Source organism: Bombina bombina, chromosome 5, assembly GCF_027579735.1.
Source record: "Bombina bombina isolate aBomBom1 chromosome 5, aBomBom1.pri, whole genome shotgun sequence".
NCBI lineage: Eukaryota > Metazoa > Chordata > Amphibia > Anura > Bombinatoridae > Bombina > Bombina bombina.
The window spans coordinates 976,388,220-976,460,308 of record NC_069503.1 but is presented as its reverse complement, the minus strand read 5'-3'; the positions used below and the strand labels follow the sequence as shown (position 1 = coordinate 976,460,308).

The 72,089-nt window shown below is 41.2% G+C and overlaps 1 pseudogene; it reads right to left on the bottom strand.

The window, feature by feature from the left end:
* Window positions 1–39,924: 39,924 nt before the first annotated feature.
* Window positions 39,925–65,830, bottom strand: LOC128661683 (HUWE1-associated protein modifying stress responses-like; annotated as a pseudogene).
* Between the last annotated feature and the right edge of the window lie 6,259 nt (window positions 65,831–72,089).

The following is a 72,089-nucleotide window of genomic DNA, read 5'->3' as shown; positions in this document are numbered from 1 at the left end:
AAAGCCACAGTAGAGCTGTGGCAGTTGTTGTGACTGTTTGAAAAAAAAAAAAAAAACGTTTTTGTCTTTTATTATTCAGTTTTGGGTATTAAGGGGTTAATCATCCATTTGCAAGTGGGTGCAATGCTCTGCTAACTTGTTACATACACTGTAAAAATTTTGTTAGTGTAACTGCCTTTTTTCACTGTTATTTCAAATTTTGACAAAATTTGTGTTTCTTAAAGGTGCAGTAACGTTTTTTATATTGCTTGTATACTTGTTTAAAGTGTTTTCCAAGCTTGCTAGTCTCATTGCTAGTCTGTTTAAACATGTCTGACACAGAGGAAACTACTTGTTCATTATGTTTGAAAGCCATGGTGGAGCCCCATAGGAGAATGTGTACTAAATGTATTGATTTCACCTTAAACAGTAAAGATCAGTCTTTAACTATAAAAGAAATATCACCAGAAGATTCTGACGAGGGGGAAGTTATGCCGACTAACTCTCCCCACGTGTCAGACCCTTCGCCTCCCGCTCAGGGGATGCACGCTAATATGGCGCCAATTACATCAGGGACGCCCATAGCGATTACCTTGCAGGACATGGCTGCAATCATGAATAATACCCTGTCAGAGGTATTATCCAGGTTGCCTGAATTAAGAGGCAAGCGCGATTGCTCTGGGGTTAGGAGAAATACAGAGCGCGCAGATGCTGTAAGGGCCATGTCTGATACTGCGTCACAATATGCAGATCATGAGGACTGAGAGCTTCAGTCTGTGGGTGACATCTCTGATTCGGGGAAACCTGATTCAGAGATTTCTAATTTTAAATTTAAGCTTGAGAACCTCCGTGTGTTGCTTGGGGAGGTATTAGCTGCTCTGAATGACTGTAACACAGTTGCAGTACCAGAGAAATTGTGTAGGCTGGATAAATACTATGCGGTACCGGTGTGTACTGATGTTTTTCCTATACCTAAAAGGCTTACAGAAATTATTAGCAAGGAGTGGGATAGACCGGGGGTGCCTTTTTCCCCACCTCCTATATTTAGAAAAATGTTTCCAATAGACGCCACTACACGGGACTTATGGCAGACGGTCCCTAAGGTGGAGGGAGCAGTTTCTACTTTAGCAAAGCGTACTACTGTCCCGGTTGAGGACAGTTGTGCTTTTTCAGATCCAATGGATAAAAAATTGGAGGGTTACCTTAAGAAAATGTTTATTCAACAGGGTTTTATTTTTCAGCCCCTTGCATGCATTGCGCCTGTCACGGCCGCGGCGGCATTTTGGTTTGAGGCCCTGGAAGAGGCCATCCATACACCTCCATTGACTGAAATTATTGACAAGCTTAGAACACTTAAGCTAGCTAACTCATTTGTTTCTGATGCCATTGTTCATTTGACTAAACTAACGGCTAAGAATTCCGGATTCGCCATCCAAGCGCGTAGGGCGCTATGGCTTAAATCCTGGTCAGCTGATGTGACTTCGAAGTCTAAATTACTCAACATTCCTTTCAAGGGGCAGACCTTATTCGGGCCTGGTTTGAAGGAAATTATTGCTGACATTACTGGAGGTAAGGGTCACACCCTTCCTCAGGACAGGGCCAAAGCAAAGGCCAAACAGTCTAATTTTCGTGCCTTTCGAAATTTCAAGGCAAGTGCAGCATCAACTTCCTCCGCTTCAAAACAAGAGGGAACTTTTGCTCAATCTAAGCAGGCCTGGAAACCTAACCAGTCCTGGAACAAAGGCAAGCAGGCCAGAAAGCCTGCTGCTGCCTCTAAGACAGCATGAAGGAACGGCCCCCTATCCGGCGACGGATCTAGTAGGGGGCAGACTTTCTCTCTTCGCCCAGGCGTGGGCAAGAGATGTTCAGGATCCCTGGGCGTTGGAGATCATATCTCAGGGATATCTTCTGGACTTCAAAGCTTCCCCTCCACAAGGGAGATTTCATCTTTCAAGGCTATCTGCAAATCAGATAAAGAAAGAGGCATTCCTACTCTGTGTGCAAGACCTCCTAGTTATGGGAGTGATCCATCCAGTTCCGCAGACGGAACAAGGACAGGGTTTTTATTCAAATCTGTTTGTGGTTCCCAAAAAAGAGGGAACCTTCAGACCAATTTTGGATCTAAACATCTTAAACAAATTCCTCAGAGTTCCATCTTTCAAAATGGAAACTATTCGGACCATCCTACCCATTATCCAAGAAGGTCAGTACATGACCACAGTGGACTTAAAGGATGCCTACCTTCACATACTGATTCACAAAGATCATCATCGGTTTCTAAGGTTTGCCTTTCTAGACAGGCATTACCAATTTGTAGCTCTTCCCTTCGGGTTGGCTACAGCCCCGAGAATCTTTACAAAGGTTCTGGGCTCACTTCTGGCGGTTCTAGGACCGCGAGGCATAGCGGTGGCTCCGTATCTAGACGACATCCTGATACAGGCGTCAAGCTTTCAAGTTGCCAAGTCTCATACAGAGATAGTTCTGGCATTTCTGAGGTCGCACGGGTGGAAAGTGAACAAGGAAAAGAGTTCTCTATCCCCACTCACAAGAGTCTCCTTCTTAGGGACTCTTATAGATTCTGTAGAAATGAAAATTTACCTGACGGAGTCCAGGTTATCAAAACTTCTAAATGCTTGCCGTGTTCTTCACTCCATTCCGCGCCCTTCGGTAGCTCAGTGTATGGAGGTAATCGGCTTAATGGTAGCGGCAATGGACATAGTGCCATTTGCGCGCCTTCATCTCAGACCGCTGCAATTATGCATGCTGAGTCAGTGGAATGGGGATTACACAGATTTGTCCCCTCTGCTAAATCTGGATCAAGAGACCAGAGATTCTCTTCTCTGGTGGTTTTTTCGGGTACACCTGTCCAAGGGTATGACCTTTCGCAGGCCAGATTGGACAATTGTAACATCAGATGCCAGTCTTCTAGGTTGGGGTGCAGTCTGGAATTCCCTGAAGGCACAGGGATCGTGGACTCAGGAGGAGAAACTCCTTCCAATAAATATTCTGGAGTTAAGAGCGATATTCAATGCTCTTCTGGCTTGGCCTCAGTTAGCAACACTGAGGTTCATCAGATTTCAGTCGGACAACATCACGACTGTGGCTTACATCAACCATCAAGGGGGAACCAGGAGTTCCCTAGCGATGTTAGAAGTCTCAAAAATAATTCGCTGGGCAGAGTACCACTCTTGCCACCTGTCAGCAATCCATATCCCAGGAGTGGAGAACTGGGAGGCGGATTTTCTAAATCGTCAGACTTTCCATCCGGGGGAGTGGGAACTGCATCCGGAGGTGTTTGCTCAGTTGATTCATCGTTGGGGCAAACCAGAGTTCTGCTCTGTCTATTCTTTTGCACAAGCGTCTGGCAGAGGTTCCAGACGTCCAGGCATTTTGCCAGGCTTTGGTTAGATTTAAGCCTGTGTTTAAACCTGTTGCTCCCCCGTGGAGCTTAAACTTGGTTCTTAAGGTTCTTCAAGGAGTTCCGTTTGAGCCCCTTCATTCCATTGATATTAAACTTTTATCTTGGAAAGTTCTGTTTTTGATGGCTATTTCCTCGGCTCGGAGAGTCTCTCAGCTATCTGCCTTACAATGTGATTCTCCCTATCTGATTTTTCATGCAGATAAGGTAGTTCTGCGTACCAAACCTGGGTTTTTACCTAAGGTGGTTTCTAACAAGAATATCAATCAAGAGATTGTTGTTCCATCGTTGTGCCCTAATCCTTCTTCAAAGAAGGAACGTCTTTTATATAATCTGGACGTAGTCCGTGCCTTGAAGTTTTACTTACAAGCTACTAAGGATTTTCGTCAAACATCTTTCCTGTTTGTCGTTTACTCTGGACAGAGGAGAGGTCAAAAAGCTTCGGCAACCTCTCTTTCCTTTTGGCTTCGGAGCGTAATAAGCCTAGCCTATGAGACTACTGGACAGCAGCCCCCTGAAAGGATTACAGCTCATTCTACTAGAGCTGTGGCTTCCACCTGGGCCTTCAAAAATGAGGTCTCTGTTGAACAGATTTGCAAGGCTGCGACTTGGTCTTTGCTTCACACTTTTTCAAAATTTTACAAATTTGATACTTTTGCTTCTTCGGAGGCTGTGTTTGGGAGAAAGGTTCTTCAGGCAGTGGTTCCTTCCGCTTAATCCTGCCTTGTCCCTCCCATCATCCGTGTACTTTAGCTTTGGTATTGGTATCCCACAAGTAATGGATGATCCGTGGACTGGATACACTTAACAAGAGAAAACATAATTTATGCTTACCTGATAAATTTATTTCTCTTGTAGTGTATCCAGTCCACGGCCCGCCCTGTCCTTTTAAGGCAGGTCTAAATTTTAATTAAACTACAGTCACCACTGCACCCTATGGTTTCTCCTTTCTCTGTTTGTTTTCGGTCGAATGACTGGATATGACAGTTAGGGGAGGAGCTATATAGCAGCTCTGCTGTGGGTGATCCTCTTGCAACTTCCTGTTGGGAAGGAGAATATCCCACAAGTAATGGATGATCCGTGGACTGGATACACTACAAGAGAAATAAATTTATCAGGTAAGCATAAATTATGTTTTTGGGATTTGAATTCACTAGGTGCAAGAATGTTCTTCAGATTAGTGGCTTTTCTAAATATTTTGTCAGGTTGTCGCTTCAGTCTCTGTCCTATTACAGGGTCACTTCTAACTAAGTGCCAGTGTTTTCTTTATTATATTTCGAATTTGAACATTCTTGCACCTAGTGAATTCAAATCCAAAAATATAGATAATCAGTGGTACCTTAAAAATTAAAAACTGATGGGCTCTGTATTGTACATGGTACAATACAGAGCCGTTCAAACACTCCCTGGTCCATCCCCAGCTCGGAAGGGGTACACAAGCTGAACCGCCACCTAAGTGAAGCAAGCAGTTACTAACAGACCGTGAAGCAACCATCCCAGTCTTAGGGGTCTGTTAAGAAGAGCAGGAGCTAAGTTGGAGAGGTACACGGTACAATACAGAGCCGTTCAAATACTCCTTAGCCCATCCCCAGCTCAGAAGGGGTCCGCAAAGCTGAACTGCCACCTAAAGTGAAACGAGCGGTTACTAACAGACCGTGAAGCAACATTTGGAAACCATCCCAGATCTAGGGGTCCGTAAAGCTGAACTGCCACCTCATTGTGACAAGTGGTTACTAACAGACCGCGGAGAAGAGGTGACACACACAGATTTGAGTGAGGAGAGGAAACACGGAAGGAGGTCTGGTAAAACATTAAGCCGAGTCCTCTTTGGAAAATTTGGGGACGTCCCCTTGGTTACTTCATCTATTAGTGTGTCCACACAGGAACACTATCAGGTACCGATGGGCTATTAAGCCGAAGAAAATCTGATGTATTAACTACAGCTAGTAGACATTTTTATATTTTGAATAACGAACTTTGGAGACACTAAAGAATTACATTAAGGACTGCCTGTCACTATTTTAAATGAACATTAACACCATTGTTGGTCCCAAAATATAGCTGCTAACACAATATTGTAGCTAACATATTACAGCTGCTTATATATTGTTGCCACTACGGCTGCTCATATTTTGGAGCAGCATATACATTGTTGCTAACATTGCTGCTGACACATTTATGCTATATTCAAATTATTGTTGCTTATATGTATTGCATAACGTATGGGTAATCTGTGATCTCCATAAGAACCCAGTAAAATCACACAGAGAGAGATTTTTTTTTCTCTTGTTAAGTGTATCCAGTCCACGGATCATCCATTACTTGTGGGATATTCTCCTTCCCCAACAGGAAGTTGCAAGAGGATCACGCACAGCAGAGCTGCTATATAGCTCCTCCCCTAATTGCCATATCCAGTCATTCTCTTGCAACTCTCAACAAAGATGGACGTAGTAAGAGGAGAGTGGTGTATTATAGTTAGTTTCTTAACTTCAATCAAAAGTTTGTTATTTTTAAATGGTACCGGAGTTTACTGTTTTATCAAAGGCAGCATTAGAAGAAGAATCTGCCTGTGATTTCTATGATCTTAGCAGAAATAACTAAGATCCATTGCCGTTCTCACATATTCTGAGGAGTGAGGTAACTTCAGAGAGGGAATGGCGTGCAGGTTTTCCTGCAATAAGGTATGTGCAGTAAACATATTTCTAGGGATGGAACTTGCTAGAAAAATGTTGCTGATACCGGATTAATGTAAGTTAAGCCTAAATGCAGTGATTTAATAGCGACATGTTTAATCATTTTTATATATGCTTTGGTGATAAAACTTATTGGGGCCTAGTTTTTTCCACATGGCTGGCTTTATTTTTGCTAGAAAGTTTCCTGAGGCTTTCCACTGTTATAGTATAAAAGTTACAGTTGGTGCAGTTAAAATTACAAACTGTGGGGGGCGGAGCCAACTGTCAACGGGGGAAGACGTGCTATAGCAGAGCTCCTGAAATTTGATCAATAAAACCTTAACTTCTAGAACTCTAGGAACTTAGATCTTCATCATCTTATGCTCTCAGAATGGAGGACTTCTCCACACACCTTTCCTATCTACTGGCGGGCTTACTTGATAAAGCTGATTGTCACTTTAGCAGCTTGCGGTCCATCATTACTGAGCTGCGCAGCCAAGATGGCGTCTCTTACATACCCGATCATGTCACACATGTGGCGGGACAGACGGAAGATCTCCTGTTCATACATCCTTGTTCTAAACAACTGCTAGACAGACAGCCTGGATGGGACTTGATCTGCACCCTATCTGAAGATACAAAAGGCTGCCTGATCCATACAAATAGAGCTGAAATGCCCCATATTGCTGTTGCCATAACGGGATCAGAAGGTATTCCACAGATCAAGGCTGCGCAGCGCCCGCTGCACGTTACACCTCCCTGCCTAAGCCTGCAACTATCCCCGAGTCCTAACACACTTCTGACTCTAAGCGATGCAGGAGATCACTGTGGACACTTTAGTTCAAGGAGCAGAGCACCACAACCTGTCAGCCTCTTACCATCAGTAAGTACTCAGCATTCTCATACAGAGAGATGGATCCTTTGCTCTGAACTGGCTTTTGCTGCTATGGGGACTACCACTGCTATTAGCTATGTCACGGGTATACCGGAGATTGACAAAGATTTACGGCTGCTGTCTAACACGGTTATGCTCATAGAGGGAGCATGGAAGACAGATCTGAGGTCAACGTTGCCTCTGCATATCAACCCTGAATCTCTCATATGCACCTCAGCCTGTCCGGTGAGATTTTCCAGATTGTAGGACACATTGGAGTTCATATCCCACAACTAGATTTTGATCTAGCCCACACCGCAAGTGCAGTGGATATTTCTGTCCCACGCAGGTCCGGAATAGGCTGAGACTTACATAGCTATGCAACAAATCTGCCATGTCTTCAGCAGGAACAGTCACTTGGACTGATAATGAGGGCAGAGCCTGATAGCTGCGAAGATATCCCACACTGTTGAGAGCTGCTAGCCTCTAAAAGTTGCTTACCTGAGCTAGTAATTGTTTTCCTTTATATTGGTTTACAGTAGTTCTCTTATCTAGTTAATTATAACTATTTGTAAGCCTTAATTAGCTAAAGAACAACCTAAGACGTGTCTGCACTACTCTACTATTGCTGTATACCATAATTAGACACCCATTGCTCTTAGAATGGTTGGATAACACGTGAATGTCTTATTTGTTATAGCAGGTTGTCTGTTTAATACTATATTTCTTACTGTTTCTTCATACAGATCTCTGCATTAGGACCACTAACTTTCTGGTCAGCATGTTAATGACGACAGTTTGTCCGATAGAGTTTTTTTTTTTTTTTTCTATATGTCTGAGCTTGATGAAGTTAATCACCACTGTACTATACTTTCACTAGCCATAATCCTCTTCAGCCCGCAGTGCCTTAAGTCCATAATAATGACCACTATGTTATTAGCTATTCGCAGATTACTCACTGTCTAATGGTTTGCTGTTATATTGTTTAATGATGTTTAAGAGCTCACTTTGAAGTTAGATTTTAGGGGTATTGTTATCATACTATATGTTAGCTAAAGTGTATATGAGTGTGGCTGTCTAGTCTAATATGCACCTCTACACAAGGTTCGGTTATTACTTATATATGTGTGTTTAGCTAGGAAGTTCCTAGGCTTGTTCCTGGGTATGTTTGCTAAACGACCTCGTGTACAGGGTGTATATATAAGTCTCTGTCTTATTTTTTTTATTTGACACCTCCTAACCCACTTGTCACCCTAGACCTTTATTTAGGTTTCTCTGCCTGTATTAGAGTCAGTACTGAGACATTAGCACTAATAGTATTAAGGTACCATCATCTACTTTTACCCCTGCTCCTATGTTATTTTATGGCTCGGTAGTAATTGCCTGTTTTGCTTAATAGATCTCTATTTTACCCCTAGGTATACTGATCTTAATATCCACGTGGTACTCTTCAGCTGTGAGTTGTACCCATAACAAGCAATAAAATACAGCCATTGGCAGCAAAACATTTAGACTACATGACAGAACAGGTCATTAATTGTAACTGCTTTTTAAGTTGCCCCATACAACATATCACCTTTGCAGTTTACATACAGATTTTCGTGTCACATTTTGCCTGGCTCTATTGGGGTTAGATTAGGTTTAAGCCTCCATACAATAACAGTTAAGCTCCGAATACAGCCCTGCAGGCTTCTGCAGCTAGCCCAGACTCACTCCAGCACTTAGACTCCCTGTCTATTTCACGATTATATTGCAGTGGGTGCTTCACTTGTAAAGCCCCACTATCAACATACACTTAATATGTTTCTAAACCACTCTATTTCCTAATACGATAGTGAACTCTGATACATAATTTTATCATGCTAGGGCATATTGGCTTATAGTCCTACAAACTACTATTGTTACTGCAAAATGTTAGTGTTACATATGCTAACTATCCCTAAGCCTAGTGGTGGCAATTCTGGGAGTTGCTAGCTGCGAGGTTATAGGTGTTGGTGTTGTTGTTATAGATACATTATAGTATGTCTTGCCTGTTAGAAAATGTATCTACGATAGACATTACCTACACCGCTCACTTTCTGTTACAACTGAGCCCCTCTCCTCCCTTTCCCGCCGGCACTGGTTGCCTGCGGGTCATATCCCTTCCCCTTTTTCCCACATAGTTGACATTTCCCCAGGAGAGGAGCTCACTCAGAAGTCCCTTATATCTCATACATACTAATATCCCCCCCTTCCACATAACCTTCTTAAGAGCTACCTTTACTTCTCTTATTGATAGTCCCTTAACTAAACATATAAACTATACCCTAAGCAGCTTTTGCCTATAAACTTGATATAATTATTGGCTCCGTCCTCCACCCCCCCTTCATCCCCCCCTACTCTAGTTTGAGCGGCTCTTGCCCGCTGCATCCCCCTACCCCATAAAACTACAGAGCTACCTCCTCCCTAGCCCTATCCTTAGTTGAATAGATATCTTAATCTTTTCCTTACATAGCTGGGAGAGGACCATTACCGACTATTTTACATTAATGATTCTCTATAATAAAACCGGTCTTTCTGCAAGACAGCCCACATGGTATAGTGACGTCTGAGATAAGTGAATGTATTGTGTTACTAACTATACTATGTAAACATGGATATGTAAATGGTTTGGGGCTTACCCCATATTTTGTATCTTTTTATGACTTCAATAAAAATTATTTGAAAAAAAAAAAAAATTACAAACTGTGACATTCAGCTTCACTCAGCAGTCCCCTGCATGCTATAGGACATCTCTGATGGGCTCAAAAGGCTTCAAAAGTAGGAGCTGTGGCAGTTGTTATGACTGTTTAAAAAACATATTTTTCGTTTTGTTAATCTGTTTTTTGTATTAAGGGGTTAATCATCCATTTGCAAGTGGGTGCAATGCTCTGCTTACTTGTTACATACACTGTAAAAACTTTGTTAGTGTAACTGCCTTTTTTCACTGTTATTTCAAATTTTGCCAAAATTTGTTTCTCTTAAAGGCACAGTAACGTTTTTTATATTGCTTGTTAACTTTGTTTAAAGTGTTTTCCAAGCTTGCTAGTCTCATTGCTAGTCTGTACAAACATGTCTGACACAGAGGAAACTACTTGCTCATTATGTTTAAAAGCCATTGTGGAGCCCCATAGGAGAATGTGTACTAAATGTATTGATTTCACCTTAAACAGTAAAGATCAGTCTTTATCTATAAAAGAATTGTCACCAGAGGGGTCTGTCGAGGGGGAAGTTATGCCGACTAACTCTCCCCACGTGTCGGACCCTTCGCCTCCCGCTCGAGGGACGCACGCTAATATGGCGCCAAGTACATCAGGGATGCCCATAGCGATTACTTTGCAGGACATGGCTGCAATCATGAATAATACCCTGTCACAGGTATTAGCCAGATTGCCTGAATTGAGAGGCAAGCGCGATAGCTCTGGGGTTAGATGAGATACAGAGCGCGTAGATGCTGTAAGAGCCATGTCTGATACTGCGTCACAATATGCAGCACCTGAGGACGGAGAGCTTCAGTCTGTGGGTGACGTCTCTGAATCGGGGAGACCTGATTCAGAGATTTCTAATTTTAAATTTAAGCTTGAGAACCTCCGTGTGTTACTTGGGGAGGTATTAGCTGCTCTGAATGACTGTGACACAATTGCAGTGCCAGAGAAATTGTGTAGGCTGGATAAATACTATGCAGTGCCGGTGAGTACTGATGTTTTTTCCAATACCTAAAAGGCTTACAGAAATTATTAGTAAGGAGTGGGATAGACCCGGTGTGCCCTTTTCCCCCACCTCCTATATTTAGAAAAATGTTTCCAATAGATGCCACTACACGGGACTTATGGCAGACAGTCCCTAAGGTGGAGGGAGCAGTTTCTACTTTAGCAAAGCGTACCACTATCCCGGTTGAGGACAGTTCTGATTTTTCAGATCCAATGGATAAAAAATTAGACAGTTACTTTAAGAAAATGTTTATTCAACAGGGTTTTATTTTACAGCCCCTTGCATGCATTGCGCCTGTCACTGCTGCGGCGGCGTTCTGGTTTGAGGCCCTGGAAGAGGCCATCCATACAGCTCCATTGACTGAAATTATTTATAAGCTTAGAACACTTAAGCTAGCTAACTCATTTGTTTCTGATGCCATTGTTCATTTGACTAAACTAACGGCTAAGAATTCCGGATTCACCATCCAGGTGCGTAGGGCGCTATGACTTAAATCCTGGTCAGCTGATGTGACTTCAAAGTCTAAATTACTTAACATTCCTTTCAAGGGGCAGACCTTATTCGGGCCTGGTTTGAAAGAAATTATTGCTGACATTACTGGAGGTAAGGGTCATACCCTTCCTCAGGACAGGGCTAAATCAAGGGCCAAACAGTCTAATTTTCGTGCCTTTCGAAATTTCAAGGCAGGTGCAGGATCAGCTCCCTCTACTTCAAAACAAGAGGGAACTTTTCCTCAATCTAAGCAGGCCTGGAACCCTACCCAGTCCTGGAACAAGGGCAAGCAGGCCAGAAAGCCTGCTGCTGCCTCCAAGACAGCATGAAGGAGCGGCCCCCTATCCGACAACGGATCTAGTAGGGGGCAGACTCTTTCTCTTCGCCCAGGCGTGGGCAAGAGATGTTCAGGATCCCTGGGCGTTGGAGATCATATCTCAGGGATATCTTCTGGACTTCAAAGCTTCTCCCCCACAAGGGAGATTTCACCTTTCAAGATTATCTGCAAACCAGATAAAGAAAGAGGCATTCCTAAGCTGCGTGCAAGACCTTCTTGTAATGGGAGTGATCCATCCAGTTCCGCGGACGGAACAAGGACAGGGGTTTTATTCAAATCTGTTTGTGGTTCCCAAAAAAGAGGGAACCTTCAGACCAATTTTGGATCTAAAGATCCTAAACAAATTCCTCAGAGTTCCATCATTCAAGATGGAAACTATTCAAACCATTTTACCCATGATCCAAGAGGGTCAGTACATGACCACAGTGGACTTAAAGGATGCCTACCTTCACATTCCGATCCACAAGAATCATCATCGGTTCCTGAGGTTTGCCTTTCTAGACAGGCATTACCAGTTTGTAGCTCTTCTATTCGGTTTGGCTACAGCCCCAAGAATTTTTACAAAGGTTCTGGGCTCACTTCTGGCGGTTCTAAGACCACGAGGCATAGCGGTGGCTCCTTACCTAGACGACATCCTGATACAGGCGTCAAGCTTTCTAATTGCCAAGTCTCATACAGAGATACTCCTGGCATTTCTGAGGTCGCATGGGTGGAAAGTGAACGAAGAAAAGAGTTCTCTATCTCCTCTCACAAGGGTTTCCTTCCTAGGGACTCTGATAGATTCTATAGAAATGAAAATTTACCTGACGGAGTCCAGGTTATCAAAACTTCTAAATGCTTGCCGTGTTCTTCACTCCATTCCGCGCCCCACGGTGGCTCAGTGCATGGAAGTAATCGGCTTAATGGTAGCAGCGATGAACATAGTGCCATTTGCGCGCCTGCATCACAGACCGCTGCAATTATGCATGCTCAGTCAGTGGAATGGGGATTACACAGATTTGTCCCCTCTACTAAATCTGGATCAGGAAACCAGAGATTCTCTTCTCTGGTGGTTATCTCGGGTCCATCTTTCCAAATTATGACCTTTCGCAGGCCAGATTGGACCATTGTAACAACAGACGCCAGCCTTATAGGTTGGGGTGCAGTCTGGAACTCCCCTGAAGGCTCAGGGTTCATGGACTCAGGAGGAGAAACTCCTCCCAATAAATATTCTGGAGTTAAGAGCAATAGTCAATGCTCTTCTAGCTTGGCCTCAGTTAGCAACACTGAGGTTCATCAGATTTCAGTCGGACAACATCACGACTGTGGCTTACATCATCCATCAAGGGGGAACCAGGAGTTCCCTAACGATGTCAGAAGTCTCCAAGATAATTCGCTGGGCAGAGACTCACTCTTGCCACCTATCAGCTATCCATATCCCAGGGGTAGAGAACTGGGAGGCGGATTTTCTAAGTCGTCAGACTTTTCATCCGGGGGAGTGGGAACTCCATCCGGAGGCGTTTGCTCAATTGGGTCTCCGTTGGGGCAAACCAGAACTGGATCTCATGGCGTCTCGCCAGAACGCCAAGCTTCCTTGTTACGGATCCAGGTCCAGGGACCCAGAAGCGGCACTGATAGATGCTCTAGCAGCGCCTTGGTTCTTCAACCTGGCCTATGTGTTTCCACCATTTCCTCTGCTCCCTCGTCTGATTGCCAAAATCAAACAGGAGAGAGCATCGGTGATATTGATAGTGCCTGCGTGGCCACACAGGACCTGGTATGCAGACCTAGTGGACATGTCATCCTTTCCACCATGGACTCTGCCTCTGAGACAAGACCTTCTAATACAAGGTCCTTTCAATCATCCGAATCTACTTTCTCTGAGACTGACTGCATGGAGATCGAACGCTTGATCCTATCAAAGCGTGGCTTCTCCGAGTCAGTAATTGATACCTTAATACAGGCACGAAAGCCTGTCACCAGCAAAATTTACCACAAGATTTGGCGTAAATATCTTCATTGGTGTGAATCCAAGAATTACTCATGGAGTAGGGTTAGGATTCCTAGGATATTGTCCTTCCTCCAAGAGGGTTTGGACAAAGGACTATCATCTAGTTCTTTAAAGGGACAGATTTCTGCTCTGTCTATTCTTTTACACAAGCGTCTGGCAGAAGTTCCAGACGTTCAGGCATTTTGTCAGGTTTTAGTTATTAGAATTAAGCCTGTGTTTAAACCTGTTGCTCCCCCATGGAGCTTAAACTTGTTTCTTAAAGTTCTTCAAGGGGTTCCGTTTGAACCCCTTCATTCTATTGATATTAAACTTCTATCATGGAAAGTTCTTTTTCTGATGGCTATTTCCTCGGCTCGAAGAGTCTCGGAGTTATCTGCCTTACATTGTGATTCTCCTTATCTGATCTTTCATTCAGATAAAGTAGTTCTGCGTACAAAACCTGGGTTTTTACCTAAGGTGGCTTCTAACAAGAATATCAATCAAGAGATTGTTGTTCCATCATTATGCCCTAATCCTTCTTCAGAGAAGGAACGTCTTTTGCATAATCTAGACGTAGTCTGTGCATTGAAGTTTTTACTTGCAGGCTACTAAAGATTTTTGCCAAACATCTCACCTGTTTGTTATTTACTCTGGACAGTGGAGAGGTCAAAAGGCCTCGGCAACCTCTCTTTCTTTTTGGCTTCGGAGTATAATCCGTTTAGCATATGAGACTGCTGGACAGCAGCCCCCTGAAATAATTACAGCTCATTCTAATAGAGCTGTGGCTTCTACCTGGGCCTTTAAAAATGAGGCCTCTGTTGAACAGATTTGCAAGGCTGCGACTTGGTCTTCGCTTCATACCTTTTCAAAATTTTACAAATTTGATACTTTTGCTTCTTTGGAGGCTGTTTTTGGGAGAAAGGTTCTACAGGCAGTGGTTCCTTCCATTTAAGTTCCTGCCTTGTCCCTCCCATCATCCGTGTACTTAAGCTTTGGTATTGGTATCCCACAAGTAATGGATGATTCGTGGACTGGATACACTTAACAAGAGAAAACATAATTTATGCTTACCTGATAAATTTATTTCTCTTGTAGTGTATCCAGTCCACGGCCCACCCTGTCCTTTTAAGACAGGTCTAAATTTTAATTAAACTTCAGTCACCACTGCACCCTATGGTTTCTCCTTTCTCGGCTTGTTTAGGTCGAATGACTGGATATGGCAATTAGGGGAGGAGCTATATAGCAGCTCTGCTGTGCGTGATCCTCTTGCAACTTCCTGTTGGGGAAGGAGAATATCCCACAAGTAATGGATGATCCGTGGACTGGATACACTACAAGAGAAATAAATTTATCAGGTAAGCATAAATTATGTTTTTAGCCGACACCGGCTTTAAAACTGTATGTATTTATTTTGAAAGCCACTTGGTTTTAACATGTCATTAAATTTATAATTTAAACATTTTATATTGATATTTTTGTGTTATCAACAGGAGTATACAGAATATTGGTTGTTCTTAAATTTTGGTAATAAACAGTATTCAATCGACCCCTTTATAATAGACAAAGCGTTTGAAGTTATATTTGGGAATTAGTAATTTTTATTGCGCCACCTTATACCGCATCTAATTTTAAAAACTTTTGGGGATTACGTTTTTTAAAGGTGAGCCATATTCCCTACCGGCCTTTCAGTCAATCTCACTTTTTTCATTCCTTGTGTCCCAACCCTTCTTCTTCAAAGGAAAGGTTACTTCATAATTTGGATGTGGTTCGAGCCTTGAAGTTCTATCTTCAGGCCACAAAAGAATTCAGACAGACTTCGTTGTTATTTGTGGCGTATTCCGGGAAGCGCAAGGGGCAGAGGGCATCTTCCACTTCCCTTTCTTTTTGGTTGAGCATTATTCGCTTGGCCTATGAAACAGCGGGACATAAGCCTCCTCAGAGGATTACGGCTTACTCAACTATGGCTGTGGCTTCTTCATGGGCCTTTAAGAACAAGGCCTCTATGGAGCAGATTTGTAAGGCGGCTACTTGGTCCTCCTTACATACTTTTGATATCTTTGCTTCGGTGGTAGCAGCTTTTGGGAGAAAGGTTTGCAGGCTGTGGTGCCCTCAGATTAGGGTCTGCCTCCTTTTACCCTCCCGTTTTTTCATTCAGTGTCCTCTAGAGCTTTGGGTATTTGTTTCCCACAAGTATTGAATGAAGCAGTGGACTCTCCTCCCATTAAGATGGAAAACATAAATTATGCTTACCTGATAATTTCATTTCCATCTCTGGGGGGAAAGTCCACGGCTCCTGCCCGTTTCTCCGGTGGGCGGACCTATTTATTTTTGTTCTTCTGTCACCATTTATACCCTGATATTTCTCCTACTGTTCCTTGTTCCCTTGGCAGAATGACTGGGGGATGAAGGGAGTGGGGGAGGTATTTAAGCCTTTGGCTGGGGTGTCTTTGCTTCCTCCTGGTGGTCAGGTTTTTAATTCCCACAAGAATTGAATGAAGCCGTGGACTCTCCTCCCACAGATGGAAATGAAATTATCAGGCTTGCTAAACGTACTACTATACCTCTTGAGGATAGTTCTTCGTTCAGAGAGCCGATGGATAAGAAAATGGAAACCTTTCTGAGAAAGATGTTTCAACATACAGGATTTTTGTTCCAACTGGCGGCTGCAGTTGTCGCGGTTGCCGGAACAACTAACTACTTGTGTGACTCTTTGTCGGAACTCATTGAGGTGCAGTCTCCCTTCGAGGATATTCAAGACGAAATTAAAGCTCTGAGAATTGCTAATTCTTTTATCTGTGATGCGAACATGCAAATTATTCGCCTAACTGCAAAGGCCTTTGTCTTTGCAGTCCTAGCCCGCCGGGTGCTCTGGTTGAACTCTTGGTCTGCGAATATGACTTCTAAGTCCAGACTTCTTTTCTCTTCCCTTCAAGGGGAAGTTTTTATTTAGTCCAGGCCCAGACTCCATTATTTCTACGGTTACCGGAGGCAAGGGTGCCTTACTACCGCAAGATAAGAAGAGCAAGTCTAAGGGACGGCAATCTTCTAATTTTCGTTCTGACAAATCCCAACAACAACAATCTTTCAAGCCCGAGCAACCCAAGAGGACCTGGAAGCCGGCTCAGTCCTGGAATAAATACAAGCAGAATAAGAAACCTGCCGAAAACAAATCGGCATGAAGGGGCGGCCCCCGATCTGGGATCGGATCGTGTAGGTGGCAGACTTTCTCTTTTTTCAGACGCCTGGTTCAAGGACGTACAGGATCCGTGGGTCCTGGAGGTGGTATCTCAGGGATACAAGATATGCTTCAGATCTCATCCGCCAAAGGGGCAGATTCCTTCTCTTGAATCTGTCTCCCAGACCAGAAAAGAGGGATTCCTTTCTAGGGTGCGTTCTGGGTCTATCCTCCTTAGGAGTTGTTTTCCCGGTGCCTATCGAAGAAAGAGGTCTGGGGTTTTATTCAAACCTTTTCGTGGTCCCAAAGAAGGAGGGAACCTTTCGCCCAATTCTGGACCTAAAGTGTTTTAACAAATTTCTCAGTGTCCCTTCCTTCAAAATAGACTAGAAGTTCCATCCTTCCTTTAATTCAGGAAGGCCAGTTTATGACCACTATAGATCTGAAAGACGCTTACCTTCATGTTCCAATCCACAGGGAACACTTTCCGTTCCTGAGGTTTGCATTCCTGGACCAGCACTTCCAGTTCATTGCCCTTCCGTTTGGCCTAGCTACTGCTCCAATAATCTTTACAAAGGTTCTGGGGGCTCTTCTAGCCATTGCCAGAACTCAGAGTATTGCAGTAGCCCCATACTTGGACGATATTCTAGTGCAAGCACCATCCTTTCGTCTTGCGGAAGAATTCTTGGAGTCCCTTCTCAGTTTTCTTCGATCACATGAATGGAAGATAAACTTGAAAAAGAGTTCTCTTATTCAAAGTACCAGGGTGGAATTCCTGGGTACTATAATAGAAATATCCTCATGGATATAGGGTCTAACAGACCAGAGATGTTGCAAGCTAACTTCGGCATGTCTTGCCCTTCGGACCTCCTTGAGTCCCTCTGTGGCTCAGTGTATGGAGGTGATTGGTCTCATGGTGTCCTGCATGGAAATCATTCCTTTTGCCAGGTTCCGTCTCAGACCTTTACAACTGTGCATGCTGAGGCAGTGGAATGGTGATCATTCAGATCTGTCTCAACAGATTGTATTAGACAGCCAGTCGAGAGAATCACTCTCTTATTGGCTCTGTCCAGATCATCTGTCCCGAGGGACATGCTTCTTAAGACCATCCTGGGAGATTGTGACTACGGACGCAAGACTATCCGGATGGGGAGCTGTTTGGGGTGCCAGGAAGGCACAAGGGTTGTGGACTCAGGAGGAGTCCTCCCTTCCGATCAATATTTTGGAACTATGGGCAATCTTCAAGGCCTTAAAGGCTTGGCCACTTCTGGGTTCGTCCTAGTTTATCAGATTACAATCAGATAATATAACCTTGGTGGCTTACATCAACCATCAGGGAGGAACGAGAAGTTCCTTGGCGATGAAGGAAGTATCTCAGATTCTGGAATGGGCGGAGGCCCACAGCTGTTCGCTGTCAGCGATCCACATGCCGGGTGTGGACAACTGGGAGGCAGATTTTCTCAGCAGGCAATCCTTCCATCCAGGGGAATGGTCTCTCCATCCTGAGGTGTTTGCAGAGATATATAGCAAGTGGGGGACGTACCGTCTCAATACCAAGCTACCCAGGTACAGGTTGAGGTCGAGGGATCCCCAAGCGGATCTAATAGATGCACTAGCAGTGCCCTGGAGGTTCAAAGTCGTATATCTTTTTCCTCCATTACCGCTTCTTCCTTGAGTGGTGGCCCACATCAAGCAGGTGTGGCTATCTGTAATCCTGATTGCTCCATCGTCGCCGTGAAGGAGGTGGTTCCAGGATCTAGTGGGGATCTCATCATCTCCGTGGAAGTTACCTTTTCGCAGAGACCTGCTGATACAAGGTCCATATATTCATCAAAATCTAGATTCTCTGAGGCTGACTGTGTGGAGATTGAACGCTTAGTCTTAGCCAAGAGAGGTTTCTCTAAAAGAGTGTCATTGATACTCTTATTCAAGCTTGTAAACCGGTTACTCAGCGTATCTACCACAAGGTGTGGAGGACCTACTTATTCTGGTGTGAAGAGCGTGGTTTTTCCTGGCACAGTGTTAAGGTTGCCAGGATCTTATCTTTTCTCCAGGATGGGCTGGTGAAGGGCCTTTCTGCTAGTTCCCTGAGGGGACAGATTTCGGCCCTGTCAGTTTTATTGCACACGAGACTGGCTGAGCCTCTAGATGTGTGCAGTCCTTTAAGGCTCTGATTAGGATCAGACCTGTGTTTAGATCTGGAGCTCCTCCTTGGAGTCTAAATCTTGTTCTTCTGGTTTTGCAACAGGTTCCGTTTGAGCCTTTGTATTCCGTTGACATTAAATTATCTTGGAAGGTTCTCTTTTTATTGGCTATTGCCTCTGCGCGCAGAGTTTCTGAGATCTCTGCTTTGCAATGTGAGCCCCCTTTATCTGATTTTTCATGCAGATAATGCAGTTTTACGTATTAAATTAGGTTTTCTTCCTAAGGTTGTAACAGATCACAACATCAATCAGGAGATTGTGGTTCCTTCCTTGTGTCCTAATCCTTCTTAATCGAAGGAAGGCTTACTTCACAATTTGGATGTGGCTCGTGCCTTGAAGTTCTATCTTCAGGCTACTAAGGAGTTTAGACAGTCTTCCTCTTTGTTGTCTATTCGGGAAACTGTAAGGGGCAGAAGGCTACTTTGACTTCCCTATATTGTTGGTTAAGGAGTGTCATCCGCTTAGCTTACGAGACAGCGGGACATCGTCCTCCTGAGTGGATAACGGTTCATTCCACTAGAGCAGTGGCTTCCTCTTGGACCTTTAAGAACGAAGCCTCTAGGGATCAGATTTGTAAGGCGGCTACCTGGTCCTCCTTACATACTTTTTAAAAAAAATTGCAAGTTTTGATGTTTTTGCTTCGGCTAAAGCAGCTTTCGGGAGAAAAAATTTGCAGGCTGTGGTGCCCTCAGAATAGGTTCTGCTTCTTCCTTTTTGTTCCCTCCCGTTATTCATTCAGTGTCCTCTGAAGCTTGGGTATAGTTTTCCCAACAGTAAGGAATGAAGCCGTGGACTCTCCCTATCTTAGGAAGGAAAACATAATTTATGCTTACCAGATAAATTCCTTTCCTTCTGGATAGGGAGAGTCCACGGCCCCCGCCTGTTTTTTCTGGTCTATGGGCGGTCTTCTATTATTTATTTTATTCTTCTGGCACCTTTTATACCCTAATGTTTCTCCTACTTTTCCTTGTTACCTTGGCAGAATGACTGGGGTAATGAGGAAGTGGGAGAGATATTTAAGCCTTTGGCTGGGTGTCTTTGCCTCCTCCTGGTGGCCAGGTCTTTTATTTCCCAACAGTAAGGAATGAAGTCGTGGACTCTCCCTATCAGGAAGGAAAATAATTTATCTGGTAAGCATAACATTTTTTTGTAAAGAGATAGTATAAACACCAAAAATGTTATTGTTTAAAAATATAGATAATCCCTTTATTTACCATTCCCCAGTTTTGCATAACCAACACTGTTATAGAAATATACTTTTTTACCTCTGCAATTACCTTCTATCTAAGCTTCTGCAGACTGCCTCCTTATCTCATATCTTTTGACAGACTTGCATTTCTGATAATAGTGCTGACTCTTAAATAACTCCACATGCATGTGAACAATGTTATTTGTATGGAACACATGAACTAATGCCCTCTAGCTGTGAAAAACTGTCAAATGCATTCAGATAAGAGGTGGCCTTCAAGGGCTTAGAAATTAGCATATGAGCCTACCTAGGTTTAGATTTCAACTAAAAATACAAAGAGAACAAAGTAAATTTAATGATAAAAGTAAAATAGAAAGTTGTTTAAAATTACATAAGCGATGCTTTTTGAGGGCACCTGGTGGAGGAGGAGCAAGGTTCTGATTGCTGAGCTCTCCAATCCAGTCCTACAGCACCTGGCGGTAGGAATTTCGCTCCTCCCCACTACCTGGGGCTGCTACCTGGACACTTTGAGACAACTTCCCGGGTGCCGTGCAGTGGAAACTCAACCCACTGCTTAGCTGCAGAAAAGAACCCATAACTTGCTTTCAGACTATATTAAACAAACTTTCAACATTATTATAAGTAATCATACCCCCCTTGGGGCTGCTATGAAAAAAATAAGAAACACACCGAGAATAATGGACTAATACGCTTGAAATCCTCCTGGCTCCAGTCTAAGCTATATTGTGCTATTATAACTGGCCGCAATCTGAAACTCCCTGTTCCTCCGCTCCCGCTTTGTGCTTAAAACTGCATTTGATATACTTACCTGGACTCCGGGCAGAAGAGAGAGACTGCCGAAAAAGGTACCGCTGCTCCCACGGGATCAACTGTGCTCACGCTCTCTCCTCCCCCACCGATGCTGCGTGGGAGGAGGCACTGAGAATCCTGCTGGACGCCGAGAGCAGTGTGATCTGGAAACTTGTTACAGAGGGTCTCCTGTTTGTGCTTTCCCCCCCCTCTCCCACCGGTGCTGCGTGAGAGGGGGTGAGGGATACGCCTGTCGTCCAAAGAATCTTCAGACACCGAACTCTCTGACAGGCGACCTATTCACGGCTCTCTCTCCGCCGGAGTTACCGCACTCACCTTGGCCCACCAGTCACTCTCAGACAGAAGGAAGATCGGGTAGCGGAGGAGAAGGTGAGTCTTTTTTGTGTAGAGGTCTCAATACCTCAATTGAAAAGAGGACACTGGGGACAAATAGACAGGTTTAGGAAGAAAAATATCACTTTCCTAAAAACGAAAATAAGCGGAACAAGGAGAGTTGATTTTAGACTGGAAGCGGAGGAGAAACAAAAATAATTGAGAAGTAAATATTCTTCAGCCCGCATAATTCTGGACTGGGACATATAGAAGTAAGGCAGAAGGACAGTGAGGAAGAAGAGGGGAAAGGGAAGAAAGGGCTTTTTCTGTCTTTTTTTCCCCTTGGCTGAATATCTCCCCTTTTTTCCTTACTAAACAAATAGGAGGAGAGTGAAATAAGCAGTAGCACAACAATCAGGCTACCCCTGCTCTTCTCAAGGGACATATAGTGAAAAATTGGGACATGAGACAAATTAAGCCCTCTTTCTATCCTTGAAATACTAAAGGACTTATGATTTAGAAGGACATTTACCTAAAGAGCTTCTCTTTTTTTTTTCCTTTTTTTTCTTTCTTGGCTTAACTAAATTATAAATGGTATTTTAAGCTTAAGTTCTCTTTTGCTTAGTATTTTATGTATTCTTGTTTACTGATTCAGTAAAGCAAATGGCTAAAGTGATTTAAAACAGCAATAATAACTACTAATATTGGGGGTTAAACTCTAACCGGTTATGGCTCTCCATTATTAATATTAAAATCCCTACACAGTACAAGATTCCTTACTATAAAGGAGGCACACTTAGATATCAAAACTCTGAGCACTCACGCTAAGTGATTTACTCAATATATTGGAGTTTTTTCTTTCTTTTACTCTGAAAAGAGAGGAGAGAGGGCACCATATACACATAAGATTACTGAACGGACCTGAGCTGAAATTACATGCCTTTATCTCCCACACTTACAAACGTAGTTTGCTTATAACATTTTATGAACAGGTGGGAAAAATCTATACTGCTCTGCTGCTACTTAAGTTATATAACTCTCTGTATCTACTGGTGTTATCTGTTTTTTTATTCATTCCCTTAAGCTCTGCATTTGTATACAATTTCATACTAACACATATCAAGCTTTAATTCTTCACTTTATTGTAATAATAAAGGAGAAAGGGGAAGAAAATACAAAAGTGAAAATTATAATAAGGCTGGCTCAGGCAGAAACTTTAATGTCTGGAAGGTCATTCATTAATGAAAATACAGCTTTTCTGCTAAATCCTTAAGAATAGAAATATCTATTCTTCAAGGGATGAAAGATAGTATCTTATAGTTTTGCCTACTCTTCCCCCTATAAATAAAATAATTAGCTGACCCAGGTATAAAACTCAGACAATTAGTTAACTTCAATAGAGGTTGAATTTTAACGCAAATTAAATTGGGAAGAAGTCTAGTTTAAACTCAAAAGAGTTGGGAGGAATATCTCCTTGTTACCGCAATAATCTCACCTTATCACCACTCACAATAAATTTTTATTTTTCTTGCATACATTATCCAATTGGTTAACTACCCTTCACTCACTTAAAAACACATCAATTTTGAATTTTTTTGACTTTTTATCCCCTGGGCTCTTGTAGCCCCTAGACACCAGGCTTTCACCTTTTCTCACCGGCACAACTTCACTTTCCCTTAATTGTATAAACACATCACCACTTATATCACACACACATTCCCCCCCCCCTTCCTTTTTTTTTTTTTTTTTCTCCCTTCCTTCCGGCACTTTTTTAATTCACATTCACGCGGTACATGGATAAATACCTTTCCAACTCGCCAAAAAATCCTTCTCCAAATATGACAGGCAGGCACAGAGATAGGAAACTCAAGAATACATTAGAACCAGTTGTTGAACAAGTACTAACAATACCAGAAAATCTTAATATGCAGACATTAGTGACCAATATCGCGGAGGCATTAGCCCCTAAATTTGAAACACTTAAAACTGACATTAAGCATGATATTTCCTCTTTAACTCAAGAGGTGAGGCAGTTTTCAAATAGACTGCAAGAAATAGAACAGAGGGTCTCGGATCTAGAAGATCAAGCAGGTACACATAGCACTAAGATTGAGATCTCAGCAAAAAGGGTACAAAAAATCATGGACAGGCTAGAGGACCTTGAAAACCGTTCAAGACGGAATAATCTAAGAATAATTGGCCTTCCTGAAAGTAAACAATTTGAAAAGCTTGACATTTTTATATCCGACACTCTCACTAAAGCTTTAAAAATCCCTTCCACGTATCCTCCGATTATAGTTGAGAGAGCCGATAGGATAGGCCCCCCCACGCTTAGAGGGTAATAGTAGCAGTAGAAATCGACCAGTAATTGCTAGGCTACTTAATTATAAGGATAAAGAACTATTGTTACAGTACTCTCGAAAGAACCAGCCAATCATGATAGAGGGTAATAGAATTATGATTTTTCAGGACTTTTCGGCGGATACTGCCTTAAAGAGACGGGAATTAGCCCAGATTTGCTCTAAATTCATACAACAAGGGTATAGGGCGGTTCTGATCTATCCCTCAAAACTGAAAGTGGTACTAAATGGAATAACACATATTACTGAAGATGTCCAAATTGCTGAAAATCTTTATAAGACTCTAGATACATAAACATAGATGATAATTTTATGGCTAATGGCTTTAATTATGTGGATCTATTATGTATTTTTGTTTCTTTCTTATTGCGTCAATTATGAAGACAAATGTATGACGATGGCAGTTATGGGGGAAAATGGAACCCCCTCCCCTCCTTCCCCCTTACCTTTTTTTTTTTTTTTCTCCCCTCTCCAGGGTGGTCTTCCTCGTTCTTCTCCTGCTCTCCCTTCAATATCTTCCTGGCTTTCCCCCCCCCCCCTACACTTTTCTAATTCTCTTTCCTTTCCCTTTACATTTTAGAGAAATATGACATATAAATCTGAAAAATTTAAAATTGTATCATGGAATGTGGGGGGAATTTCTTCTCCTATTAAACGTAAAGCAATTTTATCACATCTACGGAAAGCCCAGACCGATATTGGTTTAATACAGGAAACTCATTTAAATTTAGAGGAATCATTAAAATTGCAATCATCCTGGGTAAAAGAAGTTCTTGTAGCCCAGAGTGTAGGGAAGAAAAGGGGAGTTGCAATACTTATAGGAAAAAGACTTCAAGTGGAGATTCTAGACTCTGAGGCTGACCCCGGGGGGAGGTATGTCTCGGTTAAAGTGAAAATAGGTCAGACAAAATATACAATCTGCAATGTCTATGGTCCAAATAAAAACGATCCTGAATTTTGGGACGTACTACAAGCAAAGCTCCTTCTAAGTACTGAAGGACATTTAATTTTGGGGGGGGGATTTTAATATGGCCCCCCAATGTCCCATAGATAGACTCAGAAGAAATAATAAGCTTCTGAAACAGAAAAAAGATAATCTTGACTCTAAAATAATTAATAACATTAAACAGATCCCCTCGGTGCATGACATCTGGAGATATCAGAATCCTGATATTCAGGATTTCACTTGCCTATCTAAGGCCCACAAAACATTATCTAGGATCGACCTGTTTTTAATTGGGGATCATTTAAGCTCTACAATGGTTAAAGTTGAGATAATGCCTATTTTTCTCTCGGACCACGGGCCCATCACTCTTGAATTTAATTTTACTCAATCTAGATCAAAGACCTTGCAATTTTTTTTTCCTTATTATTTCTACTCTGAGTTAAAATTCAAAGAATGGCTCAGGAACAAATTCAAGGAATATGCTCAATTTAATAGTAACTATGTGGAACATACAGATATCTTCTGGGAAACTGCTAAGGCAGTCCTCAGAGGGGAAATTATGGCATATTCAAAATAAGAGAAGAAAGGCAAGAGAGAAGGAAGTGTGTAATTCATTGATTAATTCCTATAATCTTTATTTACTGGAAAGAACGCCTCTCAATTGGGCAAGATACATGCGAGCTAAGGCGGCGAGAGATACTTTTCACTTAACGCAAGAAACATATAGCGAGCTTAGACTGCAAGCCAAATTGCACAAATTTGGCAATAAGTCTGGTAAAATGTTAACTAAACTAATTAAGAATGAGAATAAAAAACCTAATATTGATAAAATCCTGCAGAATGGGAAGTTTTTAACTAAATTGGAAGAAATCTCAAGAGTGTTCCATCAGTATTACCAACAACTTTACACTAGTAAGGAGTTCGATATAGATAAAGCTACTGAATTTTGTAATAAAATTATTTTTCCTACGGCTACCCCTGAGGAGATTGCCGGACTCAACGCACCTATTACACAGGAAGAAATTGGAATAATAATTACCAAACTTCCTCTAAATAAGGCGGCTGGCCCGGATGGATTGCCTAACGAGTTTTACAAAATTTTATCATCAGAGATAGCTCCCTACCTGGGCAATCTTTACAATGATATCTTTATCAATCATAAACAGACTTCGTCTTCCTTTGCGTCTTCACTTACCACTCTGATCTTAAAAGAGGGGAAGGATCCTACAAGTAAAGAGTCTTATAGACCTATTGCATTGTTAAACTCAGACTATAAAATACTTTCCTCCATTTTAGCAAGAAGGCTTCAGTCTATCTTATCCACAGTAATCCATTCGGACCAAGCCGGCTTTATCAATAATCGTAACTCCTCAGCAAAAATCAGAGAATTGCTGGTTACTATGGAATATATTCAGGGAACATCTGCTCAAAGGGTGGGGAGGGAGGACTCCCCTGATATGGCCATTTTATCAATTGATGCGGAAAAAGCTTTTGATTTAGTAATTCATAAACATATAATTTTTTCTTTAACAAGGTTTGGGATTGAGGGCAATTTTCCTAAGTTTGTGGAAAACTTATACAATCATTCTTTTACACGCCTGATTATTAACAATGATATTTCTCCTCCAATTGTATTGAAGAGGGGCACTCGTCAGGGCTGTCCTCTCTCCCCGCTCCTCTTCGATTTGGCCATTGAACCCTTGGCAATTGAAATTAGGCGCTCGCTGGAAGGTATAAAAATTCGAAACCATGAAATAAAAATTGGATTATATGCGGATGACCTGCTTATATATCTTTCTAACACAGCAGAAAACATCCCAAAACTCCTGCAGATTACTGGTCATTATGGGGCATTCTCAGGATACAAAGTAAATGCTATAAAATCTGAACTAATTTGGCTCAGGAAAAATAGGACCAGTATTGCAAATGTACCTTATAAAGTAGTAACAGAATCAATGAAATACTTAGGAATTAAAATCCCAATTAACTTAAAAGATCTTTATAAAGTAAACATAACCCCAATTTTAGCATATATCAAAGGAAGGCTTAAAACCTGGCAAAGCCTACCTCTTTCAATATCCGGCCGTACAGCACTATTTAAAATGGTTCTCCTCCCAAAATTGCTATACATTTTACAGAATGTCCCATTAATTCTATTTGAGAAAGATATACGATTGTTAAATTCATCAATTCGACAATTTATTTGGCAGGGGAAAAGATCTAAGATAGCCCTCTCTAAATTAACATCGCCAAGAGAGATGGGAGGCCTAGCATTACCAAATTTAAGATTTTATAATCTTTGCTTCTTAGTCCGCATAGTAGCAGATTGGTTTTCCAACAAGAACTATGTTCTAAATAATGATCTTGAGTCCAATATTTGCGATCCGTATTCACTATTAGCCCTGGCACATTTGGAACCTAGGGATCTTCCAACAAGTATTAAGGAACTTAAATTTATTTTGAATCCGCTCAAAGCATGGTCTAGACTAACTAAACTTCTTTCAATATGTCCTAAGGCATCAAAATACCTTCCCATAATCAGAAACCCGAATTTCCAACCAGGCTTAGACTCAACTGTTTTTAACAGATGGCACAACAATGGTCTGGATAGAGTTATCTATCTAATTGATCGGGATAGAAAGTGCATCAAATCCTTTGAAGAGTTGAAGAACGAATTTAATTTGCTAAATAAAGATTTTTTCGCATACCTACAGATAATACATTATACAGCTGATCTTATACATAAGACTGGCTGGAGTTGGACTTTGGACACCTTAGAAACGTGGTTAACAATAACTAAAAATTCTTCTATGTCCATCGCTCCGTGTTATTATATGCTGAGCTTCAGTAAGGCTGCCCCGCTAGTGGAGAACCTGGCTTTGATCTGGAATAACTTAATTCCACATAGTAACATAGAACCTAAAATTATTCAACTTTCACTGAACAAAGTAATAAAAACAACTCTTTCTTCTAATTGGCGAGATGCTCACCTGAAACTTCTGCACAGGGCATACTTCACTCCGGAAAGAGGCCTCAGAGTCCGAAACCCTGAATTTAATAAATGTCCTAAATGTTCTTACTTAGCTGCGGACCTAATACACATGTTTTGGTATTGCCCTAGATTGAGGAATGTATGGAGTAAGCTGGAATATTGGCTAAAAAATATACTTAAAATTGAGCTGATAGCCTTCTCATTATTTCAGATTATATTTTGTTTAAAACCTCAAGAGGGACGTCAGCCTGATGAAAAATTAGTAAATTTATCTATCTTAGCTACCAGATATCTGATATGTAAGAAATGGAAACAGAGGGCAATACCAACCATTTCAGAAATTAGGAATCATCTAAAGAAACAATGTGTCTTAGAACAAAAAAACACTAATATAGATAACGAACTTGATGTAAAGAAATTTTTCCATAAATGGGCGCCATTTATTAAGATTTTCCCTGAAAGAGAAATCGATTATTTGATCTCTCCATTTAAGAACTCGGAATTAGTATTGCTAGGTATTTGGTGACCCGAGGAGGGTTAGAGTTACTTAAGAACTCCTCCCCTTCCTTTCTTCTCTTCTCCCTTCTTATCTATTTCCTACCTCCCCCCCCCCTTCTTTTCTTCTTCCCCCCCCCCCTTCCCCTGGGTTTTTTTTTTTTTTTTTTTTCTTAGTTTTGGTTGTTTCGCCTTGGTTCAAAAAAAGGGGGTAGGGAAAAAAAAAACGGAAAAAAAACCGAGAAAAAAAACCCATATTCCAACAATGAGTTATTAAAAGATAGACAGACTGCTTAGTACAGCCAATTGGGTATATGATATGTAACATATACTTTATTTTTGATTGACTGTTACTGTCTTCTCTTCCTTATTATTTTCTTGTTGTTACCTTGGTCTAGTAAAATTTAATATTATGTTTTCATGTGATTATGGAATTGTACTCATTGTTGGATGTAAATAAAGTGATATAAAAAAAAAAAAATTACATAAGCGATCTGAATTAGGAAAGTTTAATTTAGACTTTACTATCCCTTTAAATTTCCATCTCTGGTCCTTGCTCTCTTATCTGCCCCTAGAATTTACAGTCTCTAGTATATTCTTGTAGTAGCTTTCTGTTCTGTTTTATGCTTTTTTGTTTTCCTCTTACATATGTATTTTATAAGGTGGTGAGAGTCCACAAGCCTTGATATTTGGGATTAAGCTCCACTCCACCCGGAGGCAGGCAAAAATTACCAAGCATACCAAGAACTTTAATCCCTCCCACCTCCTGAAAAAGTGAAATGGTGTGATGCTGGTATATTTTATAGAAAGATGTGCTCAAACTGCTATGAGGCCCTTTATCCCTCTCAGTGGACTGGGAATATGGTATAGGGCTGTAGAGGAGTACCATAGGCAGTGAGTGTAGTTCTCCTGAGGGAGTTTTTAACTTTCCTGCCACAGGTGTCATTGGGACTGGTCCTGCAGCTGCCTCCTGTTGGCCTTGTCGGAGTACATCCTTTGTCAGATGCTGAGTTAATCCGATCTACCTAGGATGGGCTATTCTACTGGAGACAGGATGGGAATGAGACAGCACAGCATTTTTTGCATATTTGTTTGTCAGCACAGCATTATTTTGCATGCCATCAATTCATTCAAATGGATGGTTAGTGCTCTGTTTTTATTTAAAGGGACATGAAACACAATTTTTTTTCTTTCATGATTTAGGTAGAGCGTGTGATTTTAAACTTTCCAGTTTACGTCTATTATCAAATTTGCTTCATTCTTTCGGTATCATTAGTTGAAGGAGCAGCAAGTCACTACTGGTTTATAACTGAACACATGGGTATGCCAATGACTATAAATAGGGATCCAAAGGAAGGTGATAATAGGAATAATGTAAGAATCGGGGAAAGTACCAGATTTAAAAGTAATTGGAGAAGGAATAAATATAATATGGATTGGGGCAGTTAACATAATCATCGAGCCTAGCCAATTTATCAGAATAGAGGTTGGTATAGAGACAGTAAAAAAAAATCACAAGATTGGGTTAAAAATACACAAAATAATTACCCTAAATCTACAGATTGGAATATCCCTTTTAGAAATTGATATCAACCTTTAGAAAATCAGGATAATATTAATTCTCAAGTTGATTTTTTTTTAGAGATGGGTTCACCCGCACCAGCTACATTGAGAATAGTACATTTAGAGAATCAAAAAAGAAAAGAGAATCAAAGGAAAAGGTTAAAGGTTGTAGAGGAGGAAGAAGAATAAAAAGAATCACAAGCGATTAATGTGCCTGAAATAACAAATCATGGTATTTTTAATCTTAGTAATATCAAATTATGTAGAGACCAAGAAAGAATTTTGAGTAAGGGTATTTCCTTTGCATCCACTTGCAGACTTAATAAATTTGAAACCATGATAAATGTAAACCAATTTGTAATAAAATTAACACTTAAAAGACATTTAAAAAAAACTCCATTAGAAAGACAAGTATCAAGAGAAAATAGGAGTACAAGATAAATGTATCCGTACTACACTGAAGCCTAAATCTAGATATTACCCACTACAAAATAAGGGGAAATATTTAGAGCTATTTAAGAAATTAAAAATGACATACAGAAAAGTGTACTAAACAAAAAGGTGCAGAATAATTTAACAAAAATAGAGATATTTTATTTCATGATTCAGATAGAGAATACAATTTTAAACAACATTCTCGTTTACTTCTATTATCTAATTTGCTTAATTCTTGAATTATCCTTTGTTGAAGAAATATCAATGCACATGGGTGAGCCGATCACACAAGGCATCTGTGTACAGCCACCAATCATCAGCTACTGAGCCTATCTATATATGCTGTTCAGCAAAGGATATCAAAAGAATAAAGCAAATTAGATAATAGAAGTAAATTATGAAGTTGTTTAAAATTTCATGTTCTTTCTAAATCATGAAAGAAAAAAATGTGGGTTTCATGTCCCTTTAAGGATGATAATTGAATCATAATTAAACCTGCGGACAAGGGCGGAGATTTTGTGATTTTAAACATAGTGGATTATGTGGCAGAAGCCAATAGATTAACAGATAATAAGCTTGCCTATGACCCGTTAGAGTCCCAAATGACAGGTTTTATTAGCTTAATAGATGATGCAAAGACTGAGGGAATTATTAATGAGGAAAAATATAAATTTCTAAATATTACATAACCAAAGACCCCTATATTGTACTATTTACCTAAAATTCACAAAACTTTGGATAAACCACTTCGGACGCCCTATTATATCAGGCATAGGTTCACTAACTTCCAATATGTCACAAAATGTAGACCAATTTTTACACTCTCCCCTCCTATTTAAAAGATACTACTGCTTTTCTTACTTCCTTAGAAACTATAAGATGGAGTGATAAATACAATTTAGTGTGATGTCAACTCATTGTATACGAATATCAATCATCAACTTGGTTTAAGTACTGTGAAGTATTACATTTTGAATAATGATTATGAAATGAAAAACCCCCAGGTAACATTTATTCTGGATTGTATTTCATTTATTTTACATAATTATTTTGATTATAATGGGGAATATTATCTTTAATTAAAAGGGACAGCTATGGGCAGAAGGTTTGCACCCCATTACGCAAATTTATATATGGGCTATTCAAAAAAGAACATATCTTGAATTTCTCATTGAGCGCAAACCTTTTGATTTTTAGGTGCTCTGTTGACAATATTTTTATAATTTGTAATGGAGATATAGAACTTTTTAGACTTATTTTTTGAAGTTTTAAATTTAAACAACTGGGGTCTTACATTCATACATGAATGTAGTTAAGAAACAATTTTGTTGATGTTAAATTGAAAATTGTAGACAACAAAATTGTGACAGACTTATTTCTTCTGTTAAGTGTGATCAGTCCACGGGTCATCATTACTTGTGGGATATTAACTGCTCCCCTACAGGAAGTGCAAGAGGATTCACCCAGCAGAGTTGCTATATAGCTCCTCCCCTCTACGTCACCTCTAGTCATTCTCTTGCACCCAACGACTAGATAGGATGTGTGAGAGGACTATGGTGATATATTTAGTTTGTATATCTTCAATCAAAAGTTTGTTATTTTATAATAGCACGGGAGTGTGTTATTCCTTCTCTGGTAGAATTTGAAGAAGAATCTACCTGAGTTTTTCTATGATTTTAGCCGGAGTAGTTAAGATCATATTGCTGTTTCTCGGCCATCTGAGGAGAGGTAAACTTCAGATCAGGAGACAGCAGGCAGATTAATCTGCAAAGAGGTATGTAGCAGTTTATTATTTTCTGACATGGAATTGATGAGAAAATCCTGCCATACCGTTATAATGTAAACTCAGCCTTGAATGCAGTAGATGTAGCTGATATCAGGCTGTCATGTATGTATATTTTACACTTCAGTTTTCTGGGAAATGGTACTTCTCTGGCTTTTAAACTGTATACATAGACTTAACCTATTTTGCAGGGACTTGCAATAGGTTTTAAATGGCAATTAATTATTGAGGTAAAACGTTTTTTTGCTGGCATGTAAAAACGTTTTTTTCTCTGAGGTACTGGGTGAAAAAATGTTTTGGGCACTTTTTTTCCACTTGGCAATAGTTTTGATTTAAATTAGAGCAGTTCACTGATCCCTCTCACTGTTATGTGTGTGGGGGAGGGGCCATTTTGGTGCTTTCACTATGCATCAGAAAAACTCAGTCAGAGGTTCATTTTCTTCCTGCATGATCCGGTTCATCTCTACAGAGTTCAGGGATCTCAAGAGTCTTTTTTGAGGGAAGTAATCATTCACAGCAGAGCTGTGCTGATTGTATTGACTGTGATATAAAAAACGTTTATTTGTGTATTTTTTTCTGCTGCCTGGGTTAGTTATCATTTGCTGAGGGGAACAATCCTTTGCTAAAACTGTATATTCTGACAAAGATTGATGCTATAACTTAATTATTTTATCTGTTATAATATTTTCTGTGCTTCTTAAAGGCACAGTTCGTTTTCATATTATTTGTAAATTACTTTGAAAAGTATTTCCAAGTTGCTGTTTATTTGCTAGTGTGTTAAACATGTCTGATTCAGAGGAATATCTCTGTGCTATATGTGTTAATGCCAAAGTGGAGCCCAATAGAAATTTATGTACTAAATGTATTGATGCTACTTTAAAAAATAGTCAATCTGTACAAATTGAACATATTTCACCAAACAACGAGGGGAGAGTTATGCCGACTAACTCGCCTCACGTGTCAGTACCTGCATCTCCCGCTCAGGAGGTGCGTGATATTGTAGCGCCGAGTGCATCTGGGCGGCCATTACAAATCACATTACAAGATATGGCTACTGTTATGACTGAAGTTTTGGCTAAACTACCAGAACTAAGAGGTAAACGTGATCACTCTGGGATGAGAACAGAGTGCGCTGATAATGCAAGGGCCATGTCTGATACTGCGTCACAGTTTGCAGAACGTGAAGACGGAGAGCTTCATTCTGTGGGTGACGGTTCTGATCCAAATAAACTGGACTCAGACATTTCAAATTTTAAATTTAAGCTTGAGAACCTCCGTGTGTTACTAGGGGAGGTATTAGCGGCTCTGAATGATTGTAACACAGTTGCAATCCCAGAAAAAATGTGTAGGTTGGATAAATATTTTGCGGTACCGACGAGTACTGACGTTTTTCCTATACCTAAGAGACTTACTGACATTGTTACTAAGGAGTGGGATAGACCCGGTGTGCCTTTCTCACCCCCTCCTATATTCAGAAAAATGTTTCCAATAGACGCCGCCACACGGGACTTATGGCAAATGGTCCCTAAGGTGGAGGGAGCAGTTTCTACTTTAGCTAAGCGTACCACTATCCCAGTGGAGGATAGCTGTGCTTTTTCAGATCCAATGGATAAAAAATTAGAGGGTTACCTTAAGAAAATGTTTGTTCAACAAGGGTTTATATTGCAACCTCTTGCATGTATTGCGCCTGTCACGGCTGCAGCAGCATTTTGGTTTGAGTCTCTGGAAGAGACACTTCAATCATCCACACTAGATGACATCACACACAAACTTAAATTCCTTAAGTTAGCTAATTCATTTATTTCAGATGCCGTAGTACATTTAACTAAACTTGCGGCTAAAAATTCAGGATTCGCCATTCAGGCACGCAGAGCTCTGTGGCTAAAATCCTGGTCAGCTGATGTTACGTCTAAATCTAAATTGCTTAATATTCCTTTCAAAGGGCAGACCTTATTCGGGCCCGGCTTGAAAGAGATTATTGATGACATACAGGAGGTAAAGGTCATGCCCTGCCTCAGGACAAGGCCAAAGCCAAGGCTAGACAGTCCAATTTTCGTTCCTTTCGTAATTTCAAAGCAGGAGCAGCATCAACTTCCTCTGCACCAAAACAGGAAGGAGCTGTTGCTCGCTACAGACAAGGCTGGAAACCTAACCAGTCCTGGAACAGGGGCAAACAGGCCAGAAAACCTGCTGCTGCCCCTAAGACAGCATGAATTGAGGGCCCCCGATCCGGGACCGGATCTAGTGGGGGGCAGACTTTCCCTCTTCGCCCAGGCTTGGGCAAGAGATATTCAGGATCCCTGGGCGTTAGAGATCATATCTCAGGGATACCTTCTGGACTTCAAATCCTCTCCCCCAAGAGGGAGATTTCATCTGTCAAGGTTGTCAACAAACCTAACAAAGAAGGAAGCGTTTCTACGCTGCGTACAAGATCTTTTATTAATGGGAGTGATCCATCCAGTTCCGCGGTTGGAACAAGGACAAGGGTTTTACTCAAATCTGTTTGTAGTTCCCAAAAAGAGGGAACCTTCAGGCCAATCTTGGATTTAAAGATCCTAAACAAATTCCTAAGAGTTCCATCGTTCAAGATGGAAACTATTCGAACAATTTTGCCCATGATCCAAGAGGGTCAGTACTTGACCACAGTGGATTTAAAGGATGCTTACCTTCACATACCGATTCACAGAAGTCATTACCGGTATCTAAGGTTTGCCTTTTTAGACAGGCATTACCAGTTTGTAGCTCTTCCATTCGGACTGGCTACGGCTCCAAGAATCTTCACAAAGGTTCTGGGCACTCTTCTGGCGGTACTAAGACCGCGAGGAATTTCAGTAGCTCCGTACTTAGACGACATACTGATACAAGCTTCAAGCTTTCAAACTGCCAAATCTCATACAGAGATAGTACTGGCATTTCTAAGGTCGCATGGATGGAAAGTGAACGAAGAGAAAAGTTCTCTCTTTCCACTCACAAGAGTTCCCTTCCTGGGGACTCTGATAGATTCTGTAGAAATGAAGATTTACCTGACAGAGGACAGGTTAACAAAACTTCAAAATGCATGCCGTGTCCTTCATTCCATTCAAGAGACCAGAAATTCTCTTCTATGGTGGCTTTATCGGCCACATCTGTCCAGGGGAATGCCATTCAGCAGGCCAGACTGGTCAATTGTAACAACAGACGCCAGCCTACTAGGTTGGGGCGCTGTCTGGAATTCTCTGAAGGCTCAGGGACTATGGAATCAGGAGGAGAGTCTTCTTCCAATAAACATTCTGGAATTGAGAGCAGTCCTCAATGCTCTTCTGGCTTGGCCCCAGTTAGCAACTCGGGGGTTCATCAGGTTCCAGTCGGACAACATCACGACTGTAGCTTATATCAACCATCAGGGAGGGACAAGAAGCTCCCTAGCAATGATGGAAGTATCGAAGATAATTCGCTGGGCAGAGTCTCACTCTTGCCACCTGTCTGCAATCCACATCCCGGGAGTGGAGAACTGGGAGGCGGATTTCTTAAGTCGTCAGACTTTTCATCCGGGGGAGTGGGAACTTCATCCAGAGGTCTTTGCCCAAATACTTCCACGTTGGGGCAAACCAGAGATAGATCTCATGGCGTCTCGACAGAACGCCAAGCTTCCGCGCTACGGGTCCAGATCCAGGGATCCGGGAGCGGTCCTGATAGATGCCTTGACAGCACCATGGACCTTCAGGATGGCTTATGTGTTTCCACCTTTCCCGATGCTTCCTCGATTGATTGCCAGAATCAAACAGGAGAAAGCATCAGTGATTCTAATAGCGCCTGCATGGCCACGCAGGACTTGGTATACAGATCTGGTGGACATGTCATTCTGTCCACCTTGGTCGTTACCTCTGAAACAGGACCTTCTGATTCAGGGTCCTTTCAAACATCAAAATCTAACTTCTCTGAAGCTGACTGCTTGGAAATTGAACGCTTGATCTTATCAAAGCGTGGTTTTTCTGAGTCAGTTATTGATACCTTAATACAGGCTAGGAAGCCTGTCACCAGAAAGATTTACCATAAAATATGGCGTAAATACCTATATTGGTGCGAATCCAAAGGTTACTCTTGGAGTAAGGTTAGGATTCCTAGGATATTGTCTTTTCTACAAGAAGGTTTAGAAAAGGGGTTATCCGCTAGTTCCTTAAAGGGACAGATCTCAGCTCTGTCCATTCTGTTACACAAGCGTCTGTCAGAAGTTCCAGACGTTCAGGCTTTTTGTCAGGCTTTGGCCAGGATTAAACCTGTGTTTAAAGCTGTGGCTCCACCATGGAGTTTAAACCTTGTTCTTAACGTTTTACAGGGTGTTCCGTTTGAACCCCTTCATTCCATTGATATAAAGTTGTTATCTTGGAAAGTTCTATTTTTAATGGCTATTTCCTCGGCTCGAAGAGTCTCTGAGTTATCAGCCTTACATTGTGATTCTCCTTATTTGATTTTTCACTCGGATAAGGTAGTTCTGCGTACTAAGCCTGGGTTCTTACCTAAGGTAGTCACTAACAGGAATATCAATCAGGAGATTGTTGTTCCATCCTTGTGCCCAAATCCTTCTTCGAGGAAGGAACGTCTTTTGCACAATCTGGATGTAGTTCGTGCCCTTAAATTTTATTTACAGGCAACTAAAGATTTTCGACAAACGTCTTCCCTGTTTGTCGTTTACTCTGGTCAGAGGAGAGGTCAAAAAGCTTCTGCTACCTCTCTCTCTTTTTGGCTTCGTAGCATAATTCGTTTAGCTTATGAGACTGCTGGACAGCAGCCTCCTGAAAGAATTACAGCTCATTCCACTAGAGCTGTGGCTTCCACTTGGGCATTTAAGAATGAGGCCTCTGTTGAACAGATTTGCAAGGCTGCAACTTGGTCTTCGCTTCATATTTTTTCCAAATTTTCCAAATTTGACACTTTTGCTTCCTCGGAGGCTATTTTTGGGAGAAAGGTTCTTCAGGCAGTGGTTCCTTCTGTATAAAGAGCCTGCCTATCCCTCCCGTCATCCGTGTACTTTTGCTTTGGTATTGGTATCCCACAAGTAATGATGAACCGTGGACTGATCACACTTAACAGAAGAAAACATAATTTATGCTTACCTGATAAATTCCTTTCTTCTGTAGTGTGATCAGTCCACGGCCCGCCCTGTTTTTTAAGGCAGGTAAATATTTTTTAAATTATACTCCAGTCACCACTACACCCTTGGCTTCTCCTTTCTCGTTGGTCCTTGGTCGAATGACTGGAGGTGACGTAGAGGGGAGGAGCTATATAGCAACTCTGCTGGGTGAATCCTCTTGCACTTCCTGTAGGGGAGCAGTTAATATCCCACAAGTAATGATGACCCGTGGACTGATCACACTACAGAAGAAAGGAATTTATCAGGTAAGCATAAATTATGTTTTTAAACCGGTTGATGCAAACAATTATGTTCATTTTGACAGCTATCACTTGGAGAGTAGGGTTGCCAGGTGTCCGGTATTTCTAGACTTTTGTCCGGTAAAGTCTATTAAAGAAAACCGGACCAAATTTCAATATTTGTTTCTGGTTGTTTTTTTAATTGTAATCACCTGTGATCCATATGGCTAGGCTTAGGCTAAGCACAGCAGCTTTGCTGTGTGTGTGCCGTGCTCCTGAGTATTTTGTGGCCTGGTATTGGCAAGGTGACAGCTAGGTGTGTCAGGTGGTTTGCTGTACCGGCTGGGGTAGCGTCAAGTGTAATCTGACAATGTCAGTGAGTGATACACGTCACATGCTCAAGTGACGCAACTTTGTAGACCTGGGGGGTGCACATCCTTTTTGAATTTAGGGAGAGCGGAGAGACTGTGTGTGCCACTCAGATTGTCTGACTGTGCAGAAAAGACTGTCTGTGCCAGCGCCAGAGGTACCCAGGTATTAAAGGGGGATGATCAAGTGCATGATGCATCTTAGGTTATTTTTAGAGCTTGGGCAGGCAGATGATCGATGTGAGGACAGTATTTATTATAGTTATCAGAATCCACCATTACATTGAAGGTGCAATACATTTTCCAAATATCTGTTAATCTTTTCGATATGAAGTATATTGCAGAATTTGCAGCCCTCTCTGATGGGCAAGGACTGAAATTTACTGTCTCTCTACCACATCTACTGAGAACCTACCATATGAATCCCCAGTCATTTTGTTTGCAGACTTTTGCAGAATTTCTACTTATCTATTTCCTATTTTAGCATGGCCTATTTTTTAATTATATTTTATTTTCTATTTATTATTCCCTTACAACTTTATTAAAACTACCTTTGTAGTCAGGTATTAAATTATAATGCAACAATAAAAATGCCATTAAAAGCCCTGGTGAATGGGGAATGTAGTGCTATACAGTATATCAACGCTGAAAAATATTCCTTTGTATGCACTAATAATACATATCATTTGATGACATCATAGGCATGTTTCCATATATTGCACTAATATACATATCTGATAGCATCACTTGTATTTTACAATATATTTTATGATGTATTACTCAGTCTCTGTCCTAGCGTAAAATACTGTTGCAAACCCATCTGTTTAATGTAAAATAATAAACAGTAAACTTAATGAGATTTAAAGATCAAAATTAACCTTTCATGATTCAGATTAGAGAATGCATTCTCAAGAGACTTTTAAGTTTACTTTTATTACCATTTTTTTGTTCTGTAGTGCATTACTGCTGCAAGCCTACCTAGGTATGCTTTTCAGGAAATAATACTAAGATAACAAGGCAGATTTGATATAGAAGTGAATTGGAAAGTTGTTTGAAATTTCTGCTCTATCTGAATTATGAAAGTTTAATTTTCACTTTACTGTCCCTTTAATGTGATTTGTGTGTTGATCTAAAAATATTTATTTATTAACTAGTCGATAAGCCTAAGTGTATTACAATTTTTTTTGTTTAAACATGGTTATACAAAGCTGGAAATTTTTTAAGTGGCCTGGAACAAATTCAACTTCTGGTTAAACTGTGCACCAAATTATCAAAAGAACCAATTAATTGTTAGCCCTTTTACTGCATGAGGCATAAAAAGGAAGGAACCCAAGAAAGCATGTCAGACATCTAATTAAAAAAAAGGGGGGGGGAAGAAAACAGTTTCTATTATGTTTTTCAGTTTGAGAAGAATATTGTAGTAATCTGGAAAGAGGGAAAACTTAAATTTTTTTTATATATATATAAAAAATATGAAACTTCTGCAGTTTAGGGCAGGCAATAAGCCAGACTGTGGCGTGGCATGTTTGAGAAAACCAATGAAAATGTAGGCCTTTAAGACTAACCACTTCAATTCTCTTAAAGGGAAAAGGGAATACATGAAACTTCAATCCAATTACAATTTGTAAGGTTTCTTGAAAATGTTCCATAAAAGCAGGGTAAGCATTTGCCAAATAAAGAAGAGGGTAGGGAAAATATACATAGGAGTCAACTGCAAATAATATCTAATATTACTTCGTATTTAACAAGATTAAGCTGCTAGAAATGATCTCTCAGGGTACTTCAGCATTTATACTTCAGAGCACTAAAACACACAAATTGAATCCAATAAAGATCCTTGTTCTGATTAATATTAAGTATAATTTGCATGACCATCGTAGAAGTAGCACCTCTGTAAATCACTGGAATCAACTGTTAAAATCAGAAGGAAAAAAAAATATGTATATATATATATATATATATATATATATATATATATATATATATAAATAAAAAATGACTCAATTTCTAAATTCCTTTTTGGGAGGAAAAAAAAAAGCCAGTAGATTTGACTGATGCTGTGTTCCGCATGAATTCAAACAAAATGGCAATACTGTTAAAGCAAAAAAAAAAAAAATACTCTACAGCAGGAACTAAAAAGGGAGGGGGGGGGGGAGACCATACATACATCTGATATTTGTTTCCCTTTGCAAATACAAGTAAGGTCACTTTGCATTGAAGAGATACACGTTCACTTATGATCTTGCCAATACCAGAAGTCCTGTACTAGGAATAGTTTTAATAAAGCCAGAGTTACAAGAGGCAACAACTTTAATACCTAGAACGGATGACAATCATTATTGAAATCACTAAAACAGTGAAAGAGAAGATGGCCTCATGGTTCCTTTTAAAGAGTATGTTGATGATCACATGGCTTTCAAGCAGCATGATTGGGTTTTACATTTCTGTAGAATTATATCATTCAGTTGCGTTTGTGGGTTGGGGAGTCTGTAATGACGTCGCTACACTGGGCTGAGGTACGCTTTCTAGTTCCACCATTGTCCAAGTGGAGTGCCATTTCTTCTGATATGAAAGTGTTCAAATCCACATCGTGGAGTCCATTTCTCCTACGGCTAGTGTTGGAACTGCCGCTACCATGCGTTGGTGAGCCTGGAGTACTTGAGCGAATGCTTATACTAGCCATTGCACCACTTAGACCATGATGCGCTATAGCTTCTCGGAACGGCTATAAATCAGTTTCTACAGAAGAGCCAGTTTCAGTTGGCATAGCTCTGTTGGGGGATACAACAGTCAGTCTTGGGGGAGCACGTGAATTTCGTGGAGGGGGAATTTTTCCACATAGAAAGCTGATCAAGTCCGTCATTGTTTTTTTACCCAGGCTAACACATCCTTATTGCGTCGTTTGTAAAGGTTGGTGACGGCAGTGGCGGCGACATTCTGGAAGGGCACCCACAGTGACAGGCCCTGCTGCTGTTGCTGGCACACACGGTCTGTAAAACACGGGAGTCGCAGATCAGTGCGGCTATTTTGTGGAGTGGGACCCGGGCTGTGTGCGGCGCCCGTGCTCCCGAACCGGATAGCTGGTGTGTGCCCGTACAGGGAGCAGACGGCTTGAGATGCCACATATAAGCCACTTGGGCCGGAGCAGGCCCGGGAATCCGAAGGCCCAGCAATACTATAATTTTAATGGACTACTATCTTAAATATATCGAAAATATTTTCTATATAATAAACTACAGATATAGCCACACTCTAATTAGACAAACTACTGTCCTAAATAAATACAAAGTTTCTTCTCTTTAAATTATATCTTCTTTAAGTATATTTCTGTATATACATAACCCCTAATCCCCTACATTGCAATAAACCTAAGCCCCCACTAAAAGTAAACCCCCCCCACCCACCAAACCCCCCCAAATAAAATAACCTAACACTAAAAAACCTAAACTATTCATTGCCCTGAAAAGGGCATTTGTTTGGGCATTGCCCTTAAAAAGGACATTTAGCTCTTTTTCTGCCCATCCCTAATCTAAATAAAACCAATCCCCCCAAAAAACCCTTAAAAAATAAGTCTAACCCCCAGGTTGGTACTCATGGTTCCTGAAGTTCGGTGGAGAAGGTCCTGTTCCAGGCGGTGAAGTCTTCTTCCAAGCGCAACCTCTTCTTCTTCCAGGAACATCCTGCGCGGAGCGGAGCTGAAGACTGAAGACCGCGGAGCTGAAGACCGGCGACCGCGAAGCCATGGAGCGTGGAGGATCCTCTGCGTATGATCTCCGCCATACACTGAATAGTGAATTCAAGGTACGCGATTAAAGATGGCGTCCCTTGAATTCCTATTGGCTGATTTGATTCTTCCAATTCCAATCAGCTAATAGGATGAAAGCTACTCAAATCCTATTGGCTATTTAAATTAGCCAATAACATGAGAGCAAGTGAAATTCTATTGGCTGATTTGAATAGCCAATAAAATTTCACTTGCTCTCATCCTATTGGCTAATTTAAACAGCCAGTAGGATTTGAGTAGCTTTCATCCTATTGGCTGATTTGAATTGGAAGAATCAAATCAGCCAATAGGAATTCAAGGGACGCCATCTTTAATCGCGTACCTTGAATTCACTATGCGGAGATCGTACGAAGAGGATCCCCCACGCTCCATGGCTCTGCGGTCGCTGGTCTTCAGTTCCAGAGTCTCCGGTCTTCAGTTCCGCTCCGCGCAGGATGTTCCTGGAAGAAGAGGTTGCGCTTGGAAGAAGACTTCACCATCTGGAACAGGACCTTCTCCGCCAGACTTTAGGAACCGTGAGTACCAACTTGAGGGTTGGATTTAGGATTTTTTAAGGTTTTTTTGGGGGGATTTGTTTTATTTAGATTAGGGATGGGCAGAAAAAGAGCTAAAAGTCCTTTTAAGGGCAATGCCCAAACAAATGCAATAGGTAGTTTAGGTTTTTTAGTATTAGGTTATTTTATTTGGGGGGGTTGATGGGTGGGGGGGGTTACTGTTAGGTGGGGCTTTGTGTTTTTTCTTGAAAAAGAGCTGATTATCTTGGGGCAATGACCTGCAAAAAGAGAAGGGGGTGTTTTTATTTTGGGGGGTCTTTTTTATTTTCATAGGGATTGGGTTTAATTTTGTTAAATTTGATAATTTGTTTTTTTATTTTCTGTAATGTTAGCCTTTTTATTTTTCGTAAACTTTTTATTTTTATTTTTTTGTAACTTTAGAATATATTTGTTTAGGTAATTTGGGTTTATTTAATGGGGTGTTAGGTTAGGGGTTGTTGGGTTAGGGGGTGTTAGGTTAGTGTACTGTACTTAGGTTTTTAAATAGTTATTTGTGTTGTTGGTTTTGGCGGTTTAAAGGGTTAATAAGTTAAATAGGTTTATTGCAATGTAGGGGTTAATAGGGTAAATAGGTTTATTGCGATGTGCGGGTTTTGCGGTTTAGATGTTAATACTTTGTGTAGGTTTTTTGTTTGTTATATTTCGTGCGGGCGGTGTTTTTTTTTAATACTTGATGAGGGCAGTTAGTTTTTTTTTTTTAAATACTTTAATGTGGGTGATTAGGTGTTGCTTTTTTAATGCTCCGTTTGCTTTCGCTGCATCCACCGGGATGCAGCTTACGCTGCATCCAGGTGAATTCTTTTGTCCTCACGCTGCCAACATTCCATTGAGGATGCGTGCGCAACTGCCGACGACGATGGACATTACAAACGCAATTATAGTATAGATAAAGCGATATGAAACACAAAATTAAACTTGTAAGATTGCTTCTATTTTAACATTTTGTTTTGTTCTTTTGGCATCCTTGGTTGAAAAGCATATTTTTTTATGTTCAGGAGCATCAATAACTACTGAGAGCTAGCTGGTGACTGGTGGCTGCACATACATGCCTCTTGTTATTGAATCACCTGATGTGATTAGCTAGCTCGCAGTAGTGCATTGCTGCTCCTTCAACATATACAAATTAATGTAATAAAATGTTATAATATGGATATTCCCTTACTTTTCAATCTTGTAAATTTTGAAACTTAACCCATCCTCTGAAAACAACAGGTACAGCATAACACAGCTTAATTTTAATACAACCTATCATTGAGCTATAATCAATGAGCAATTTGAATAATTTCTTTATGCAGGTTCATTCTTTATTGCATGCACATTCCTTCTTTTCTTCGCTGTATGCACATTTTTATACTCTTTATTATGTTATTATACAGTGCTGATCACATTACTTTTTTCTACAAACACTAAGCACAGCTTTGTTACTCTAAAAGCCTCTAGCTTTTGTCACTGCACTTTAAACCCCCGCGTCTTCGTCCCCCACCCCCGTTATCTGTTTGGCTGTCCAGTATTTTTTTTTGAAGGACAGCTGGCAACCCTATTGGAGAGATAGTTTGATAATATCCCCAAAGGACAGTTTCTTAGACTGAGACAAAACTGTACAAAATTAAATGACTATTTAGATCAGGCAGACACTCTCTAGAACAAAAGTTTAAAGATAGGGGGTATAATATAATGAAGATTCCGGAAGACGTTTGCCAGTAATATTAATAGAACTGATCTTTTGAAAACAAAAAAATAGTAGGAAAAAAAAGGAATTAAAGCTTAATGAGAATTCTAGGAATAAACAAAGGGGCTATATTTTATTACAAACTACAGTGAGGGTTAGAAACTATTTAAAATAATTTTAAACACTGGCATATTGTCAGGAAAGATCCTCTTTTGAGTGACCTAATAGAGGATTATCCACCTATTATTTTTAGAAAGGCAAGATATTTAAAGAACATTGCACCAAGGCAGTTTAAAAGAGAGTTTCCAAGTGATGAAGATCTACAGGGAAACAAAATTAAAAGTTTTTTTTCTCCCATGTTTGAACTGTAAAGCCTGTCAATATAGTAAAAAAAGTGACAGCAACAAAAAGCAATTATGAACACCCAATCCAAGAAAGTATTTGATGCACAGACAAAAATGTAATATACATAATACAGTGTCCTTGTAATTTTCAATATTTAGGCCAAATGAACCGCCCATTAAGTGATATGATTAGGGAGCATCTTCTGAATATAAAATTGGGGTAATTACAATTATTTATTGTCCAAATATTTCAAGGAGTTTCATAATAAAAAATCATTAGGCTTACAATATTGGGCTATTAAGAAACTGGTAAGAAATGGAGGGGTTTTTTTTGGAAAAAGATCTTTTATTCACTGAAGCAGAATTAATTTTGAAATTAAATTTATTAACACCAAATGATCTTAATGCTGTACTTGATTTCTATCCATTTATTTGATACAATGCTTGGGTAAATATATATCATTCACATAGTTTTCTATCTAAGTAGTTTTTAAATAGTTTGTTTTTAAAAATATTAGTTTGAAAAAAATATTATTTTGATTATTTGTTATATTGTATAACTTTTTTTTTTTTAAATTTGATACATAAACCAAACGATTTTGTCTATAGGAGTTGATTATTGGATTACAATACACAGTGACACACTGTATCTTTAAATTTGACACTCGGCAAGGAAGAGGTGGAGCCCTGAAAGACTATAAGATATATAAGATAAGAATATATGTATCAAACTGTTATACTTCTTGATAAAGATATGTAGTGCTGAAATGCATAGCAATACATCTGTTTGGATATATATATATTACAGTTAAGTGCAGAAATCAGTTAATGTGCACATTACCTAGCTAATCTGCAGATTAACTAGGGTGATCAGTTAAAGTGCAGAAAAATTGTTTCATTTCTCAAATTACCTAGGTAATCTGCACATTACCTACTAGGCACTAGTTAAAGTGCAAAAAATGCACTTTAGCAGTAACACACACACACACACACACATATATATATATATATATATATATATATATATATATATATATATATATATATATATATATATATATATATATATATATATATATATATAAACTTAAGGGAGTCCCATGGTTTTTCCTATGATAATCAGTTCATATCACTTTTTTTTAGAGAGCCTGGGGCACTTTCTTTTGAAAATGGAGGTAAAAACAAAATCTTAAAGGGCAGTGCGGCGCACTTTATGCATCATTCATTGCCCAGACACACTTCAACTTCTTAACAAGTTTATAGTAGTTTTCCCAAGGGTATAACAACTGCTCTCATTCTGTTTTTGCATTTATTAGCATCTTGGCCTCTACACTTCTAAGCATTGTATATTTCCCATTCTGCATTCTGCATTGTTACAGAATCGACTTCCCTGCAACCCATTGTGGAATTATGCAATGAGCACAAATAAATTTAAGAACATCGTACTGAGAATGTGAAATATCTGCCATTCTAGCTGTAATGTATCTGTGATAATACAGTTGAAAAACAAATAATACACTTTCAAGCACTTTAGCTTTTTAGAAAAGTTTGTTTCTCTCATGTAAACTGTTTATTGAAAAAGAAGCCGAAGAATGTTCTGATTTCGGCCGAGGGCAGATACGCTCCAGAGTGCTCTGTTCTAATCAGAGCCTTGGGCGCCGCAACTGCCTCTGGGAACCTTACCATGGGTGTCAGCCTGCACTTCTTGAAATTCCCTGTCTGGGAAATTATCTTTCTATCGAATCTATAATAAATAGATAGATTTAATAGATAATTTCCCAGACAGAGAATTTCAAGACGTGAGGGCTGACACCCATGGTAAGGTTCCCAGAGGCAGTTGCGGCGCCCGAGGCTCTGAATAGAACAGAGCACTCTGGAGCGTATCTGCCCTCGGCCGAAATCGGAACATTCTTCGGCTACTTTTTCAATAAACAGTTTACATGAGAGAAACAAACTTTTCCAACTTTAAAGGGACATTCAACACTGCCCACAACAATAACCTATGTTTCTAAACTAAGTATAAAGAGCAAGCTTCAACGTTCCCCCTTTCTCTTACTTACTGCCTTCACTGTTCAATCCTCATTGATAACTTCAAAATTTGTCTCCTAATATGGCTGCTTAACTCCCCCCACTGTGACGTACAGCTCGTCTTCTTCAAACTAGCCGGCACTTCTATCTCATTTCTCCTACTTCAATCCCAGCGCGTTCACGGGCATTAGCGCATGCGCGATACAATAGGAACATTAAAAGCGGAACCATAATAACCCAAGTTGTTTCCGTTCCGGCAAACTAATTTGTTGATGCGGATAGTGTTATTACCTAACACAACGTAATAGAGTGCTGTAAGTAATATCAGCGTAACGGAAACAACTTCGATTATTTTGGTTCCGCTTTTAGTGTTCCTAGTATATTGCGCATGCGCTAACGGCCGTGAACGCGCTTGGATTTCAGTCCGGGGAATGGGCTCTCATTGGCTGCTAGTTTGAGAAAGAAGGCGAAGACGTCACGGTGGGGGGAGTTAGGAAGACATATTAGGACACCAATTTGGAAGATAACAATGACGATTCAACAGTGAAGGCGGTAAGTAAGAGAAAGGGGGCACCTTGCAGCTTGATTGTTTTATTTAGTTTTGAAACATAGATTAATGTTGTGGGCAGTGTTGAATGTCCCTTTAACTACACGGAAGCAGTTAATGTGCACATTACCTGAGCAAATCAGTTAATCTGCAGATTAGCTAGGTAATGTGCACATTAATGTTTCTGCACTTTAACTGTAACATATATACTACAGTCCTGGCCAAAAGTTTTGAGGATGACACAAATATTCATTTTCACAAAGTCTGCTGCCTCAGTTTTTATGATGGCAATTTGCATATACTCCAGAATATTTTGAAGTGATCAGATCAATTGCAATTCATTGCAAAATCCCTCTTTGCCATGAAAATGAACTTAATCCCCCCAAAAAACATTTCCACTGCATTTCATTCCTGACACAAAAGGACCAGCTGACATCATGTCAGTGATTCTCTCATTAACCCAAGTGTCAGTGTTGACGAGGACAAGGCTAGAGACCACTTTGTCATGCTGATTGAGTTAGAATAACAGACTGGAAGCTTTAAAAGGAGGGTGGTGCTTGAAATCATTGTTCTTCCTCTGTTAACCATGCGTACCCGCAAGGAAACACATGCAGTCATTATTGATGTGCACGAAAAGAGATTCAGAGGCAAGGGTATTGCTGCTACTAAGATTCCACCTAAATCAACTATTTATTGTATCATCAAGAACTTCAAGGAGAGAGGTATAATTGTTGTGAAGAAGACTTCAGGGCACCCAAGAAAGTCCAGCAAGAGCCAGGATGTCTCCTAAAGTTTATTCAGCTGCGGGATCGGGTCACCACCAGTCCAGAGCTTGCTCAGGAATGGCAGCATGCAAGTGTGAGTGCATCTGCACGCACAGTGACGCGAAGACTTTTCTCCAACATTGGTGTGTCCGGTCCATGGCGTCATCCTTACTTGTGGGATATTCTCTTCCCCAACAGGAAATGGCAAAGAGTCCCAGCAAAGCTGGTCACATGATCCCTCCTAGGCTCCGCCCACCCCAGTCATTCTCTTTGCCGTTGCACAGGCAACATCTCCACGGAGATGGTTAAGAGTTTTTTGTAGTTTTATTCTTCTATCAAGTGTTTGTTATTTTAAAATAGTGCTGGTATGTACTATTTACTCTGAAACAGAAAAGGATGAAGATTTCTGTTTGTAAGAGGAAGATGATTTTTAGCAGACAGTAACTAAAATCGATTGCTGTTTCCACACAGGACTGTTGAGATGAAGTAACTTCAGTTGGGGGAAACAGTTAGCAGTCTTTTCTGCTTAAGGTATGACTAGCCATATTTCTAACAAGACCATGTAATGCTGGAAGGCTGTCATTTCCCCTCATGGGGACCGGTAAGCCATTTTCTTAGTTAAACATAAAAGAATAAAGGGCTTCAAAAAGGGCTTAAAAACTGGTAGACATTTTTCTGGGCTAAAACAATTGCTTTACTAGGCATATTATGCAGATTCTAACTAATTATTGGTATTATAATCTTGGGGAACGTTTAGAAAAACGGCAGGCACTGTGTTGGACACCTTTTTCAGATGGGGGCCTTTCTAGTTATAGACAGAGCCTCATTCTGGGACTGTATAGGGGTTAAATGTAAAAACGGCTCCGGTTCCGTTAATTTAAGGGTTAAAGCTCTGAAATTTGGTGTGCAATACTTGTAATGCTTTAAGACACTGTGGTGAAATTTTGGTGAATTTTGAACAATTCCTTCATACTTTTTCACATATTCAGTAATAAAGTGTTTTCAGTTTGAAATTTAAAGTGACAGTAACGGTTTTATTTTAAAACGTTTTTTGTGCTTTGTTGACAAGTTTAAGCCTGTTTAACATGTCTGTACCATCAGATAAGCTATGTTCTATATGTATGAAAGCCAATGTGTCTCCCCATTTAAATTTATGTGATAATTGTGCCATAGTGTCCAAACAAAGTAAGGACAGTAATGCAACAGATAATGATATTGCCCAAGATGATTCCTCAAATGAGGGGAGTAAACATGATACTACATCATCCCCTACTGTGTCTACACCAGTTATGCCCACACAGGAGGCCCCTAGTACATCTAGTGCGCCAATACTTATTACCATGCAACAATTAACGGCTGTAATGGATAACTCCATAGCAAATCTTTTATCCAAAATGCCTACTTATCAGAGAAAGCGCGATTGCTCTGTTTTAAACACTGAAGAGCAAGAGGACGCTGATGATAACTGTTCTGACATACCCTCACACCAATCTCAAGGGGCCATGAGGGAGGTTTTGTCTGATGGAGAAATTTCAGATTCAGGAAAAAATTCTCATCAAGCTGAACCTGATGTTGTGACATTTAAATTTAAATTAGAACATCTCCGTGCACTGCTTAAGGAGGTGTTATCTACTCTGGATGATTGTGACAATTTGGTCATTCCAGAGAAATTATGTAAGATGGACAAGTTCCTAGAGGTTCCGGTGCCCCCCGACGCTTTTCCTATACCCAAGCGGGTGGCGGACATAGTAAATAAAGAGTGGGAAAGGCCCGGCATACCTTTTGTTCCCCCCCCTATATTTAAGAAATTATTTCCTATAGTCGACCCCAGAAAGGACTTATGGCAGACATTCCCCAAGGTCGAGGGGGCGGTTTCTACTCTAAACAAACGCACTACTATTCCTATCGAAGATAGTTGTGCTTTCAAAGATCCTATGGATAAGAAATTAGAGGGTTTGCTTAAAAAGATTTTTGTACAGCAAGGTTACCTTCTACAACCAATTTCATGCATTGTTCCTGTCACTACGGCAGCGTGTTTCTGGTTCGAGGAACTAGAAAAATCGCTCAGTAAAGAATCTTCGTATGAGGAGGTTATGGACAGAGTTCAAGCACTTAAATTGGCTAACTCTTTTGTTTTAGATGCCGCTTTGCAATTAGCTAGATTAGCGGCGAAAAATTCAGGGTTTGCTGTCGTGGCGCGCAGAGTGCTTTGGCTAAAGTCTTGGTCAGCGGATGTGTCTTCCAAGACAAAATTGCTTAACATTCCTTTCAAAGGTAAAACATTATTTGGACCTGATTTGAAAGAGATTATTTCAGACATCACTGGGGGAAAGGGCCACGCCCTCCCACAGGATAGGTCTTTTAAGGCTAATAATAAGCCTAATTTTCGTCCCTTTCGCAGAAACGGACCAGTCTCTAATTCTGTATCCTCTAAGCAAGAGGGTAATACTTCACAACCCAAACCAGCCTGGAAACCAATGCAAGGCTGGAACAAGGGTAAGCAGGCCAAGAAGCCTACCACTGCTACCAAAACAGCATGAAGGGATAGCCCCCGATCCGGGACCGGATCTAGTGGGGGGCAGACTTTCTCTCTTTGCTCAGGCTTGGGCAAGAGATGTTCAGGATCCTTGGGCGCTAGAAATAGTTTCTCAAGGTTATCTCCTGGAATTCAAGGAACTACCCCCAAGGGGAAGGTTCCACAGGTCTCAATTATCTTCAAACCAAATAAAGAGACAGGCATTCTTACATTGTGTAGAAGACCTGTTAAAGATGGGAGTTATACATCCAGTTCCAATAAGAGAACAAGGAATGGGATTTTATTCCAATCTGTTCATAGTTCCCAAAAAAGAGGGAACATTCAGACCAATTTTGGATCTAAAGATCCTAAACAAATTTCTCAGGGTACCATCGTTCAAAATGGAAACTATTCGAACGATCCTACCTACTATCCAGGAAAATCAATTTATGACTACCGTGGATTTAAAGGATGCGTACCTACATATTCCTATCCACAAGGAACATCATCAGTTCCTAAGGTTCGCTTTTCTGGACAAGCATTACCAGTTTATGGCACTTCCATTTGGATTAGCCACTGCTCCAAGGATTTTCACAAAGGTACTAGGGTCCCTTCTAGCGGTTCTAAGACCAAGGGGCATTGCAGTAGTACCTTACTTGGACGACATCCTGATTCAAGCGTCGTCCCTGTCAAAAGCAAAGGCTCATACGGACATCGTCCTAGCCTTTCTCAGATCTCACGGATGGAAGGTGAACAAAGAAAAAAGTTCTCTGTCCCCGTCAACAAGAGTTCCCTTCTTGGGAACAATAATAGATTCCTTAGAAATGAGGATTTTTCTGACAGAGGTCAGAAAATCAAAACTTCTAAGCTCTTGTCAAGTACTTCATTCTGTTCCTCGTCCTTCCATAGCGCAGTGCATGGAAGTAATAGGATTGATGGTTGCAACAATGGACATAGTTCCTTTTGCACGAATTCATCTAAGACCATTACAACTGTGCATGCTCAGACAGTGGAATGGGGATTATACAGACTTGTCTCCGACGATTCAAGTAGATCAAAAGACCAGAGATTCACTCCGTTGGTGGCTGACCCTGGACAATCTGTCACAGGGAATGAGCTTCCGCAGACCAGAGTGGGTCATTGTCACGACCGACGCCAGCCTAGTGGGCTGGGGCGCGGTCTGGGAATCCCTGAAAGCTCAGGGTCTATGGTCTCGGGAAGAGTCTCTTCTCCCGATAAACATTCTGGAACTGAGAGCGATATTCAATGCTCTCAGAGCTTGGCTTCAACTAGCAAAGGCCAAATTCATAAGGTTTCAGTCAGACAACATGACGACCGTTGCATATATCAATCATCATGGGGGAACAAGGACTTCCCTGGCGATGAAAGAAGTGACCAAGATAATTCAATGGGCGGAGGATCACTCCTGCCACTTGTCTGCGATCCACATCCCAGGAGTGGAAAATTGGGAAGCGGATTTTCTGAGTCGTCAGACATTCCATCCGGGGGAGTGGGAACTCCATCTGGAAATCTTTGCCCAAATAACTCAATTATGGGGCATTCCAGACATGGATCTGATGGCGTCTCGTCAGAACTTCAAGGTTCCTTGCTACGGGTCCAGATCCAGGGATCCCAAGGCGACCCTAGTAGATGCACTAGTAGCACCTTGGACCTTCAACCTAGCTTATGTATTCCCACCGTTTCCTCTCATCCCCAGGCTGGTAGCCAGGATCAATCAGGAGAGGGCCTCGGTGATCTTGATAGCTCCTGCGTGGCCACGCAGGACTTGGTATGCAGACCTGGTGAATATGTCATTGGCTCCACCATGGAAGCTACCTTTGAGACAGGACCTTCTTGTTCAGGGTCCATTCGAACATCCGAATCTGGTTTCCCTCCAACTGACGGCTTGGAGATTGAACGCTTGATTTTATCAAAGCGTGGGTTTTCAGATTCTGTAATAGATACTCTGATTCAGGCTAGAAAGCCTGTAACTAGAAAAATTTACCATAAAATATGGAAAAAATATATCTGTTGGTGTGAATCTAAAGGATTCCCATGGAACAAGATAAAAATTCCTAAGATTCTATCCTTTCTACAAGAAGGTTTGGAGAAAGGATTATCTGCAAGTTCTCTGAAGGGACAGATCTCTGCTTTATCTGTTTTACTTCACAAAAGACTGGCAGCTGTGCCAGATGTTCAAGCATTTGTTCAGGCTCTGGTTAGGATCAAGCCTGTTTACAGACCTTTGACTCCTCCCTGGAGTCTAAATCTAGTTCTTTCAGTTCTTCAAGGGGTTCCGTTTGAACCCTTACATTCCGTAGATATTAAGTTATTATCTTGGAAAGTTTTGTTTTTGGTTGCAATTTCTTCTGCTAGAAGAGTTTCAGAGTTATCTGCTCTGCAGTGTTCTCCGCCCTATCTGGTGTTCCATGCAGATAAGGTGGTTTTGCGTACTAAGCCTGGTTTTCTTCCGAAAGTTGTTTCCAACAAAAATATTAACCAGGAGATAGTTGTACCTTCTTTGTGTCCGAATCCAGTTTCAAAGAAGGAACGTTTGTTACACAATTTGGACGTAGTCCGTGCTCTAAAATTCTATTTAGAGGCTACTAAAGATTTCAGACAAACATCTTCCTTGTTTGTTGTTTATTCTGGTAAAAGGAGAGGTCAAAAAGCGACTTCTACCTCTCTTTCCTTTTGGCTTAAAAGCATTATCCGATTGGCTTATGAGACTGCCGGAAGGCAGCCTCCCGAAAGAATCACAGCTCACTCCACTAGGGCTGTGGCTTCCACATGGGCCTTCAAGAACGAGGCTTCTGTTGACCAGATATGTAAGGCAGCGACTTGGTCTTCACTGCACACTTTTTGCCAAATTTTACAAATTTGATACTTTTGCTTCTTCGGAGGCTATTTTTGGGAGAAAGGTTTTGCAAGCCGTGGTGCCTTCCATTTAGGTGACCTGATTTGCTCCCTCCCTTCATCCGTGTCCTAAAGCTTTGGTATTGGTTCCCACAAGTAAGGATGACGCCGTGGACCGGACACACCAATGTTGGAGAAAACAGAATTTATGCTTACCTGATAAATTACTTTCTCCAACGGTGTGTCCGGTCCACGGCCCGCCCTGGTTTTTTAATCAGGTCTGATGAATTATTTTCTCTAACTACAGTCACCACGGTATCATATGGTTTCTCCTATATATATTTCCTCCTGTCCGTCGGTCGAATGACTGGGGTGGGCAGAGCCTAGGAGGGATCATGTGACCAGCTTTGCTGGGACTCTTTGCCATTTCCTGTTGGGGAAGAGAATATCCCACAAGTAAGGATGACGCCGTGGACCGGACACACCGTTGGAGAAAGTAATTTATCAGGTAAGCATAAATTCTGTTTTCGAGGATGGCCTGGTGTCAAGAAGGGCAGCAAAGAAGCCTCTTCTCTCCAGAAAAAATGTTAGGGACAGACTGATATTCTGCAAAAGGTACAGGGATTGGACTGCTGAAGACTAGGGTAAAGTCATTTTCTCTGACGAATCCCCTTTCCGATTGTTTGGGGCATCCGTTAAAACCAACATTCAGAGAATAAAAGGTGAGCGCTACCATCAGCCCTGTGTCATGCCAACTGTAAAGCATCCTGAGACCATTCATGTGTGGGGTTGCTTCTCAGCCAAGGGAGTGGGCTCACTCACAATTTTGCCTAAGAACACAGCCATGAATAAAGAATGGTACAAAAAGATCCTTCAAGAGCAACTTCTCCCAACCATCCAAGAACAGTTTAGTGACAAACAATGCCTTTCTTTCATGTAATTGGCAAGAGTCTATGAGCTAGTGACGTATGGGATATACAATCCTACCAGGAGGGGCAAAGTTTCCCAAACCTCAAAATGCCTATAAATACACCCCTCACCACACCCACAATTCAGTTTTACAAACTTTGCCTCCTATGGAGGTGGTGAAGTAAGTTTGTGCTTAGATTCTACATTGATATGCGCTTCTCAGCATTTTGAAGCCCAATTCATCTCAGAGTACAGTGAATGTCAGAATGTTGTGAAGGGAGTATCACCTATTGAATGCAATGGTTTTCCTCACGAGAGATCTATTTCATAGGTTCTCTGTTATCGGCCGTAGAGATTCATCTCCTACCTCCCTTTTCAGATCGACGATATACTCTCATATTCCATTACCTCTACTGATAACTGTTTCAGTACTGGTTTGGCTATCTGCTATATGTGGATGGGTGTCTTTTGGCAAGTATGTTTTCATTACTTAAGACACTCTCAGCTATGGTTTGGCACTTTATGTATTTATATAAAGTTCTAAATATATGTATTGTACTTATATTTGCCATGATTCAGGTTTCAGTATATTTCCTTTTGCAGACTGTCAGTTTCATATCTGGGAAATGCATTTTTTAGGTAAATTTCTTTCTTTCATGTAATTAGCAAGAGTCCATGAGCTAGTGAAGTATGGGATATACATTCCTACCAGGAGGGGCAAAGTTTCCCAAACCTCAAAATGCCTATAAATACACCCCTCACCACACCCACAAATCAGTTTTTACAAACTTTGCCTCCCGTGGAGGTGGTGAAGTAAGTTTGTGCTAGATTCTACGTTGATATGCGCTTCGCAGCAGGCTGGAGCCCGGTTTTCCTCTCAGTGTGCAGTGAATGTCAGAGGGATGTGAAGAGAGTATTGCCTATTTGAATTCAATGGTCCCTTCTACGGGATCTATTTCATAGGTTCTCTGTTATCGGTCGTAGAGATTCATCTCTTACCTCCCTTTTCAGATCGACGATATACTCTTATGTACCATTACCTCTACTGATTCTCGTTTCAGTACTGGTTTGGCTTTCTACTACATGTAGATGAGTGTCCTGGGGTAAGAAACCTTATTTTTTGTGACACTCTAAGCTATGGTTGGGCACTTTTATATAAAGTTCTAAATATATGTGTTTAAACATTTATTTGCCTTGATTCAGGATGTTCAATATTCCTTTTTTCAGACAGTCAGTTTCATTATTGAGATAATGCATATGAATTAAAACATTTTTTCTTACTTTAAAAATTGACTTTTTTCCCTGTGGGCTGTTAGGCTCGCGGGGGCTGAAAATGCTTCATTTTATTGCGTCATTCTTGGCGCAGACTTTTTTGGCGCAAAAATTTTCTTTGTAATTTCCGGCGTCATACTTGAATTTTTAAATGAACAACATCTTTCTGATTCTGTTTCTGATGATGATTTGTCTGGTTCAGAGGATTCTGTTTCAGAGATTGACACTGATAAATCTTTATATTTATTTAAAATGGAATTTATTCGTTCTTTACTTAAAGAAGTCTTAATTGCATTAGAAATAGAGGATGCTGGTCCTCTTGATACTAAATCTAAACGTTTAAATACGGTTTTTAAACCTCCTGTAGTTATTCCGGAGGTTTTTCCCATCCCTGATGCTATTTCTGAAGTAATTTCCAGGGAATGGAATAATCTGGGTAATTCATTTACTCCTTCTAAAAGGTTTAAGAAATTATATCCTGTGCCATCTGACAGATTAGAGTTTTGGGACAAAATCCCTAAGGTTGATGGGGCTATCTCTACTCTTGCTAAACATATTACTATTCCTACGGCAGATAGTACTTCCTTTAAGGATCCTTTAGATAGGAAAATGTAATCCTTTCTAAGAAAAGCTTATTTATGTTCAGGTAATCTTCTTAGGCCTGCTATATCTTTGGCGGATGTTGCTGCAGCTTCAACTTTCTGGTTGGAGGCTTTAGCACAACAAGTGACAGACCATAATACTCATAGCATTGTTAATCTTCTTCAACATGCTAATAACTTTATTTGTGATGCCATCTTTGACATCATTAGGGTTGATGTCAGGTATATGTCTTTAGCTATTTTAGCTAGCAGAGCTTTATGGCTTAAAACTTGGAATGCTGATATGTCTTCTAAGTCAACTTTGCTTTCCCTTTCTTTCCAAGGTAATAAATTGTTTGGTTCACAGTTGGATTCTATTATTTCAACTGTTACTGGGGGGAAAGGAACTTTTTTACCACAGGATAAAAAATCCAAAGGTAAATATAGGGCTGCTAATCGTTTTCGTTCCTTTCGTCACAATAAGGAACAAAAGCCTGATCCTTCCCCAACAGGAACGGTATCAGTTTGGAAACCATCTCCAGTCTGGAATAAATCCAAGCCTTTTAGAAAGCCAAAGTCAGCTCCCAAGTCCACATGAAGGTGCGGCCCTCATTCCAGCGTAGCTGGTAGGGGGCAGATTACGATTTCTCAAAGAAATTTGGATCAATTCGATTCACAGTCTTTGGATTCAGAATATTGTTTCTCAAGGGTACAGAATAGGTTTCAAGATAAGGCCTCCTGCAAGAAGATTTTTTTCTTTCTCGCGTTCCAATAAATCCAGTGAAGGCTCAAGTGTTTCTGAAATGTGTTTCAGATCTAGAGTTGGCTGGAGTAATTGTGCCTGTTCCAGTTCTGGAACAAGGTCTGGGGTTCTACTCAAATCTATTCATTGTGCCAAAGAAGGAGAATTCCTTCAGACCAGTACTGGATTTAAAGATATTGAATCGTTATGTAAGAATACCAACATTCAAAATGGTAACTATAAGGACTATTCTGCCTTTTGTTCAGCAAGGGCATTATATGTCCACAATAGATTTACAGGATGCATATCTGCATATTCCGATTCATCCAGATCACTTTCAGTTTCTGAGATTCTCTTTTCTAGACAAGCATTACCAGTTTGTGGCTCTGCCGTTTGGCCTAGCAACAGCTCCAAGGATTTTTTCAAAGGTTCTCGGTGCCCTACTATCTGTAATCAGAGAACAGGGTATTGTGGTATTTCCTTATTTGGACGATATCTTGGTACTTGCTCAGTCTTCACATTTAGCAGAATCTCATACGAATCGACTTGTATCGTTTCTTCAAGAACATGGTTGGAGGATCAATTTACCAAAGAGTTCGTTGATTCCTCAGACAAGGGTAACCTTTTTCGGTTTCCAGATAGATTCAGTGTCCATGACACTGTCGTTAACGGACAAGAGACGTCTGAAATTGGTTTCAGCTTGTCGAAACCTTCAGTCTCAATCATTCCCTTCGGTAGCCTTATGCATGGAAATTCTAGGTCTTATGACTGCTGCATCGGACGCGATCCCCTTTGCTCGTTTTCACATGCGACCTCATCAGCTCTGTATGCTGAACCAGTGGTGCAGGGATTATACAAAGATATCACAATTAATATCTTTAAAACCGAATGTACGACACTCTCTGACGTGGTGGACAGACCACCATCGTTTAGTTCAGGGGGCTTCTTTATTTCCTCCAACCTGGACTGTGTTCTCAACAGATGCAAGTCTGACAGGTTGGGGAGCTGTATGGGGGTCTCTGACAGCACAGGGGGTTTGGGAATCTCAGGAGGCGAGATTACCAATCAACATTTTGGATCTCCGTGCGATTTTCAGAGCTCTTCAGTCGTGGCCTCTTCTAAAGAGAGAGTCTTCATTTGTTTTCAGACGGACAATGTCACAACCATGGCATATGTCAATCATCAAGGAGGGACTCACAGTCCTCTGGCTATGAAAGAAGTGTCTCGAATACTTGTATGGGCGGAATCCAGCTCCTGTCTAATTTCTGAGGTTCACATCCCAGGTATAGACAATTGGGAAGTGGATTATCTCAGTCGCCAAACATTACATCCGGGCGAATGGTCTCTTCACCCAGAGGTATTTCTTCAGATTGTTCAAATCTGGGGACTTCCAGAAATAGATCTGATGGCTTCTCATCTAAACAAGAAGCTTCCCAGGTATCTGTCCAGATCCAGGGATCCTCAGGCGGAAGCTGTGGATGCATTGTCTCTTCCTTGGAAGTATCATCCTGCCTATATCTTTCCGCCTCTAGTTCTTCTTCCAAGAGTGATTTCCAAGATTCTAAAGGAGCGTTCGTTTGTTCTGCTGGTGGCTCCAGCATGGCCTCACAGGTTTTGGTATGCGGATCTTGTTCAGATGGCTACTTGTCAACCATGGACTCTTCCGTTAAGACCAGACCTTCTATCGCAAGGTCCTTTTTTCCATCAGGATCTCAAATCCTTAAATTTGAAGGTATGGAGATTGAACACTTGATTCTCAGTCATAGAGGTTTCTCTGACTCCGTAATTAATACTATGTTACAGGCTCGTAAAACTGTATCTAGGAAGATATATTATCGAGTCTGGAAGACTTACATCTCTTGGTGTTCTTCTCATCATTTTTCCTGGCATTCTTTTAGAATTCCTAGAATTTTACAATTTCTTCAGGATGGTCTGGATAAAGGTTTGTCTGCAAGTTCTTTGAAAGGACAAATTTCTGCTCTTTCTGTGTTGTTTCACAGAAAGATTGCTAATCTTCCTGATATTCATTGTTTTGTTCAGGCTTTGGTTCGTATCAAACCTGTCATTAAGTCAATCTCTCCTCCTTGGAGTTTGAATTTGGTTCTGGGGGCTTTACAAGCTCCTCCGTTTGAACCTATGCATTCTCTGGACATTAAATTACTTTCTTGGAAAGTCCTGTTCCTTTTGGCAATCTCTTCTGCTAGAAGAGTTTCAGAGTTATCTGCTCTTTCTTGTGAATCTCCTTTTTTTTTCGGTGTTGCGAACTTCATTTAAATTTTTACATAAGGTTGTGAACTCTAACAACATTAATAGAGAAATTGTGGTTCCTTCATTATGTCCTAATCCTAAGAATTCTAAGGAAAGATCGTTGCATTCTTTGGATGTAGTTAGAGCTTTGAAATATTATGTTGAAGCTACTAAAGGTTTCCGAAAGTCTTCTAGTCTATTTGTTATCTTTTCCGGTTCCAGGAAAGGTCAGAAGGCCTCTGCCATTTCTTTGGCATCTTGGTTAAAATCTTTGATTCATCATGCTTATGTTGAGTCGGGTAAAACTCCGCCTTAAAGGATTACAGCTCATTCTACTAGGTCAGTTTCTACTTCCTGGGCGTTTAGGAATGAAGCTTCGGTTGATCAGATTTGCAAAGCAGCCACTTGGTCTTCTTTGCATACTTTTACTAAATTCTACCATTTTGATGTGTTTTCTTCTTCTGAAGCAGTTTTTGGTAGAAAAGTACTTCAGGCAGCGGTTTCAGTTTGATTCTTCTGCTTATAATTTCATTTTTTTTCATTATAAGATTAAAACTTTACTTTGGGTTGTGGATTATTTTTTCAGCGGAATTGGCTGTCTTTATTTTATCCTTCCCTCTCTAGTGACTCTTGCGTGGAAGTTCCACATCTTGGGTATTTATTATCCCATACGTCACTAGCTCATGGACTCTTGCTAATTACATGAAAGAAAACATAATTTATGTAAGAACTTACCTGATAAATTCATTTCTTTCATATTAGCAAGAGTCCATGAGGCCCACCCTTTTTTTGTGGTGGTTATGATTTTTTTGTATAAAGCACAATTATTCCAATTCCTTATTTTTTATGCTTTCGCACTTTTTTCTTATCACCCCACTTCTTGGCTATTCGTTTTTTGTGGGTGTGGTGAGGGGTGTATTTATAGGCATTTTGAGGTTTGGGAAACTTTGCCCCTCCTGGTAGGAATGTATATCCCATACGTCACTAGCTCATGGACTCTTGCTAATATGAAAGAAATGAATTTATCAGGTAAGTTCTTACATAAATTATGTTTTCTTACCTGGGGTATAGTCTTTTTTTCAATTGACTATCATTTTAAATTCGCCGGCAGAATTAGGCTCACGAGGGCGCGAAATGCCAAAGTATATTGCGTCATTTTTGGCGCGAAGTTACGTTCAATGATGCAAATTCATCATTACCGGCGTCTTTGTCGACGCTGAGTCCTTTCACAAGGTTGCGTCTTCAATGATGCGAGTGTGTCATTTCCGGATGTTGTTAGCGCCAAAAAAAATTCTCTGTTTGTGCGTCATACTTTGCACCAAATATTTTCATTATTTTAAACCCCATTTCTATATGTCTCTTGCCTTTTTTCTCTATCAGAGGGCTATGCTGTTTGCATTTTTTCCCATTCCTGAAACTGCCATATAAGGAAATTGATAATTTTGCTTTATATGTTTTTTTTTCTCTTACATTTGCAAGATGTCTCAATCTGATCCTGTCTCAGAAATCACTGTTGGAACCCTGCTGACTGATAACAGTTCTACCAAAACTAAGTACATTTGTTGTAATCTTGTGGAGATTATATCTCCAGCTGTGGTTTGTAATAAGTTGTCATGATAAACGTTTACATGCAGAGAATGTGTCCATCAGTAAAAGTACATTGCCTGTTGCTGTTCTTTTAACATTTAATGTACAAGATATACCTGTGAATGTATAAGAATTTATTGCTGATTCTATTCAGAAGGCTTTGTCTGCCATCCCGCCTTCTAATAAATGTAAAGGTCTTTTAAAATGTAAAATGTCTCATAAAGTTGATGACATTTCAAATGACCGACAACATACTGAATTATCCTCCTCTGATGAGGATCTATCTGATTCAAAAAATCCTTCCTCGGATATTGACGCTGACAAATCTACTTATTTATTTAAAATGGAGTACATTCGTTTTTTGTTAAAGAAGTGTTGATTATATTGGATATTGAAGAGACTAGTCCTTTTGATATTAAAACTAGTAAACATTTAAATTCTGTTTATAAACCTCCTGTGGTTATTCCAGAGGTTTTTCCAATTCCTGATGCTATTTCTGATATGATTTCTAAGGAATGGAATAGGCCTGGTACTTCTTTTATTCCTTCTTTTAAAGTTTTTTTTTTTTTTTTAAATTGTATCCTTTGCCAGCCGTTACATTGGAGTTTTGGGAAAAGATCCCCAAAGTTGATGGGGCTATCTCTACTCTTGCTTAGCGTACTACTATTCCTATGGAAGATAGTACTTCTTTTTTAAGATCCTTTAGATAGGAAACTTGAATCCTATCTAAAGAAAGCCTATTTATATTCGGTTCATCTTCTCAGACCTGCATTTTCTTTGGCTGATGTTGTGTTGCAGCTGCATCAACTTTTTGGTTGGAAAATTAGAGCAACAAGAATTGGATTATGATTTGTCTAGCATTGTTCGCTTGCTTCAACATGCTAATCAGTTTATTTGTGATGCCATTTTTTTTCATCAAAATTGATGTTAAATCTATGTCTTTAGCTATTTTAGCTAGAAGAGCTTTGTGGCTTAAATCTTGGAATACTGACATGACTTCTAAGTCCAGATTGCTATCTCTTTCTTTCCAAGGTAATAAGTTATTTGGTTCTCAGTTGGATTTGATTATTTCAACTGTCACTGGGGGAAGAGAGTTTTTTGCCTTAGGATAAGACTTAAGGGTAAATCTAAAGCTTCTAACCGTTCTCGTTCCTTTCGACTAAATAAGGAACAGAAACCTATTCCTTCCCCTAAGGAATCTGTTTCCAATTGGAAATTTTCTTCAAATTGGATTAAATCCAAGCCTTTTAAGGAACCAAAGCTAACCCCTAAGTCCGCATGTAGGTGCAGCCCTCATTCCAGCTCAGCTGGTAGGGGGCAGATTAAGATTTCTCAGGGGTACCGAATAGGATTCAGAGTAAGACCTCCTGTAAGAAGATATTTTCTCTCACACATTCCAGCAAATCCAGTAAAGGCTCAGGCTTTCCTGAAGTGTGTTTGAGACCTGGAGTTTCAGGGGTAATCATGCCAGTTCCATTTCAGGAACAGGGTTTGGGGTTTTATTCAAATCTATTCATTGTCCCAAAGAAAGAAAATTAATTCAGGCCAGTTCTGGATCTGAATTTTTTTTTGAATCGTTATGTAAGAGTACCAACTTTCAAAATGGTGACTATAAGGACTATTCAGTCTTTTGTTCAGTAAGGGCATTATATGTCACCATAGACTTACAGGGTGCATATCTTCATATTCTGATTCATCCAGTTCATTTTCAGTTTCTGAGATTCTCTTTTCTAGACAGCTTTACCAATTTTTCGCTCTTCCTTTTGGCCTAGCGACAGCTCTAAGAATCTTTTCAATGGTTCTTGGTGCCCTGCTCTCTGTAATCAGAGAGCGGGGTATTGCAGTGTTTCCTTATTTGGACGATTTCTTGGTATTAGCTCAGTCTTTATATTCTGCAGAATCTTACATGAATCAACTAGTGTTGTTTCTTTGAAAACATGGTTGGAGGATCAATTTACTAAAAGGTTCTTTGATTCCTCAGACAAGGGTCACCTTTATAGGTTTCCAGATAGATTCAGTGTCCATGACTCTGTCTCTAACAGACAAGAGACATTTTGAATTGGTTGCAGCCTGTCGGAACCTTCAGTCTCAGTCATTCCCTTCAGTAGCTATGTGCATGGAAGTTTTAGGTCTCATGACTGCAGCATCTGACACAATCCCCTTTTGCTTGTTTTCATATGAGACTTCTCCAGCATTGTGTGCTGAACCAATGGTGCAGGGTTTTTTCAAGGATATCACAATTAATATCCTTAAATCCCAATGTTCGACTATCTCTGACCTGGTAGTTAAATCACCATCGTATAGTTCTAGGGGACTCTTTTGTTCGTCCAACCTGGACTGTGATCTCAACAAATGCGAGTCTTTCAGGTTGGGGAATTGTTTGGGGATCTCTGACAGTGCAAGGGGTTTGGAAATCTCAAGAGGCGAGATTACCAATCAATATTTTGGAACTCCGTGTGATTTTCAGGGCTCTTCAGATTTGGCCTCTGTTGAAGAGAGAACCGTTCATTTGTTTTCAGACAGACAATATCACAACTGTGGTATTTGTCAATCATCAGGATGGGACTCATAGTTCTTAAGCTATGAAAGAAGTATCCCGGATACTTGCTTGGGCGGATTCCAGCTCCTGTCTAATTTCTGCAGTTCATATCCCAGGTATAGACAATTGAGAAGCGGATTATTTCAGCTGTCAGACTTTACATCCGGGGGGAGTAGTTCCTCCATCCAGATGTGTTTTCTCAGGTTGTTCAGATGTGGGGTCTTTCAGAAATAGATCTGATGGCTTCTCATCTAAACAAGAAACTTCCCAGGTACCTGTCCAGGTTCAGGGTTCCTCAGGCGGAAGCAGTGGATGTGTTGACACTTCCTTGGTGTTATGAACCTGCTTATATTTTTCCCGCCTTTAGTTTTTTCTTCCAAGAGTGATCTTCAAAATCATCATGGAGCAATCGTTTTTGTGCTGCTGGTGGCTTAAGCATAGCCTCACAGGTTTTGGTTTGCGGATCTTGTTCGGATATCCAGTTGCCAACCTTGGCCACTTCCATTAAGGCCGGATCTTCTGTTTCAAGGTCCGTTTTTTTTCCCATCAGGATTTAAAATCTTTAAATCTGAAGGTATGGAAATTGAACGCTTAGTCATAGAGGTTTCTCTGATTTTGTGATTAATACTATGTTGCAGGCTCGTAAATCTGTTTCAAAAAATATTTATTATCGAGTTTGGAAGACTTTTCATGGTGTTTTTCTATCTATCTATCTATCTATCTATCTATCTATCTATCTATCTATCTATCGGGTTCTTGTAAAGCTCGGCTATTCACCCGTAAGGGTCTCAAGGCGCTGAGGGTTGCAGTTCAGTCGAAGAGCCAGGTCTTGAGGTCCTTTCTGAACAAAGTTAGGGTGGTAGCTTGTCTGAGGTGCAGTGGGAGGGTGTTCCAAGTCTTGGCTGCCAGGTGAGAGAAGGATCTTCCTCCCGCTGTGGTTTTCCTGATGCGGGGGATGACTGCGAGGGCTTGGTTTGCCGAACGAAGTTGTCTGGCAGGGGTGTAGAAGGTAACCCGGTGGTTCAAGTATTCGGGACCAATGTTGTGGAGGGCCTTGAATGCGTGGGTGAGAAGCTTGAAGGTTATTCTTTTGTTGATGGGGAGCCAGTGCAGGTCCCACAGGTGTTTGGTGATGTGGCAATGACAAGGGATGTCGAAGATTAGTCTAGCCGAGGCATTCTGGATGCACTGTAGTCTCTTTTGGAGCTTGATGGTGGTGCCGGCGTAGAGTGCGTTACCATAGTCCAGTCAGCTGCTGACGAGGGCATGAGTGACAGTCTTCCTGGTCTCGGTTGGGATCCATTTGAAGATCTTTCGTAGCAGGTGAAGTGTGTGGAAGCATGCAGAAGAGACGGGGTTGATTTGCCGGTCTATGGAGAGCGATGAGTCCAGGATGACGCCTAGATTTCGTGCATGGTCAGTGGGGGTTGGAGGGTGTCCGAGGGCTGTGGGCCACCAGGAGTTATTCCAAGCGGATGTGGGGGGACTGAGGAGGAGGACTTGGACTCAGTGCTGTGGTTGCTTCTGAAACCAGATTGGGAGGGGTCCAGGGTGTGGTTGGCTTCGATGTAGTCAACGAGTTGCGCGTTGATGGACTTCTCAATGACTTTGGCCGCAAAGGGGAGCAGAGAGATTGGGATTGGGTCAGCCGTGGGTTTTTTCAGTAGGGGTTTTAATTCTGTGTGCTTCCAATCATCCAGGAAGGGGCCGGTTTCGATGGAGCAGTTGATGGTGCTGCAGAGCTCGGGGGCGATGGTGTCACCCGCTTTGTTGAAAATGTGATGCGGGCATGGGTCCGAGGGTGCTCCGGAGGGGATCGATCTCATGATTCTGATGGTGTCCTCTGTGGTGAGGGGGCTCCAGATGGTCCATGGGGGGTAGGCGGTGGTGTATTTGGGTGAGGTATCGATGGGAGTTGGTGGGTAGGCGGTGGTGGGTGAGTTCTGGGGCGCGAAGCTGTCATAGATGTCGACGATCTTGCGGTGGAAGTACGTTGCGAGGTTATCGCAGAGGTCCTGGGAGGGCGGGATGTCGTTGGTGTCGCTGTTGGGATTGGAGAATTCCTTGATGACTGTGAATAGCTCCTTGCTGTTGTGGACGTTGGCATTGATTCTATCTTGGATGGCTGTCTTCTTGGTGGTTTTGATGGGGTGGTGGTGGGTAGTGATGGCTTCTTTGTAGGCTGTTTTATTTGAAGGGGTCTTGCTGGATCTCCAGGTCCTTTCCAATCGACTGCAGTGGCGTTTGGAGTCCTGGAGGACAGGGGTGAACCAACTAGCCTTGTTGGTGGGTTGGCGGTTGGACAGTTTCTTGAGAGGGGCGAGGGTTTTGATGCAGTCTGTGAGCCAGTGGTGGAGGTTGTGGGCGGAGGAGTTGGCATCTGTGGAGGTAGCTGGGGGGCACTTGTTCAGGATGGAGTGCAGTTGGTCTTTGGTGATGTTGTTCCAGTTTCTGCGGGGTGGGTGGTGCTGCCGGAGGTGTGTGGTGGGTTTGTTGAAGGAAAAGTGTATGCAATGGTGGTCGGTCCAATGGAGTTCGGTGATGTGGTTGACTGAGATGTGGTTGCCTGCAGAGAAGATAGGGTCGAGGGTGTGTCCGGCTAAGTGGGTTGGGGAGTTGACGAGTTGCTTTAGTCCGATGGTTCCAAGGTTTTCTAAGAGGTTGGTGGTGTTGTGGTCGTCTAGGTCACAGAGGAGGATGTAGTCTGTTGAGGGGAGGGCGTGGGGTGCAATGAGGTCGGTGATGGAGTCGCAGAAGGCAGGACGAGGTCCGGGAGGTCTGTAGGTGAGGGTGCCACGGAGGGTGGTGTTAGGACTGAACTGTATCTTGAAATGTAGGTGCTCCAAGCCTGGTGAGTGGTAGTCGGAGCTGGTTGTGATGTGGAGAGAGTGTTTGTGGACGATGGCGATGCCTCCTCCCGGTCGGTTGCTGCGGTCCTTGTGGGAGATCTTGTATCCGTCGGGGATGGCGATGTCAGGCATTGATGTGGGGTTCAGTCAGGTTTCAGTGAGGAAGGCAACATCTGGGGAGGTGGAGTTGAGCAGATTCCAGATTTTGACGGCGTGCTTGCGGACGGAGCAGGTGTTGAGGAGGATGCAGTTGAGGTGGTTGAGGTTGTTTTTGCGTGAGGTGACTGGCAGGTTAGTGGTTCGGAGGGAGGAGAAGGCACGTGAGGTGACTGGCAGGTTAGTGGTTCGGAGGGAGGAGAAGGTGCAGTTGCGGCAGGTGAAGGGTCCTATGGTGTTCGTCAGGGATGCATGGTGGCAGCCAAATGATCTACCTGTGTTGAGATGGAGGAAGGGTGCTGGCATCGTAGTGGCGGTGGTTGTAGGAGCCAGGGTCAGTGGCGCTGGACGTGGTCCAGGAGCTGATGGGCCTGCCTTTGGTGCGCCAGCGCCGCGGTCGCGCAGCAACCTCCATTAAATAGGTGCTGGGAGGGCTGGGAGGCAGGGGTCAGGGCAGTGGCTGTAGAAAGAAAGCTAACAAAGGGAGCTACCTGTGCTGTGCTGTGAGGCGAGGGGCAGGGCAGTGGCTGTGGCAAGGGGGAAAGACCAGCAGGAAGGAGAGCAGGCTGGAAGAAGCTGCAGTCTTAGACTAAGGCAGCAGCAACCTCCATTAAATAGGTGCTGTGCTGGGAGGCGGGGGCAGGGCAGTGGCTGTGGCATGGGAGAGACAAGCAGGAAGGAGTTCTAAAATTCTCTTGGCATTCTTTTAGAATTCCTAGAATTTTACAGTTTCTTCAGGATAGTTTGGATAAGGGTTTGTCTGCAAGTTCCTTGAAGGGACAAATCTCTGCTCTTTCTGTTTTATTTCACAGGAAGATTGCTAAGCTTCCTGATATTCACTGTTTTGCTCAGGCTTTGGTTCATATCAAGCCTGTCATTAAATCAATCTCTCCTTTTTGGAGTTTTCATTTGGTTTTAAAGGCTTTACAGGCTCCTCCATTTGAGCCTATGCATTCTTTGGACATTTACATACTTTCTTGGAAAGTGTTGTTTCTTTTGGCCATCTCTTCTGCTAGAAGAGTTTCTGAATTATTTGCTATCTCTTGTGAATCTCCTTTCTGATTTTTCATCAGGATAAGGCAGTTTTGCGGACTTCATTTAAATTCTTATCTAAGGTTGTAAATTCTAACAACATTAATAGAGAAATTGTTGTCCTTTCCTTGTGTCCTAATGCTAAGAATTCTTTGGAGAGATCCTTACATTCTCTGGATGTGGTGAGAGCTCTGAAATATTATGTTGAAGCTACTAAAGATTTCAGAAGACTTCTAGTCTATTTGTTATCTTTTCTGGTTCCAGGCTTCTGCCATTTCTTTGGCATCGTGGTTAAAGCTTTTGACTCATCACGGTTATTTGGAGTCGGGTTAAGTCCCGTCTCAGAGAATTACAGCTCATTTTACTAGATCAGTTTCCACTTCATGGGCTTTTAAGAATGAAGCTTCAGTTGATCAGATTTGCAAAGCAGCAACTTGGTCTTCTTTGCATACATTTACTAAATTCTACCATTTCTATGTATTTGCTTCTTCGGAAGCAGTTTTTGGTAGAAAAGTTCTTCTGGCAGCTGTTTCAGTTTGATTCTTCTGCTTATGATTTAAGTTTTTCCTTTTATTTATGAGAATAAACTTATATTTGGGTTGTGGATTATTTTTTTTCAGCAAAATGGCTGTTTTTATTTTATCCCTCCCTCTCTAGTGACTCTTGCGCGGAGTTCCACTTCTTGGGTATTGCTATCCCATACGTCACTAGCTCATGGACTCTTGCCAATTACATGAAAGAAATGGTGTTTATGATTTTTTTTGTATAAAGCACAATTATTTCCAAATGCCTTTGTTGATGCTTTTTACTCCTTTCTTTTTCACCCCACTACTTGGCTATTAGTTAATTAATTGTGGGTGTGGTGAGGGGTGTATTTATAGGCATTTTGAGGTTTGGGAAACTTTGCCCCTCCTGGTAGGATTGTATATCCCATACGTCACTAGCTCATGGACTCTTGCCAATATGAAAGAAATGAATTTATCAGGTAAGTTCTTACATAAATTATGTTTTTCCAGCATGATGGAGCACCTTGTCATAAGGCAAAAGTGATAACTAAGTGGCTTGGTGAACAAAACATTGGCATTTTGGGTCCATGGCCAGGAAACTCCCCAGACCTTAATCCCATTGAGAACTTGTGGTCAATCCTCAAGAGGCAGGTGAACAAAACATCTCCCACATATTCTGACAAACTCCAAGCATTGATTATTCAAGAATAGGCTGCCATCAGTCAGAACGTGGCACAGAAGTTGATTGACAGCATGCCTGGGCAAATTGCAGAGGTCTTGAAAAAGAAGGGTCAACACTGCAAATATTGACTCTTTGCATAAACTTAATGTAATTTTCAATAAAAAACTTTGCCACTGATGACATGCTTATAATTATACTTCAGTATACCATAGTAACATCTGACAAAAAGATCTAAAAATGCTGAAGCAGCAGACTTTGTAAAAATTAATATTTGTGTCATTCTCAAAACTTTTGGCCAGGACACATCCAGGAGCTTCAGACCATTCATAATCTGTGCTGCAAACCATTGGAGGTTCAGTAAGAGTATTCCAGGAAATGCCTGGTCATTCACACCAAGGATTATACATATTTAGAAAAGTGACTAAACTACATTTCTTTACTAAGATATGGTGAGTTCACAGCTTGAGTAATTACTGTTGGGAATATCACTCCTGGCCAGCAGGAGGAGGCAAAGTGCACCACAGTTAAACTGCAAAGTATCACTCCCTTACCCACAACCCCCAGTTATTCTCTTTGCCTTCGGTGCATGGAGGAGGTGAAGTTTAGGTGTCTGAAGAAATTTTTTTGATTTAATCTACAAGCAAGTTTTGGGGTATAGCCTTATTCCACGTCATTCCTTGCAGTCCGGTAGTGGTGGCTTTAAAGCAGTTAGGAACTTGTAAAGAGGTACTTACTGCGTTTTCCTAACAATTGCTACACTAGTTTAGAAAGCCAGAGTTTGCTACTCTGTTATTTCTTTTTCAAAGTTCTCTGTGAAGAACTGTGTCTTCTCATACCTTGTAACTGTCTACATGCCAGACAGCGGAGCAGGTAAGTGCCTTTTCTTCCAGTTGGGAGAGTATGCACTTAACAAATTAAAAACACTGCTTTTTATTGGGACATAGATAATCCTGTTGTATGGGTTACACTGGGGCATGAAGCAGGCATTGTAGCATGTGTGAGACTAACATTTAAACTCTTTCTCCTGCTACGTCCCAAGCCTCAATGGTGTCACATGCAGTGCCCTGCAGTTCCTCTATAATTCCAAGTGGAGTTTATTTAAAAGCAGAAATTGCTGCCCAGGTATATTCAGCGGTATCTGCGGCATTAACTGCCATTCCCAGATTACAGGGAAAACACAAAAGGAAATATAGAAATTCAGAAAGTAAGGTGCTTGTCCTCAGTTCTGATTCCCAAGTTGCCCTTTCTCATAAGTCTGATGAGGAAGATACATGGGGACTTTCTGAGGGTGGTATAATTCCTTCTTCTGAGACTGAGGTGGTATCCTTCAGATTAAAGCTTGAACACCTTTGTGTATTGTTAAAGAAGGTTTTAGTTACTTTAGATGATTCCGATACCCCTGTCATTGTCACTCCTAAGAAATCTAGTAAACATAATAGTTTCTTTGATGAGCGTTCCACTTCAGAGGTTTTTCCTGTGCCGGACCGTGCTAGGGATATTATCTCACAGAAATGGGAGAAACCAGGGGTGTCTTTTTCCCCGTCTCTCATTTTTAAGAAAATGTTTCCTGTTGAAGACTCCAAACCCAACGCAAAGTTGAAGGGGCCATTTCCACTCTGGCTAAGAGAACCACTATTCCTATTGAAGATAGCTGCTCTTTTAAGGATCCGATGGACAAGAAGCTGGAGGCTTATTTGAAAAAGATTTATGTTCATTAAGGTTCAACCTGCAGTGTGTATTGCCACCATGACTAGTGCGGCATCTTATTGGTTCAATGCCATGTCTGATTCTCTTCAAGTAGAGACTTCCTTGGATGAAATTCAATATAGGATTAAAGCTCTTAAATTGACCAATTTCTTTATTGCAGATGCCATTTTACAGGTTGTTAGACTAGGAGCGAAAATGTCTAGTTTCGCTGTCCTAGCCAGCTGGGCGTTATGGTTGAAATCTTGGTCTGCGGACGTTTACTCTAAAGTCAAGCTTCTGGCAATTCCTTACAAGGGCAAAACCTTGTTTGGACCTGGCTTGGCAGAAATTATCTCTGATATTACGGGTGGAAAAGGATCTTTTCTACCTCAAGAATAGGCCTAAAGAACGTCAGAGTAATTTTTGTTCCTTTTGTAACTTCAGAGGAAAGCCTTCCCCTTCTTCTTCCAAGCAGGAACAATCCAAATCTTCTTGGAAACCCAATCATTCTTGGAACAAGGGGAAACAATCAAAGAAACCCGCAGCTGATTACAAATCAGCATAAAGGGTTTGCCCCCAATCCTGGATCGGATCAGGTGGGGGCAGACATTATCAGTTCTCTCGAGCCTGAATACAAGATGTCCCAGATCCCTGGACTGTGGACATAGTAGGCAGATTCCTTCTCTCAAGATTATCTGCAGACCAGATAAAGAGAGTAGCGTTCTTAAAATGTATACAATTTCTTTCCTCCCTGGGAGTGAAAGTTCCAGTGCAGGAACAGGGTCTCGAATTCTACTCCAACCTATTTGTGGTTCCCAAAAAAGAGGGCACTTTCCATCCCATTCTAGACTTGAAGTGTCTAAACAAGTTTTTAAAAGTTCCATCCTTCAAGATGGAGACTATACGCACCATTCTTCTTTTAGTACAAGAGGGTCAGTTCATGACAACCATAGACCTAAAGGATGCGCATATTCATGTCCTATTCACAGGGACCATAACAGATTCCTGAGATTTGCCTTTCTGGACAAACATTTCCAGTTTGTGGCCCTTCCATTTGGTTTAGCCATGGCTCCCATAATTTTTTCAAATGTTCTGGGGGCTCTTTTGGCAGTGATCCATTCTCGTGGAATTGCTGTGGCACCCTACCTGGACAACATATTCATTCAGGCGGCATCTTTTCAACAAGCAAAATCTCACACAGTGATATTGTTGTCTTTTCTTCGTTCCCACGAATGGAATGTAAATCTGCAAAAAAAATCTCCCTTTCCCCTGCTACAAGAGTAGTGTTCTTAGGGACCATAATAGATTCTCTATTGATGAAGATTTTTCTGACAGAGGTCAGGAAAAACAAAATCATTTCCTCTTGCCTCTCTCTTCAGGCTACTGCTTATCCTTCAGTGGCTCAATGTATGGAGGTAATCGGTCTGATGGCTTCCATGGACATCATTCCTTTTGCTCAATTCCATTTGAGAGCTCTCCATTTGTGCATGCTCAGACAATGGAATTGCTACCATGCGGATCTATCTCAGAAAATAGTTAGATCAGTCATCAAGGGACTCTCTCCCGTGGTGGATTTCTCAGGAACATCTGTCTCAGGGCACATGCTTTCGGAGACCTTCCTGGGTGATCATGACCATGTACGCCAGCCTGCTGGGCTGGGGAGCAGTCTGGAACTCGTTAAAAGCTGTTTTCCAGCTTAGTCCTCAAATGGGGGTTGCTGGAGTTAAATCTGATGGCGTCCCATAAGAACGCCAAGCTTCCAAGGTACGGTTCAAGGTCAAGAAATCTGCAGGCCGTTCTCATAGATGCTCTGGTGGTTCCTTGGGTTTTCAGGTTGGCATACCTGTTTCCTCTGTTTGCTCTCCTTTCACGAGTCATTGCTCTTATCAAACAGGAGAGGGCATCAGTGATTCTAATAGCCCCTGCATGGCCTCGCAGGATCTGGTTTGCAGACCTAGTGGAGATGTCATCTCTCCCACCTTGGAGACTACCTCTGAGGGAGTCCCTTCCTTCATCCAAATCTCGTTTCTCTGAAGCTGACTGCTTGGAGATTGAACGCTTAATTCTGTCTAAGCGTGGTTTTTCTGAGTCAGTCATTCAGACCATGATTCAGACTCGCAAGCCTGTTACTAGAAATATTTACCATACGATATGGCGTAAATATCTTTATTGGTGTGAATCCAAGGGTTACTCTTGGAGTAGAATTAGAATTTCTAGAATTGTATCTTTTCTTCAGGAAGGCCTGGAGAAGGGATTGTCAGTCAGTACCCTGAAGGGTCAGATTTCTGCTTGATCAGTTTTACTACATAAACGTTTGGCGGATGTGCCAGATGTGCAATCGTTTTGTCAGGCCTTGGTCAAAATCAGGCCTGTCTTTAAGTCTGTTGCACCTCCTTGGGGCCTTAACCTTGTTCTTAAAGTTTTACAGCTCGCCCCATTTGAGCCGTTGCATTCCATAGACATTAAGTTGTTATCTTGGAAGGTTTTGTTTCTTGTTGCTATCTCTTCTGCTTGAAGAGTCTTGGAACTCTCAGCTCTGCAGTGTGATTCCCCTTATCTTATTTTTCATGCCGATAAGGCGGTTCTTTGTACTAAGTTAGGTTTCCTTCCTAAGGTTGTTTCTAATAAAAATTTCTTTTACAAGATACGAGCCCACGGATTTCATCCTTACTTGTGGGACATTAACCTCCTGCTAACAGGAAGTGGCAAAGAGCACCACAGCAGAGCTGTATATATATCTCCTCCTTTCCCTCCACCCCCAGTCATTC